Source organism: Microtus oregoni, unplaced genomic scaffold (assembly GCF_018167655.1).
Source record: "Microtus oregoni isolate MIOR12 unplaced genomic scaffold, Mior012 000072F_ref0000427, whole genome shotgun sequence".
NCBI lineage: Eukaryota > Metazoa > Chordata > Mammalia > Rodentia > Cricetidae > Microtus > Microtus oregoni.
In genome coordinates this window covers 5,221,309-5,291,072 of record NW_024543979.1, presented here as the reverse complement: position 1 = coordinate 5,291,072, position 69,764 = coordinate 5,221,309, and the positions used below count along the sequence as shown (strand labels likewise).

Here is a 69,764-nt window from a genome sequence, read left to right as displayed (position 1 = left end):
TGGTCCATGCAACCAGCACAAATGCTGGCTCTTTCAAGAGACAGAGCATTTAAATGAAGTTTGTGAGCAGAGTGCTACAACTTGCTTAATGGCAGCATAGACCCCCTGTGTGCCTAAAAATGTGGCTGTGAGCATGAATCACACTAAATAGACCTCCACCTCACCATGTTTGCCTGGGGGAACAAGTAGGCAGGGTCTTTATTGACCTAAGAAGTATTTAGCATTTTAAGATACAATCCTGGTCATAAAAGGATTACAGATACACAATAAACACAAATTCAGGTGGAAACAACGCCTAAATGGGTCACATATTAGATAAATGTATATAGGCTTGGGAGAAAGAAGAAAGAGTATAGAGACTTATAACAAAATTTAAATCATTAAAACAAGCAAAGTCTTTAATGAGACAGAGTAAGATAGCCATAGACTAAAAGAGTAAAGATAACAAAATAATTAATAAACTTGTAGAAAAAGTAATAGATTAAGAAAAATAAGCCACATAAAGATGGAATATACACAGAGAGTCTGAATTATGTATATTATTGTGTCTTCTTTAAATTTTTTGGCTGTGAAGGAGCTAAGTAATCAACATTTATACTTTAAAGGTATCTTGTCTTCAAAATTTGGGACTAAGGTTATGTTGTTTAAGAAAAGAGGTTCTTCTTTTGTTTCCACAGAGGATGAGTACTTGTGGAATCTTTCCAAACTAATGTCATTTGAAGCACCAAGACCCCAAGAAAGGTCACCATGAACACACCCAAAAATTACATTGCCCAATAAAAAATAGGAAGCAGTTTGGAAAGAACTATGCCTAAATTCCCAAAAATTGTTTATAAATGTTTGTTTACATTTAATGTTGGATATGATATAGGATTTGCCTTTATATGTATCTTGGTTTATTGATACAATAAATTTAAGGTCAATTTAGTTATGTATATTTCTGCTCTTGATTAAGGTATTGTGTTTGTACAGCTCATTTAAAATATATTGTATAATTAAGAAATAGAGGTCAATAGATAGTCATCTATAATAGTCAAGCTTGTAGTCATGTTAGTTAGATTTTCTAGATGTGTAGAGATATATGTCAGATAGGATATCTTTAAATCTTTCAGTGACCTTCAAAATATGACATTTAAAATGTTTAAGAGTTTAAGATTTCATGACAGTGAGACACATATGCTCCTGGCAGCTCCAATCTACTTCAAGAGGATGGTGGGTACCAAAGAGACTCCTTATAGAGTTTCTAGCCATTTGGGCAAAAATCTGCTCTTGTCTGGACTGCTTAATGTTATGTTGTATGAACTGGACATGTAGGACCCACAGAGAAATGACTGTTAAACTTGGCTAAGGGTGAAAAAGTCCTTTGGGTTTTCTGCTTTATGAAAATGTCTGCCAGAAATTCTGCAGGACACAGAAGAAAGTGACTGACACACTACCAATATAAGTGGAACTATATTTGAAATTTCCTGCTTCATAGAAAAGTCTGCTGGACACTATGGGCCTGTAAGCTAAAGATTGGATGCCCCAATGTTACAGACGAACTTTGGGTGACTGTCCAGGCAGCATAATGTCTCTGTCAATTCTAGAGTTTTGGAAGTTGCTTACAATGCACTTCCTGTTTACTTAGGTAATATTATATCCTTCTGGAGTCTTGTTATATATAATTTTACTATGTTAATGTTAAAATCTTCCTTTTCATTTCAGCAGAATAGGGGAGGTGATGTGGGATTCCCCTCTGAATGCTGTGAATACCATTGGTTAATAAAGAATCTTTCTTAGGCCTGATCAGGGCAGAATATAAGTAGGCAGAGAAAACTAAACTGAATGCTGGGAGAAAGAAGGTAGAGTCAGGGAGAAGCCATGTAGCTCTGTTGAAGACAGACACTGGAACTTTACCCAGTAGGCCACAGACTTGTGTTGATACATAGATTAATATAAATGTGTTAAATTAATAATGTAAGAAGAGTTAGCCAATAAGAAGCTAGAGCTAATGGGCCAAGCAGTGATTTAATTAATACAGTCTCTGTGTGGTTATTTTGGGGCTGAACAGCCAGGAACAAACAAGTGGCCTTCTACTACAATCATTTATAAAATAAATGAAAAGAAATGATGGTCAGGATGTGGTGGAAGGGAGGCCCCTACTCTCTGTTGGTGAACTATAAACGGATGCAGGCACTATTGAAATGAGTGTGGAAATTTCTCAGGGACTAAAAATAGAACTACCATATAGGTGAGTATATCCTGGTCCCCAATTTTATTCCATTGATTTACATTTCTATATCTGTATGTTTTGGATACCCACGGCTCTGTTGCATATCTTGAAATCAAGCATGATGATTCTTGTAGCATTATTTTTCTTTTTTAAGATTGATTTCGATTCCCAGGGTCTTTTAAGCATTAATATAATAATTTTAATAATTGTTTTTTCAATTTCTGTGAAGAATGATGGAATTTTAATGGAGATTACAATGATGGATTTTTGTTTTGATTTTTGTTTCTTTGTTTGTAAACAGTCATTTTCACAACAGCAAGTTTTCCAATCTATGTGCATGGGAGGTCATTCTTCTCTATCTCCCTCAATTCCTTTGTCAGGGTTTTGAAATTCTTACTGGGGGGATCATTTATTTCCTTGATTAGGTTAATTCCAAGATATTGCATTGCTTTTGAGGCTACTGTTGTTAATGTTGTTTTCATGATTATTTTCTCAATTCATTTGTCATTGGTAATAGGAAAGCTCCTGATTTTTGTTTGTTAATTTTGTGTTTGAACGCTTTACTGAGGGTGCTTCTTAGCTCTAAGAATCAAGAATTTTCTGGTGGAGTCCTTAGGGTCTGTAATTTGTGGTTTCCTGTTATCTACACTTAAGGACAATTTGACTTCTCCCTTCTTGTGTGTCTCTATCTTTCTCTTGTCTTACTGCTTTAGCTAATATCTCTAGAACTGTACTGAACAGGAGTGGAGAGTGCAGGTTTCCTGAGTTTATTCCTGGTCTTAGTGGAAATGCCTTGAGTTTTTGTCCCTGGATCATGATGTTGGATAGAGGTCATTCAGTCTGTATCATGCTGAGATCTGTTTCCTTCATTCCCCTCCATTTATATTCTCTTAAGGGTTGTTTCCCTGAGAGTATGTTGGGTTTTGTCAAGGTCCTTTCCCACATCTATTGAAAAAATCATGTGATTTTTGTACTTGGGTTTATTTTTGTGGTGTATTACATTTATTGATTTGTGTATGTTGAACCCTCTCTGTGTCTCTAGAATGATGCCAAATCAATTATGATGAACAGTTGTTTTCATTTCTTTTTTAAATCAGTTTGCAGAAATTTTGTGGAGAATGTCTTTGTCTATGTTCCACAATATTTTTTTAATATTCCTGTGTCTTGGTCTGGTTTTGGTATAAAGATCACACTAGCTTCATAAAATGACTTGGGAAGAATTACTTCCTTTTCTACTTTAGGGAATCACTTGAGAGAGCTTACTGCTTTACTTTGAAGGCCTGGTAGAACTGTATCTGATCCTTGACTTTTGGAGTTGTTACACTTATCTCCCATTTATATTCTTTATCCCATCTATACTTAACTTTGCTAGGTCATAAATGTCTAAAAATTCAATACTAACTTTTGAGGTTTTCCCACTTAGAAGAATATAAGTTTGTAAGATATGCCCTTATTGTTGTAGATTATTAACCACAGAAGACTATTCACAAATGTGTTTAAGCCAAAAGAAAGACTTTATTAACTGGGTGTTCAGGATCCCAGTGTAGCACTGAGACTTTCTCAAAGTGAGCTTTTATGCACAAAAAGCATGTTCTTGTTTGACATACTTCAGTTAACAAGAACAGTTCACCAGAAGCAGAACTATAGAAGCTAAAAAGCAAAGCTAGTACATTTTGAGTCTTTCCCGGACTATATGGACATCGATTTATTATGCCTTTGTTTTAGTTTTTAGGTGGTGCTGTTTATGTGCTGAGTTCTACATTCTGAATAGTACTTCCATCATGGAGTCAGCTGTGTTAAGGTCTGTGAACCTGTTCCCCAATGGTTTTAGTGAATGAGTCAAATTATAGACTCATCCTGTTTTAGTTGAAGATGTAGGACCTAGCTCTTAATCCAATTAGAATGAGAACTGAAGGCCCATCCAGTGTGGATAGTAGAGTCGTTAGTCAGGGAAATAAGAGAACACAGACTGTTCTCTTATTATATATATATTTACCATATATTATTCCAACCATGGCAAGATTATTTTAAAATTACTGATCAATAGAAACAACACTTTTCTCCAAAATCAATACATATCTTCCCTTATCTCATGAGAAACCTTAACCTCTCTTATTTTATGAGGCAATGTAGCAATTGCTGTAATACCTCTAATTCCTAATCAACCTCTATACTTAGTTTGAAAAGCATCAGAAGAACCACATTTATTCAGAGCATTGTTACTGACCATCAAGTAGTTTCAGTGACTTGGTGATATTTCTGTTACACAGATGGATTAACCTGCGATAGGAACCAGCAGACATCAGAATAAGGAAAAATAATTGTGATGTCATCCTCTATTGTTGAATTGGGCTGCCTCAGTCACAGTGAGTTTTGTTAGTCAATCTGTTGACAATCTGGTGGGTGCCTACACCTGTGTAGTCCAGGGGTTGGCTGTCAACCCTTTCCTGAAACATAGAGACTGACTCCCAGGGTTTCTTCCCTAAAGGCCAAACATTTGTTTTGTTGGCCTACCATGTCTCTGGTACACGTGCTGATGACTTCTATACTTTCTAGGAATATATGGAATTATGTAAGAAATCAGTAGAAAAATAGAACCAGTTATTTCACTACCTCTTTAAGCATTTTTTAAAAATTTACATCTAATTGTTGTTCAATTATCAAAAAACAGTAGCAATTTAAATGCAATGAAAACTATAGGTCAAATTCTATTGGCAGAGTGCTTGCTACCTCCTGAGTTATTTGATTACAGGCCCCATCCCCAGGGCTGGTAGTCCTGGATGTTATAGAAAGTCAGGTTAAGCAAATCAAGAAGAGCAAGCCATGAAGAGTACACAGTAAGCAGCTCTACTCCATGGCTTCTACATCGGGGACTATGTCCAGAGTCTTACCTTGAGTTTTTGCCTGACTTTCCTTGATGATAGACTACAAACGTTAACATGAAATAAACCATTTCTCCCCCAATTTGATTTTGGTCATGGAGTTTTTTTTAAAAATAAAAACGCTATCTATGAGGCCTTGATTTTCACAAACTATTCAGGACATACAGTAAGCTATAATAATGTCAATGTCATAAGGGAAAAACCTTCCTTAAAGTTCAAAGATAAAGCAGTGTAGCGCTGTCTTCTAGACTTGTGTTGAAACGATGCTGCAGAGCATCCGCCATGTGTTAAATGATACCCAGAATCCAGTCTCAGGGGTCTGAGTTCAGTGTCCTAGGCCCTTTAATTCTGGCAGTTAATTTTTTAAATGAGAGGAACTTGATGCTATGTAGACTACAAATTAGGTCCCCAAACCCCACAGGGGTATTAATAGGAAAGTGGGGGGATTTTAATAGTGTTCAGTTTAGCAAACAGCAATGTCCCAAAGTTAATGTCAACTTTTCCAAAGTACATTGACAAAATATGGGAAAAGAGCACAGAAGAGCTCTCTACACTGTCTTCCTAAACTTTTGTATATATGAAAGTATTTGAAAATAAAGTTTATTAAATCAAATGTAGTAGGATACTCCTGTAACTCCAACAGGTCAGGAAGACATGGATTTCAAGCAAGTTTGTCCTAAGGGTATACAAATCTGTCTTAATGAATAAAGAAAGAATAAATTGGCTAACTTATTATTATAAATTGGGAACTTGAATCCATGCCTACAAACACTAGAAGACCAAACTGAGCTGTACCAGTGCTCTGATGGCAAACAGAGATCGGTACGCTGTTTCATTTCAGAAGCAACAGGTAGAGACAGGAAGTCTTGAGTAGAGAGAGGCATGACAACCTCTCATGTGTTAGTCACAACCCATTTCCTAACCAAGAATGGTATTCATATGTACCTTGTTTAAAATAATTCACCAAACTGTACTTGAATTTTTTCTTATTTAAATGAATTTTCTATGTAATATATTTCTATGTTTCTTTAGACAAATAATAGTACTAAGTCTTCCCATAAGCCAGGAACAATCGAGTCTTATGTTTTTGGCCACTTTAGCAGTGTCAGATATGAGCTCTATGAGCTCCATCTCATTTAGTGGATTTTAAACCTATTTTTAAGATGGTTGGTTACAACCATAACATCTGTACCATTATTGTGTCAGTATATCTCACAGACATGATACGGGTAGAGGTCGTAGAGATTGTAGCTGGGAGATATTGATTACTCTTCTCTAGTGGCATGCAAAGTGCTTTCAAGCACCACAAATGCTAGCAGTGGGGGTGGTGAAGATTCTAATTGGGTACCTGTTTTATTTCTCTTTGTGCAATGACATAAGTGAGTGGGGTCTTTGGCAACAGGGTCCTATTACCATCTTATAGATATCAACTAACAGCCTTTAAAGTAATCTGTGATGTTTGAGAGGTCTACAGGAACTTCTTTGACCAATGACTCAACATGATGTAATCCATTCCTAACACTCAAGGTGACTTGTTACTTGGTGACATAAAACATCTTGTAGGGTCATTGTCTCCTTCATTGTATTGTGACTCTACTTAAATTCCTTTTATATGTATGTATTTTAGGTTTAAAGTGATCAATATGGGAGGGCCTACGCATTGCGGGTGGTGCCATCCCTGAGTTGGTGGTCCTGGGTTCTATAAGAAAGCAGGCTGAGCAAACTATGGGAAGCAAGTCAATAAACAATACTCCTTCCTCTAGATCCTTCACATCAGATCCTGTTTTCAGAAGCTTGCCCTGCTGAGTTTCTGTTCTGACTTCCTTTAGTGATGAACAGTGATGTAGAGATATAAACCAAGAAATCATTTCCTCCCCAGATTTCTTTTTGGTTACGGTGTTTCTTCATAGCAATAGAAACTCTAAGACACCATTCATAAATCCTCTTTAAAGAGTTCATCAAAGATGTTTTAATGCTCATTCATTATGTGACCATTTTTGTTTGTTTGCTTGCCTGTTTTGAGGTAGACTCTTCTGTGGTCCAGGGCAGCCTCAAACATACTATCAAGCTGAAGCTGACACTGAACTCCTCCCAAGTGATGACACCAAGCATGGACCACCAAGTTTATTTTTTTAATTTTAGAAGTAACATAGTTTTTTTTTCTTTTTCCTGTATTTATTTACTTTTTTAAAACAATGAAAACACACTGTCTTTTTTCATTATACATACTTCCTACTTCCTCCCCTCTTCCCATTCCCTCCACATAGCCCTCACCTCACCCTCATCCATTCCTCAGAGAAGGTAAGGCACATTGCTTTGGGGGAAGGTCCAAGGCCCTCCCAATTATATCTAGGCTGAGCAAAGTATCCATCCAAAGAGAATAGGTTCCCAAATAGACAGCACATGCAATAGGGATAAATCCTGATGCTACTGCAAGTGGCCCCTCAGTCTGCCCAAACCATATAACAGTCAACCACAATCGGAGGCACTAGTTTGCCCTTGTGCTTGTTCCTTTCTGGGCTGGCTAGAGTTGGTGAGCTCCCATTAACTCAGGTAGACTGTTTCAGTGGGTGTACCCATCATGGTCTTGACCTCTTTGCTGATATTCTCATTCTTCCCACTCTTCAACTGAACTTTGGGAGCTCAGTCCAGTGCTCTGATGCAGGTTTGTGCCTCTGTTTCTATCAGTTGCTAGATTAAGGTTCTACGGTGATAGTTAAGATAGCCATCAGTCTGACTACATGACAAGTCAAGATTGGGCCCTGTCTTCTCTGTTGCTTAGGGTCTTAGCTGGAGTCACCCTTGTGGATTTCGTGGAATTTCTCTAGAGCCAGATTTCTTGCTCACCCTAAAACAGCTCCCTCAATTAAGATATCTCTTCTCTTGCTCTCATCTCTGTCCTTCCTCCTTCTTGACTATCCTTTCCCTCAAGTTCTCCTCACCCCTCCCATTCTATGCTCCTCATTCCCTTCTATCCTCCCTTCTCCCCAACCCCCATGTTCCCAGTTTTGTCAGGCGGTCTTGTCTGTTTCAGCTTTCCAGGTGGATCTGTATATGTTTTTCTTAGGGTTCACCTTATTACTTAGCTTCTCTAGGATCATGAACTATAAGCTCAATATCATTTGTTTATAACTAGTATCCACTTATGAGTGAGTACATACCATATTCATCTTTTTAGGCCTGGGTTACCTCACCCAAGATAGTGTTTTCTAGTTCCATCCATTTGCATGCAAAATTCAAGATGTCATTTTTTTTTTTACAACTGAGTAGTGCTGTTTTAGAGCCATGGTTTTAAAACAGAATCACCATATTTTTCAAGTACCAGACAATGGCCAATGAAAGATTTATTGACTATTATTTGGTGCATGATAGCTTATGTTCATCTAAAGATGAAGAAACTGACACAGATGATCTTAGGAATGTTAAGGTTTTCTAGGACAAATTCTCCTTTCCCAGGTCAGAAAATTTGATTATTTTAAAAATATTATTTTAAAAAATTGACAATTCCATATATGTATATAATGCACTTCAACCATTCTCACTCATTCCCACCTTTCCAATTTCCCTTCCAACCCCTACACGTGCCTCTATCTACAAGTCCCTTTCCCACATTTATATCTTTGTGTTTTATCTTATGGCCCGCAGTGTTTATCCAGGGTTGTCTGTGTGACCCTGGGTTTTAGACTGTCCACAGAAACCTAGCTAGCTCTCCTGTTAGTATACCTGTAAAATCAATGACTATCTCTCTCCCATAATGCACCAATAGCTAATAGTTCAGCAGAATGAATTATGGTCCTGTTGAGTCCCTCTCCAAACCTTGGTGTGCTGGTGAAGGACCCAGTCTTGTGCAGGGAACTGCAGATGTTGTGAGATGACCTTGGTTGCAAGGGCTGTGCCATGCCCACAATATTGCATTTCCAGGCATTCTTCTCATCTTCTGGCTCCTCTACCTTTTCTACCCATCTTCCACAAAGTTCTAAGGCTTAGAGGTGCTGGTATAGGTGTTCTGTTTAGGGTTAAACACTCAAGAATCACATACTCTGATACTTTGAGCAGCCATGAGTCTCTGCATTCACCACAGTTCATTACACTGAGAATCTTTCCTGGGCAATGCTGGGTGATGCATGTGTCCATGAGTTTAACTGTTTAGAAGACAGTTTGGAATCAAAAGTATATGCTCAACTATGTTCATAGAAGCATTGTTTGTAATAGCCAGAACCTGGAAACAACCTAGATGCCCTTCAATGGAAGAATGGATAAAGAAAGTATGGAATATATACATACTAGAGTATTACTCAGCAGTAAAAAACAAGGACTTCTTGAATTTTGCATACAAATGGATGGAAATAGAAAACACTATCCTGAGTGAGGTAAGCCAGACCCAAAAAGAGGAACATGGGATGTACTCACTCATATTTGGTTTCTAGCCATAAATAAAAGACATTGAGCTTATAATTCGCCATCCTAGAGAAGCTAAATAAGAAACTTCCTCCTACAAGACCTAAGAACTTCTGCTTTCTTAGATAGCAATAATTGCACATAGGTAAATGATAAGAGGATAATTGTTAGACAAGCTAAGGCCACGTGATTCTCCCAGAAGCCCCATGATGAGAGGTTGATGCCCTGGCTCGTCAAGAATTCTTCTCCAGTGCATCTGTAAGTCAACACACAGAAAAATAACGTCAAAGCTTACTCATTACATTTACTATTCCTTTCTTTTAAAAACTCAGTTTCAACACATCATTAAAAACTTCATCTTTATATTTAAATGGTAGTGCTACTGACATACTAAAAACTTTGTGATATATTATCAATCTACTTGAATCAGGTACTTTGCTTAATTTCAAAGCCATCCGAAGAGGCGTAGCAATCACATCTATTTAAAAGCATAGAGGCTTAGTAAACTTGGGCAAGTTTAGAGAGTCACACTAAGACCCAATTTTTTAGCCTTTAAGGTGTCATTCATTTCTAAACCTACATCACTGCTTTCTCTTCAAAGGGCAAAGTCACAGGTGAAGTACTTGTTTCTGCCAAAGCAGAAAACCTCATTTTCTTAAGGACACATACAGAGATCAAAGCTTTGTGCAATTCTGCTGACTCAGTACACAATCACACAAAAGAACAATACATCAAGTTCTAGACCAAGGACCAGAGGAGACTAATGGTTTCTGAGAGGAGTCAGTCAATTGCTGTGAGCTCCTGTACTAAGAGAGCAGTAACAACCTCGGATACTTAGCTATGAAGCATGCCCAGGAGCCCAGGGTAGTAGTTGGAGCACAGCAGGATGCAGGGGTTCTGACACAACTTATAAAAACAGCTGCTGCTATAATTTCTGAACACATTACAATTACTGTCTGTGTATCTCTATCCCTGTGTCTCCATCCCTGTGTGTCTCTATCCCTGTGTGTCTCCATCTCTGTGTGTCTCCATCCCTGTGTGTCATCATCTCTGTGTGTCTCCATCCTTGTGTGTTTATCCCTAGGTATCTCTATCCCTGGATATCTCCATTCCTGTGTATCTCCATCCCTGTGTGTCTCCATCTCTGGGTATCTCCATATCTGTGTGCTTCTATCTCTGTGTCTCCACTCCTATGTATCTAATGCGTCGCCATTCCCTTGTATCTAATAGGATTTAACAGTTCCCAAATCCACTGAAAGGGCCATTTTCTTCTTCCTCTTGAGAGGACAATCCTCTTGTGAGTACGAGATCTGTGGATGATCCTTTTCTGGTTGCACTTTACCCATCCCACCCTGGACAAGAAACCAGTAATGAATTTGTAGTACAAGGATGTCAGACCACACCAGGAGAGAGGAGATGTGGAAAATAGAATATCTCCCATACTTGTTTTCTTATCAGTAATTCAAACTTAAATTTGACTTACTACTATTCCTTATTATTTTAACATCCATGAGAGATCTAATATATCAGCATATTCCTCTCATATTTATATATCAAAATCAAATTAAAAAGAGCAATCATAGAAACTGAAAGTACTGTAACTTTAAAACAATATACTTGTTTTATTAAAAACCTGTTACTATTTTAGTGACATTACACAAAAATGAGATTTCCTTCTCAACATACTGAAATGTCTGTTTCATTTACAGGGCATATCCTCTGGTAGGACATTTTACACACACACAGACACACACACACACACACACACACACACACACACACACACACACACCACGCTTTGTTTTCTCGAAGTTTTCTAGAGTGTGAGGCAAAGAAAAGACCCTGAATCCTGCCAGGCAAAGCTCAGTCCTTTTGGACCCTGCTGCCTGACATGTGGAAACTGTATGCCCTTGTAAGCTATCAGAGCAGTGTATGCCAAATTCAAATATTCTGAAACATGGAACCCAAACCCACAATCAAGACACCAAAACTATTTTTAAAAGCCTCGAAGAACCCTTTCTGCACATTATCTACACCATGGAACACTCAGATGGAAACACAGCCCCCTGTACAGTGGTTACAATGATGCACTCTAGGGACCCCACAGAAGACAGAGTTAATCCTAAAAGGATGTGTTTCCTTTTTAAGGTGTGGAGCATTCTGTGTCCCCATAGTGACATTGAACTCAAGCTTACATCACATAGTTGTGACATCTCCTGAGTTCTGTTGTGTTATTTTCTAGACAGAAGTTTTGTCCCGAGAATTCGTTGTGTATGAAAGCCTATAAAACAAAGAGGGACACAGAAAGGCAAATAGTTTAGTATTTCCATAAGTTTCCACAGAATCAGCCATCTATAAATTCAAGTTCAATCTTGACTGCAATTTGCAAAAATATTTTTAAATAAACAACCCCACCAAGTTCAGTCTGCCCAGTAAAGCAGTCTCCTCCCCCACACTCAGGAGACTTAGAATTGAAATGATGAAGTTTCCCAACTACTAAGAGATAGACTCTCAACTAAATCACCTCAGGCACCTCTTTCTCTGCCTAGACAATAACCCACTAAGCACTGTAGTTAAAATAATACTATTGCTTTACAGAAATAATATATTCTTGATTATTTTCATCAAAACCAGTTGTGGTTATGGGAGTAAGAAAGTCTACTAAAGCACACTTTACTGGAGAGAAAGCTTGGCAAAACCAGTATAGCTCTGGGTATCACAGTGCTTCTTTCTTATATTTTCCTGACATAAACTATACATCGCAGTCGCTGATCCTTTTTTTATTTCCTTATTGGGCAGAATCACAACTGCTTGCTTTTCATAGTATTATCTACCTTTCCCCTTTGCTCTGAGGTTTTTGTCACCATTTGTTTCCCTCAAATAAAACATGACTACGAAAAATCCCAGATGACTCACTTAAAACTAATAGGATAGTTCCCATCTTCTGCTCCTAGAAGGAAAATCCTTGGCAGTGATTGATTAAAGATTACAGCTGAGGAAAGGACTAGGTTTGGAATCATTTCAGTGGCTACAATTGGAGAACCCAAATACAGTGACAGACAGGACAACTTACTGTAAACCCATAATGCGGAATGCTCAAGTACTGAATCCATGAGAGCCCAAGTATGAAGTTTCCAGAATATAGTGACTGACCTGAGAAAACCTATGAAGAACAAATCTATGAATTAGAATCAGTCCATTGATTAAGAATTCTCAACAAGATCCTCCCTCTTCAAGACCCCTTCATCCTTCTGACTTTTTCTTCTTAGATCAGCTCTTTAAAAAGTTCTTCAGTAAACTTTAAACAGAATTCTTCATGTTAAAACCAAAGTTCTTTGTGGTTGGTAAAAGAATGCCCCCCTCCTCTCTGGATGTCAAGCCCTACAATATTATGTTATCTTTAAAATGGCACACAACCTATAAACATTCTTTATACTTTACATACACCTACCATACATATTTAAAATCCTCTTAAGATTCCTTATAATATCTAATTTCTGTAGTTTATACAGCATAATTCAGGAGATGGCAATATTCAGAGCAGAAGAGCCGTTTGTTTCCTATATTTTCAGTATGTGATTGATTTAATCTTTGACAATATGACAGGCCAACTGCAGTGACTGCTCTAGTAAAACTGCTACCTTCTAGGAACTCCAACTAGAAGAACTCTGTCTTGGCTCATTTTATATCACTCAAGCTAAATTCACAGGAGAGTAGGGAACCTCAATTAAGAAAATGTCTCTAGGGAGCTCGGTCCTACCTCAACTTGATGTGCTGTGCTTCGTTCAAGCCCATGGGAGGCCTATCCCTTTCTGAATGAAAATTGAAGAGGAGGAGCAGATGAGAAAGGGGTAAATAGGACTCAGGGAAAACAGGAGGATAGGAGGAAAGGAAAACATTGGTTGGTATGTAAAATAAATAAAAAATGTTAATTAAATAAAATTAAATTAAAAAAGGAAATGTCACTATAAGATCATCCGTAGGTATGTCATTTTAGAAGAAAGCAGACTGAGGGAGGACTTAGAACAAGCCAGTAAGCAGCACCCCTCCATGGACTCTGCATCAACTCCTGCCTCCAGGATACTGCTGTTTGAGTTCCTATTCTTATTTCCTTCAGTGATGAACAGTAATATTGAAGTGTAAGCCAAAATAACCATTTCCTTTCCAATTTGCCTTTTAGTCATGGTGTTTCATCTCAGCAATAGAAACCTAATGTGGATAAGCACTGATCATCATATACCCACTTCTACTTCCAACGAACAGTAAGTCTTGTTACTTATAAGAGTTTTTGACTCTCTAGTCATGACCTTAGGAGTTTGGATTCAATTAAAATACCACCTTAAAACAACTGCAAGCCTAAAACTGATAATCCACACCATGTGGTAAAGAGCATTAGAAAAAGTGCTCAATTCCCCATTTAAAAATGCTACCAAAAGTCAAAATCACAACAGAAATGGAAGAAAGCACTGATGGGAATAAACTAGGGTCAGCTCTGAAGTTCACAAAAAATTTATTCTGTCTTTTCTTAAGTACAGTAGAATGTGCACAACAATGATGGTGCGTGCATGCATTCAGACTGCATCTGAACAAATGCCTGTACAGAAAACACATTTGCCTTCATAACTGGTTCTTAAAGTCCCATATAGAATCTTGATACAATAACCAGTTGTATTAGTTCCTTGCCTGTGGCTCTGATAAAGCACCATGACAAGCAGAAAAGTTGGAAACTTTCTAAGTAAAAATTGCTGATATAATGGGAGGGGGGGGAATGAGAGATACAATTTCATTTATCAAAAAGTAAAAAAAGAGGGGGCATGGGGGGTCTTGGAATAAATCTAACCAAATGAAATTTTTGTATAATAAAAATTTCAAGACACTGGAAAAAAAGAAGTTAAAGATACTAGATGATAGAAAGACAGCCCATCTTTATTGATTATGAGGATAAAAATTATAAAAATATACATCTACCAAAGGAAATCAATATGTTTCAATCCAATCCTCACCAAAATTCCAGTACAATTCTGAGAAATTGAGAAACAATAATAAATTTCACATGGAAGTAAGAAAGACTCAGGTTAGGGGAACAATCCTGAACAAAAACAATAAAGCTCTCACAGGTGCCACCACCCATTGGTGAAAGAATCCATCCTTTTGTTGTGTGAGGAATAATTAATCTTCTGTTGATAAGAGGCTTTCAGTGGGCCTGTCTATCCATCTGGGAATAAGAGCAAGAGACTCCTGAGAACTTTACCACCCTAAGTGCCCTTCTCTCATAAAGAGGACAACATGTCATCTTCTCTGTTAGGACCATGGTCTCTTTAAAAGGGAAAGTGTAACATGAACGGGGGCCAGGCCTGCTTGTTTGTTGGCGTTTTCTGTCCCGCCTGGTACCCCACAACTGTTTAGCCCCAAAGAAAATCACACATAGGTCTCCATAAATTATAAGCTGATTGGACCATTAGCTCTAGCCTCTCATTAGCTAACTCTCACATCTCAATACCTTTTTCAGTGAGGCAGATCACATCCTGCTGCTTCTGTGGTCTGGGCAGGAGTGGGAGGAATCAACTTCCTTCTTCCCAGAATTCTCCTGTTCTCATTACATCATTTTTATTTCCTGTCTGATTTTTCTGCCTATATTTCCTGCCTGGCCAATCAGCATTTATTTAAAACATGATTGACACAATACAGACAATTCTCCCGCACCAGGAAAGGACACCTGAGCCTGGGGATGTGCTGTGGGATGTCCTTCTGTATACTGTGCACTCGTTGTTAATAATAGACTTGATTGGCATGTAAGCAGGCAGGAAGTATGGGTGGGACAATTAAACTAAGGCAAGAAGAGAGTTGTGGGGTCAGGCAGAAATGCCATCCCTCCAACAAGGAAGTAAGCCATGTAAAAATGAGGTAACAGGCCATCAACCACATGGTTACACATTGATAAGAATTATGGGTTCATTTAAGTGTAAGAACTAGCTAGTAATAAACCTGAGCTACTTGCCAAGCATTTATCATTATTATAAGACTCTGAATTATTATTTGGGAATTAGTGAGTGGAAAAGAACCATTTGTTTATATATGGCACCCAATATGGGGCCAGTACATCCACATAAAGCCTGAAAAGGCTTTAAAAAGGATTTTAGATACACAAAAAGAAAGTCAAAAATAGCTTCCTCAGCTTCCTAGTAACATACGTGGATTCTCCTGGGAAGGGGAAATAGACAAGATCTTCTGAGAAAATTGGGAGCATGGCAGGGGAGAAGAGAGGGCAAAGTGGGACAGGAAAAGGGGAAGGAGGAGGAGAACATTAGGGAATGGGATGGTTGAGTTGAAGGAAGGACAGAAAAGGAGAGCCAGGAAAGAGATATCTTGATTGAGGGAGCCATTATGAGGTTAGAGAGAAACCTGGTACTAGGGAAATTCCCAGGAATCCACAACCCCAACTAAGACTCCAAGCAACAGTGGAGAGGGTACCTGAACTGGTCTTCCCCTGTAATCAGAGTGATTACTACCTAATTGTTATCCTAGAACCTTCATCCAGCAACTGATGAAAGCAGATACAGAGATCCAAAGCTAATCACTGGGCTGAGCTTCTGAAGAACAGTTGATGAGAGGGAGGAGCAATATGAGCAAAGGAGTCAAGACCATAACAGAGCTACCCACAGAAACAGCTGACCTGAGCTAGTGGGAGTTCACTGACTCTGGACTGATAGTGGGGAACTTGCATAGGTCCAAACTAGGCCCTCTGAATGTGGATGACAGCTGTGTGGCTTGGAAAATCTGTGGAGCCACTGGCAGTAGGACCAGTGTTTATCTCTAGTGCTTGAACTGGCATAGTGGATCCCATTCTTTTTGGAGGGATACCTTGTACAGTCAAAATAGAGGGAGGATGATCTTGGTCCTACCTCAAAGTGATGTGTCAGACTTTGTTGACTCCGCATGGGAAGCTTTACCCTCTCTGAAGAGTGGATGGGGTGGGGTGGGGGTAGATGGGGGAAGCAGGAGAACAGAAGGAGTGGGAACTGGGATAGGGAAGTAAAATGAAAAAGATCTTTTTTAAAAAAGTAAATTAAAAACTTATAAAAGAAAACCACAATTCACACTCACCAGCATGAACACAAAGTAGATGGTCACAGATAGAGTTGGTACAGCCACTGCATTCTCCCCTGCTTTGAAACACAGTGGCAGTGAGCTGGCCGAATAAGCCAACATCATGACGGTAAATATCATAGTGAAGAAACCCTTCACATCCGTGTTTACTCCTTAGAAAGAAAAAAAGTAGGGTCAGTTCATCACCTAAGTCGAGAGATTGTACATATTTCAAACAATGCTTTAATAATCAATGAGACTGGTAACAGTTTCTCGGCCACCCAACTTCTCTGCGTCTCTAACTGCAACCTGATCATGTGGATGTTGGGAACAAAATTTCGGGCCTTTGGAGGAGGAGGAGCAGCATGTGCTCTTAACCAATGAGCCTCTCTCCAACTCCATCGCATGGCTTTATTTTTGTACCTGACACAAAATATATTTCCATATATTAGCTTCTCTCCTCTATACACAATTATGAGCAATTTACAGGATCCTGACATGGAGAGCTACAGGCAATACAACTGGCCAAAATTGTATCAGATCCTCTCACAGAGGAATCAGCAATACAACACGTTCATGTTCACATTCCCCTGTGTTTATTATAACTGCGTTAGTAATGAAACTGGGATCTGAGCTGTACCAGTTAGTGGTTTTATAAATTTAACATGAGCTAGGGTCATATGGAAAGAGGGAACCTCACTAAGAAAATGCTTCCTTTAGATTAGCAGGTAGGCAAGCCTGTGGGGACATTTTCTTGATGGATGATTTATGTGGGAGGTCTTAGACATCTGTGGATGATGCCATCCCTGGGCAGTGGTCCTGGGTTCTATAGGAAGACAGACTGTGGAAGCCATTAGGAGCCAGTAAGCAACACTCCTCCACGGACTCTGCTTCACTCCCTGCCCCCAGGGTCCTGTCCTGAGTTCCCTTTTTAAAGGACATTGAACTGTAAAATGAAATAAACCCTTTCCTCCACAAGTTGATTCTGGTCATGGTGTTTGTCACAGTGCTAGAAACCTATCCAAGGCAAGGGTTAAACAACTGTGCAGTGATTTTAATAATGAGGGGATGGGAGGGTGCCTGCAACTTTAGTTTTCCTAGAAAATCACCATATAACTGCTTGGGAGGAAGGTAATGGGTTCCAAAACTGATTTGTAATCTTTATGGTGCTAATGTTATAAGACATGCATAGTCCTGTGTTTTATAACAGTCACAAGGACACAGAGTCTGGGGGAGCTAAGTTCAATGCCTAATTGTTTTCAAAGTTAATGTTATGATTATCAAGATGAGTATGGTACACATGTGTGTATGGGTATGCATGTGGTATGATGTGCATGAGCCATGGTGTATATGTGGAGTTTAAGGACAACTTTCTGGAGTGATTCTTCCACTGTGATTCTGAGGATCAAATTCAGGTTGTCTGGCTTACAGAACAAGTAATTTGCCCATGGCCTAAATGACTGGCTCTGAATGGTAAATCTGTTATAAAACAAAGTCTAAGCTTTATCAGTGCTTCTCTCTCTCTCTCTCTCTCTCTCTCTCTCTCTCTCTCTCTCTGTGTGTGTGTGTGTGTGTGTGTGAAAAATATGTAAACTTTCAGCACTTAGTCTATGATAAAGTTTAACCATAATGCACAAATGAATCGGTGCACATATTTCAAATAAGATTTATATTATTTAATTTCAACAAAACTCAAATTCAGTAGCCTCTTTCTTTTTAAGATTAGGTAGCATAATACACTAATACATTGTGTGCATTTAAGTTCTTTTACACACACATACACATATATACATATGTATGAGATATTATCCTCATTTCTATATTTTATATGCATATACAGAGACATATACAGAAACACAGAGAAAATATACAGCTGGGCTAAGGAGATGGCTCACTAATTAAAAGCATGTGCTATTATAGCAGAGGCCCTGGATTCTGTTCCCAGCACCTACACAGTGGCTCACGTACTGTAACTACAGTTCCAGGGGATCTGATGTCCTCTTCTGGCCACCCAGGCACTGCACTGCATCCACTTAGTGCACACACAGGACAGATACACAGACAGACAGACACACACACACATAATCAGGCAAATACACCAATAAAGAAAAATAAACATTTTATAACATGCATGATAGATATCTAAAATTGACCTTGCTCCATTGGCACTGTCTCAAATGTGTACGCTATTTCCACACTCATTACAGTGCACAGAATCTCTAGTAAAGCACAGTTTCACGAACATCTTTTGTAGTGTTTTGTGATCAAGTCTTAGAGACTTTTCTCCCACTGAACTCCTGTTTTGATGGTACACAGTGGAGACATGCTTTTCTACTTACAATTTTCTACTTTAGGCTTTCTACAGTTGTACAAAGCAAAACACGCTCCCCCAACAGTAAAGACGCATTCTCTCGCTTTGTCACTTACCTGCTATGCTGAATAGTATAATAGTAAATGTAATACTTGGGAATAACCTCCTGGGTACCAGCTCACCGAGCAATTTCCCAAGGAAATACGATGACACTCTGTAATATCCACTGGTGTGCTCATGTCTACCAAGACAAACATCACGTTATACATTTTTAGATTAGTCCAGGTGAGATGCTGACTACACTGACTTCTGCTACCACAGGGATCCTAACAGGACACTGTCCTCTATGCTCAAGACTCACTCCCATAATGCCCCATCTTAGGGACCAGCCACTCTAGGCCAGCAGCCTCATGACATTCTCACTATTATTCTCCCCACCAGAGAACTCTCCCCTTTTTTGTCCACTCTGGACAAACAGCCCCTCCAGGGAAATAGCTTGATGTGCCCATTTTCACCAGAGTCTCTGACCTCTGAAGCTGGCTCCCTGAGGAGGAGCTCATTCGTACCTCACCTCAGACAGTGGTCATGGAGATTCCTCTCCTTCCAGTTCTTATGAAGAAGGTGACACTGTCACTCTGAGGTCACAGTGCACCTTCAGGACACCACATCCTTCTCTTCTGCTACCCTCACTTTAGGACAATTGTATTCCTTTGATAATCTCTCCCCAACTTGCCTTTGGTCATGTGTTTAACCCCAGCAATAGTAACCCAAACTGAGGCAGGATCCAATGCCTCCTTCTGATAGTCACAGGTCTCAGGGCACACACATGGTATGGAGATAAATTTAAAAAAAAACATTCAGGCACATAAAAATAAAATAATTATTATAAAAGAAAGAAAGATAATGTAGAACTGTTCAGGTTTAAAAGGTCAGGAAGAGTGAGTCCCGTGAGTTAGTCTCCTCTGTCTCCATCACAGTATCTATTACTGGAAGTTTGTCCTCTAAAATCCAACAATTTGATAATGGCCCTTAATGTAACAATACTAGAGTATGCAATTCAGGGGTTAACCTGTTTAAATGAAATCATGAGAGTGGAGCCCCAGGATGCCATCTGTGTCATCATCACCTCATCATGGGAAGAAACAGCATCGCAGGGTCTGCCAAGAGAGAAGGTGGCCAGACAGGAAGAGCCTGGGAGAGAATCCTTACCTCAGGCTCTCACACTGCACTGTGGAGACACATTGCTTTTAAATCCACTGAATCTGCTGCGTTTACTCATGGCAGCCCAACCCAACTTCAATTTAACTAAAAAAAAAAAATCGTAAGCATCGTGCTAATAAAGAGAGAAACATAAAGATAAATAAAGTTTCAAGAAGTTTTCATACTCAGTTGGCTGCACTGATTTACAGAAGAGTAAGAAGGAAAACATGAAACAGTGGGGGAATCCCCACTCAGCGGCTTACTACAGACACAAACTGTAGAAACATCTTTAAAGCCCTAATGATCATCCCTAAAATAGGCCAACCAACTTCTTGCATAGTTTCCAAAGAGTTCAAAAAAGGGATCCAGTCATGCTTATCTATGAAGAAATAATTTTTGATCATGTGAAAGGAGATGGTAAGCAGAAGAAAGGGGAAGTAAAAGGCCATCTGCAGTTCCCTGTTTTCTGGACACACACGTCAGGTTCCTCAAAGACAAATGGTATCTGGGTCCTAACAGCCTGCTACACCTTTTCAACTAGAGTCAGAGGTCAGTAACTTTTTATCTAGATACACAGTGGTGGTTAGATATCAGAGCAGATGATTGGGACCTTATTGGAGACAAGTTTCCTTCTCCATCAAAGAAAAATTCCATTTTACAATCTATAAAAGGCCAGATTAAAAAAGAGGATGGGAAAAAAAGACAAGCTAAGAATGGGGAAGATTCTAAGAGGAGGAAGCAAGATCTCCAAACTCCTGGAATTTGAGGTACAGAGGCATGAGGATCGCTGCAGCTTGAGGCCAGCCTAGGCTACATGATAAGTTCTGGATCTGTCAGGTCATAACTGTGGCCCTGCTTCAAAGGTCCAAACATGGAGCAGAGGGCCTGAGCACCACGTGACCAACAATACAGTGGGGAACTTGGGCATCCAGTCACCAAACAGAGAAGAGGACCTGGAACTAAAGCCAGCCTGGGCTACTTGACAAATTCTTGACCTGTCAAGTCACAACCGTGGACCACACTCAAAGGACCAAACAACAGCAGAGGACCAACCATAGAGTGGAGGACCTGGGTTCTGCTCTTCTTCTAATGAGTCTGTTTTGCTTCCAAAGCTTCACTCTACTAAATGCACAACTTTCTCTCTCCACTCTTCCATTCCCACACACTCATTCCCTGTGCTCATGGCATTCTCCCTCTCTGTCTCCAACAAATTGTCCTCAAGTTCCATCCTGTTTACTTTCCTATGATTTTATCAACAAAACCAAGAATTTAGGAAGGGAACTTTATGGCTCTGGCTATACTTAACCCTATATACCGCATCTACTTTCTAATCTGGCTTTTTAGAGGTTATAATAGTAGACTGACAATCTACAACTACACATTTAGGTGTAAAACTAATATGATTCATGACCTATTTTGTGAAATAATTATATCAAACCAAATAGGGTGATGTTCATCACTACAAATATGCCTCATTTTCATAGTAACATATTAGAAATGTATTCTCAGAAACCTTGAAGTGTATATTAATATTTGCTGCACTGAATGTGCTGTGCAATTTATCTCAAAGTAAAAGCATCTGATTTCTCCCATTGAACAGATTTTATACTCTTAGCGAATCTGTGTCTCCTCACTCCTCACTGCCCTGACAACGAGCACTATGCGGACAGGAGGTCAATTTCTTTACAATCCACGTGTCAGTGAAACACGTTTGCCTTTCTAGGCTTGGACTATTTTACTTTGCATGATGTTCCTCAGATCTTCAATTCTATCCATATTTTTACAAATTCCCATGTTGAAGATAAGCAGCATTCAGAGTCACATCTGCTTTACTGTTTACGTGAACTTAGATCCCTTAACTTTGTTACTATGCATGGTGCTCCAGCGAACATCAGTCTTCGCATGAACTTTGAGCAAATGATTTTAAATATGTGTGTAAGTATGCACAGCATAAATGCCTGTGTCCAATTATTTCGTTTAATTCCTCTCCTTAATGTTTGACTGCCACCTCAACCCTATACTGCTGTTGAGCCAAGGAAGCTCAAATATGACAAAATTCAAACCCAGTTCCTTGATATAAGTTGGACAAAGTACAAGGACAACATTGGATCCAAATATAAGAACCATCTCTGGCCTCCTAAACATTACTGATGAAGAAAATATTTATATTGACCCTGAAAACAATGTAATGGCTTAATTGCATAGATGGTGTTAAGGAAGTATTTCAAATTGTCCTATTTAAGTTTCTTTAGCTGTGGTAATTGTCATGACCAAAAGCAACTTACAGAGAGTGGGATTTATCTGGCTTACATATCCAGAACACGTCCATTTCTGAGGAAAGTCATATAGGAACTCAAGGCAGGATCTTGGAGGCAAGGATGGAATCTGGGGCCACAGATGAGTGATCCTTACTGGCTTGTTCCACCTGCTTTATATACAACTTGGAAACACCTGCCCAGAGTTGGTACTACTTCCAGTGGCCTGGCCCTTCCCACATTCAGTATTAATCAAGAAAATATCTCATGGACTTGCCTACACGTCAACTTGATAGATGAATTTTCTTAACTAAGGTTCCTTCTCCCCACATGACCATGGCTGGTGTCAATTCTAACAAACAACTAACCAGCGCACAAACCAAAACTATCAACCATTTATCAGGAAGACTGGAATAAACCACACACAAAGGCCATTGTCACACAGTTCAGCTTCTTATACAATACTGAATGAGGGAATGTGAAAAATACAAATTAAGAACATTTCACAATTTCTAAAAAATATATGAAGCAACAGCTAATAAGGATCTTCTTTATGTCTGCATTTTCCAAGAACATTTCCACATCAGGTTTTTTGGAACTATGTCTACAAGCCTCCTGTAACAGTGCCTACACCGTCTGCCTTGTTGTCTATGCTGTTCTGGGTTAAGATGTGCCATCTACATGGGCACAAACCAAGAACTAGAAGGTTTGGAAAGCATTCAGATCTTGGCCTTCAGGGAAGGAGAAGAGGACAGACTGGAGACAGACGTACCAGGAATCTCACTGCAGACTAACTTCCAATTCAAACAGAAGACAATTCATAGAATAACTGGATTTTTATGCTTATTTTTTTCTTAAGATATAATAAGTATTTTCCACACAGCAAAGCATATTTGTGGGGCTGTGAAGCTGTCCCACTTAGCAAATGTCTGTCATGCAGTCTTGACGACCTGAGTTCAAATGCCTAGGACACATGGAAAAGTCCCCAGGCACAGAACTTCTCATCTGTAACTCCAGAGATGAAGGATACAGGAGTGAACACTTGGAGCTCATCAGCCAGCCCAGCCAAGTCAATGAGCTCTAGGTTCAGTGAGGGACATGCCTTGATAAAAGAAGTACATGGACATCAATGAAAACATGGCATCAACCTCTGACCTCCACATGCAGACACATGCATACTCACCAACATGCATGTGTGTATACACCCACATGAACATGAGTCCACCTGACACAAACCTGGACAAATAACACCTCTTGATCTATCATCTATCTATCTATCTATCTATCTATCTATCTATCTATCTATCTACGTATCTGTATATCTTTCTCTCTCGCTCTTTCAAGAGAAGCTTCCTGAAGTTCTTAATCATCTTTCCTTAATAGTCAAGCCTCTCTGGCCACTGAGAGGTACCCTGAGGCTGTGGGTGTCAACTAGGGAGCCCAGTGGAGCAAATAGTGGTGTGTCACACATGAAATACAATGAAAATTCTGAAAATTGTGATCCTGATGAGAAACACTTTTGTGAGCATGCTATAGTCATTAAAAAGTTTATAAAGGATATTTTTTAAAGCCACGTTATCACTCAAACTAAACAAAGACCACAAAAGTGGTATCCACAGGACAAGTCAGGAAAAACTGAGTCTCATCCTATTACCCCACACTCACATTCATACAAACCCACCTTACTCAAGAAAATTGGCACTGGAGCAACAGAAGAATAAATAGGTAAACTAAAAACATTTGTGTACCAAGGCATTATAAACAGATAAAATGAAAACACAGAGAAGGGAAGAAATGTAGGTGTATCATGCATTTGGTCATAACTCAGAAACAAAAATAACCTAAACTCAATAGCAAGGAAAAATTAAGGGCCATAGAAAATTAAGTTATAGTTCAGCAGGTAAGATGACTGCCCCCATGCTTGATGACCTTGAGTACAATCCCTCAAACCCATCTGTTGGGGGATCAGCTGTCAATTGTTTTCTGACATCCATATGCATGCTGCAGTGATGTGGGAAGTCCTTCTAGATATGTGTTGTTTTTATTGGTTAAAGAATAAAGAAGCTGCTTTTGGCCAGTGACTTAACAGAATAATAGCCCATCTGGAAAAGATATATAGAGAGAATAGGTGGAGTTAGGAAAGACACTATGAAGTCTCCACCAGAGACAGACTCATTGGGACCTTACTGGGCTATTATTCTCTTAAGTCACTGGCCAAAAGCAGCTTCTTTATTCTTTAACCAATAAAAGCATGTGGAAAATTGAGGTCTTCCACTTATTACCAACATGCTCTATCATGTGACAAAATGTTTATTCTGTTCTTGTCTCAAATTCCAATTCTTCATAGATTTATATAAGTTTGAACAATGTGTCAACATTTTCTCATTTGCTTACCTTGTCTGGACTTCAGTACAAACATTTCGTAGGACAAGGAAAGTGGTACCCACAATCACGGCCAGTAAGACTGTGATAATTGCCTTTCAAAAAGAAAACAGGGAAAAGAAAAAAATTTCCATTGGGAGTAGAAAGTATTCTACACATTGTCCATTATTTTAAAATCCTAATCAGATCCCTACAGTGAGATGAATACTATATTTTGGCCAGATGCCCTGAGAGAATATAAAACACATGTGTTAAAAGAGTGCTTGTATGTTAATCTGAAAATAAAGGTCTCTGCAATTAGAAGCTCCAACAGTGCAGATCCTGGAAAAGCTAAGACTTCTCCCAGTGCCCAACCAGGAATGGCCAGTGAAGGGCTCAGTTCAGATTAAAACCTGGATGACACAGGGTGGGAGAAAATGCAGGCGCCTGGAGTTGGGGGGGGGGGGTAGGGAACAAACCCAGGTAAGTGACAGAAAGTCTTCGCCTAAACTGGGGTCTCAATTCTGGTGCCATCGAACATGTGCAACTTTCTGCTTCAAGTGGCTCAAACGAATTCAGGCTTTCTTTATTCTTATAGTTAGAAACAAGTGCACCCTAAGCCAGGGGGACAGCTCAGAACTACAAATACAAATCAAATAATGAAATTAAAAATGGCTCACAACACAGTTCCTAGCAATGGGATTTTGTGTGCTAAGAAGGGATGAGCTGGTCCTTACCTGTGTCACCTCAGGGAAGTGTGTGCTGTGTGGGAACCAGCACTATTGCTGTCACCACAGTGATCATACAGTGTCCTCTCTCTGGGTCACCCCAGTCTCCCATTGCCCATCACCTCTGTCACTGCCGCTCTATCAGCCTCAGTCAGCGCAGCCTGTGCTCGAGTCTCATCTAAGCTGCCAGTTCCTCCAGACCCTCATCTACCTCCATCTACCCAATCTGTGCCGACCATCACAAGAGCCTGCACTGCTGTGGTTTTAGATTAAAATGGCTTTAGAAGGTGCTTCACTTAGCAAAGGAGTAAGGCTACATGATGCTGGAACTTATTTGGAAGATTCTATTATTCCTCGGATAATGTCTTAAAAGTAGAACATTATGATCTAAGGGTAAGGATCCTACCATGCAATGTGATAAATTAGAGATCAAAATTCCAGGGCTTGGAAATATAGCTCAGCAGTTAAGAGCACTTGCTGCTCTTGCAGAACACCTGGAACTCAGTTTCCAGCACCCAAATGACCCCTAACCACCTTCTGTAACTCCAGGTCAGAGAATTTGATGCCTTTTTCTGGCCTCCATGGACATGCACACTGTGTACAGATATCCATGCAAGCAAAACACCCATACATGAAAAATAAATATATAAAAATATTAAAAATTAGTCCTCGATTCCCACATTGCTATCACACACACACACACACACACACACACACACACACGTCTTATCTCATAATATTTCCTCACTGTTGAACAGTGAGTAACTCAATTTGATGAATGTAACTCAGTTGTTTCCAATCATATTGAATCTTTTTTGCCCAGAAAGAATGGACATAAATATGCCTCTTATGACATAATGCCCAAGTAAAAGACTAAAGTGTTTGGAGCAACTGACAGTATAACTCAGATGAAGAATATTTACATACAGGCAGGGAAGTAGCAACATTGAAATATGAAAAGGGCAGCACACATGTTAAGAAGTAAGTGGTGTTTCATTAGAACCAATAACACATGAACTTGCACACTCAACAGAAACTAAATGCCTGCGAATAAAATAGCAACACACTAACAGCAGAACTGACTTTAAGTTCTGGATGGACAGAGAAAGGGATGTAGGTCCACTGTAGAGTGATTGCCCTCTAAGAGCTAAGGCCCCAGAATCCAACACTAACAGAGCAGAATCATCAACAATATTAAATAAAAGATAGCTGAATAAGTAATGGCCCAATGAGCTGGTAGAACCAAATTTCTGTGTGACATTCATGTTAAAAACAGAAAATCGTAAGTCATGCTGATCCTTGTTACAAAGCCAGTTTAAAGAAAAGTAGAACTTCACCTCCTCCCAGTTCCAGGTCGCTGACAGGGAAGAGCATTGTTCAGTCCAGTTACTGTGTGTGTGTGGGCTGCACTCTTTGAGTAGCTGCTGCTTTCACACTCTGGACTCCTGATGAGGGAACAGCACACTGCAGCTGGCTCATCTCAGACAGTGGATGCTCAGGCTCCCTCAGAGCTGTTCTATGGCCCTGTCTCCTCACCACATGATTTCAACGACAGACCAACTGTCCTTTCCCTCTCCAGTCATCTCCACCCTTCTCTACTTAAAGTTTCTTCAAGTCTGTTCTCTCATCTGACAGGCTACAGTTTTATTTATTTATTTCTCTCACAAGGAAAGTTACATCAGTATAAAGGCCTTTTACTCCTTGACTCATTCCTAGATTTTGAACTTGTAAGATGCACTGATGAAATAAAGCAGACAGGTGTGAGGAGCTCCCAGGTATGCTGAGTTTCTTTTTTCATTCCTTGAATAAAGGTTTCTACTTGGATAGTTATTAAAGCTCCTGTTAATAAAAAACAACCACTAAAAGTATTTCCATAAGAAAAAGTTAATCATAGTCTACTTGCTCTGTTGAATATTTCTCTATGCCAGGCAGAGTGGAGATGACACAAGGAAAGAGCAGAAGATAAGTGTGACCCTGCAGTAGACTGACTCAGAAACAAATTGCTCCCCCATGAATTTTTCACAATAAAATAAATAACTCATCAGATTACCTGGATCCCAGTGGCCCTTGGAAAACCCAGGCAATTTTCAAATGAACGACAGATAATCCATTGAAGCTGATGCCAGAAAGGGGTGGCACACGTGATCTCCAAGGCTGAACTCCTCCCTGCCTTCAGTTCCCTTAAAAGTAGATCCAGTTCAGCTTTCATTTTTCTGTATGAGGAGGACTGGGTATACATATTGGCTAAGTTTTCTCTGACTTGGTGCTGTCTCTCAGAAAGTTCTTTATATTTGTCGACTTCAGGATAAAAGTGGATAAAGACAAGAAATATTAGACAATAATTTAACTGATTTTTCTGAGATACTTTTCATGAATAACAGATAAATTAGGTATCAGCTTTTCTTTGAGACAGTCTCATGTACCCTAGACTGGCCTCAAAGTTTCTCTGAAGCCAAGGGTGACCTTAAACTTCTCCAGGTCCTCCTGTTTCTGTCTTAAGTGCTGAGATTACAGACATGCACCTTTACACCCAGTTATGTGCTGTTAGGAACTAAACTCAAGGCTTTCTCCATGCTAGGTAAGCACTCTATCAGCTGAGCTCCATCTTCAGCCCACCACACTGTGAGAATAAAAATATTACTCTTGTGTTAATTCATTTACAGATTATAAAAGTGTCCATAACTGACCTGATTACAGTCATTATCCCACCGACACAACAAACTCAATGGCCAGTGACCATTGGAACCCCAATCCTTAACAACGTTCTCCTTCCCTTATGGATCTATACTTTTTAACATAAAACTCTGGTCTCTGATTTCTGCTTCAAGTGAATGCATATGTAAATGTACAAACTGCCAAGTATCTTATTTTTTGAAATGTTATAAACAAAGTCAGGCATGGTGACAAATCCCTGTAATACCTACACTTGGGAGGTGAGGTAGAAAGAGCACACATTTAAGGCCAGTCTGGCTACATGAGCAAATCATATCTAAAACAATAACAAAGATAATATAACAAAACAATAGGTACATTTACTTTTAACCCGAAATTTTCCTGTGACAGTATCATATAAATATTCTTTTGTAAATTAAATAAAAAATACCCTGCACTAATGTCTATTAGCTAATTTTAGGGCCACTAATAAATATAAGACTAATCAATATAAAACATTATATTCTAATGAGATACATGATTGTGTTTCAGTGAAATCAGTTAGATGAAAACCTATGACTCTAGAAGCTTCATATACCATCATGGCCATCTTCCTCTGTGTCTAATAGAGCAGAGAAACCTCCATTAATGATGTCCAGGAAGAAGTCTGCAGGGTTGTTGTGGGAATCATATTCATAACCTACAAAGAATCCAGACCAAGAACAAAAATGTGAGGATCCTCTTTCAGAGAGTGAGAAAGGGGAAGGGAGACAGAATCTAAGAATTTCTTCCTCTACTTGCTCTTCCCCTTCTACTTATCTTTCCTATTATATATACTCTCATAATATTTCAGCAATCACTACTTTACAGCCTATTGCTTACATGTGTGTGTTTATGTTGGTGCTATACATACATATACACAGACACATATGTAATACACAGACATAGACAGAGTAGATATAGCCTAGACATAGACAGAGACAATTAGACATACACGCAAACTATACATAAGAATAGACTAGGCATAGATATGGTCACAGAGGTAGACTAAACATAGACATGAACATAGACATAGATATGTGAACTCTTCTTGTGAAAGAATCAATAGAATTTGACCAGATTTTTATTGGACTCCATAGATGCACAAATGCTCACACATTTTTTAATGACAAAGATTAATCAACAGGAAAGAGTATTGGACAGCAAATATTTAAACCTATATTTGTAGTCAAAGATAATCATCCACAACTTAATCCATATTTCTCTAAGATGAAATTGATGAAATGAGCCATTAAAAAATATTTCATCATCCAATTTCAGTCAGAGAAAAACAGGAAGACCAAAAACATGAGTCCACAGAAGAAAGACTTGAGCAACTATAGCTCCCAAGCATCGCCTAAACCTGAAATGCAAAGTTAATACTAAGTTAAGGAATGTTTCCACAGCTCTGCAGAGTCAGGTCACACTAGGAGAAAACTTAAAATCACCATCTGCTATGTGAGCAAGAACACATGATGCTGGGCCTTTCCAAAGCTGTTCAAGTGATGGATAACTGGGCCTGAGCCCTGCATGGTAATTAAGATGGTCACCACAACTGAGAAGCCGAACAAGAGACTCAGTAAAAATCTTGTAACACAGGCATGATACAGGACAGGAGAAAGGAAGAGACCTGCACAACAAGCCCGTGCTGCACAAGCAACAGAATCCTGTCACCGATATTTAAAATGGAGAAGCCCACACACAGTAAGTCTGAATGAAGGCCAAACAGCATTCCTGAGAACCCCTGTTCTCTCCCCAGTTCCCATGACTGAAGGAGCTCTCACAGCAAATCCAGCCATACCTGCAGATTTGAAGTACTCCAAAGCCTCCTGTGCAGCCCCGTGAAACATAACGTTTCCTGAGGCCACTAAGGTGAGGCTGTCAAACAGTCTGAAGATGGAGTATGGGGGCTGATTAATGGAGAAGATGATTGTTCGTCCCCTCATAGACACCCTAAGGTTAAAGAGGAAAAAACCATAAGTCTCTTGACAGCTGAACCTTGAGATTCTGAAAAAAATATTTTATTCCTGAAGTTATACTTTTAGTTCCCATTTCAGCTTGAATTTTCCTAAAAACAACTTTACTCTCTGGTACTATGCACCTGATAGAGAAACCAAGTTAAAGCTTTTATTTAAAAGTCTAGATCTTCCAGAGTGTAGGCCATCACTAGTGCACTCAAGTGTTACCACATAGATCTCTGCACAGACTTCCAGACACTAAATCATAATATCTGGGAGTCTGTGCAGGGATCCATATCATGAGCAGGCAGCCATGGTGATTGACAAGTTCACCCAAGCTTGAGAAGCAATGACAGAGCAAACATTACAGCTATGATTGTAAGCACAATTCCCTTCAATCGTTCACACTTTCTGTCTCTTCAGGAATTGGTTTTCACTGCTCTGATGATGTAACTCACATTCCTAACCACTTGCTCTCCCTAAACACTTCAGCAATAACCTCAGTTCAATTTTCATAATATTGGCATAAGTCATTTCTAATATAATTTTCCCTTTGTGTTGATAAGACTTAAAAGGTCAAGCAACAGACAAAGGGATCTCAGTTAGTAAGAGGCAAATTTGGGATTTGATCGTTGATTTAATTCCATGGCAGGAAAAAAGCTGAACTACCATTTCAGGAGGTCATGTCTTCTGTTAGGAGGACCAATAACAAAAACCAGTATTTGAAACTGCTATGAAATATTTTTATTGAAGTTGGGTATGGTGGCATATATGTAACATTCCAAAAATTTGGATAATCAGGAGTTCAAGTCCCCCCTAGATTACAGGAGATTCTATTTCAAAAAGACTAACAAACAGAATGAAACAAAGGGGAGGAAGAAAGGGAAGGAGGGAACAAAACAGGGAGGAAGGAAGGAAGGAAAGGAGAGAAGAGGATGAAGGGGAGGGAGAAATGAAAAGGAGAATGAGAAAGCTGTGAAGTGCAGTGCACACCTTGAGCTCCAGCTTAGAAGGCAGAGGCAAGAAAGTGAGATGAGCCTGGGCTATGGAATAAAGTGACAAACTATGAAACCTCAAGACAAGTGTCTCACAAGCGTATGTTGTGAGGTGTCACTGTATCAAATGATAGTCTGCCTCAAAGACAGCCAGGACAGACAGTAATACCAACACAAGGTGGTGCAGAAGTGGAGGATTCCTTGTGAGAAAAGACTTGCAACCCAGTGAGAAGGTAAAACAAAGTGCCACCAGCTAAGAAGAGAAAAATCAGCTGTACAGAGTATAAAATAAAATGTCTGTCTAATAAACTATGAGAACACAGAAAGGACTGTGTTTGCCTGAATGTGTTTGACAAAGAGTATAGGGAGAAGTAGAGACAGGGCGGAAGACATAGGTAGATAAAAAAAGGACAGAGAGAATGATAAATAACTGGTGCGGAATTAAAATATTATTAAACGAAATTGTAGGAAGAGCATCTTAGGTGTGGGAAGACCCTTCTGCTATAAGCTAGAACATTAGGAGGATGGTAGTCAGGAGCTTGCAAAGATTAAAAGCAGAGAGCAGACATGGTGAGAGCCTTCCTCAAAGTAAGGTCTAGGATCTGCAGCCTCAGTGTCTTTTCCCACAGCATTTAGTTGGGAATCCTGGGCAGTGTCTCACACTGACAGAATCACATAGAAGGTGTTTTTTACCATGAAAGTAAATTTTTATTTTAAAAATATGAATTTTTCAACCATTTCTTTTAAAAAGCATTTGTTTTACAGGGTGTATTGCCTTGAGTGTATGTCTGTTACCACGTGTCCCTGGTGCCTGTGGATGGGAGAAGATTGCATTAGATCCCCTAAAACTGCAGGTACAAATGGTTGTGAGCTGCCGCGTGGATGCTGGGAAGGTTATCTGAGTCCTCTGGAAGAGCAGCCAGGGCTCTTACCTCTTATTTCATCTCTCCTCAAAGAACTTAATTTAAAAAATTTTATTTTAGATATATGAATCCTTATCAAAAGAAAGAATAAGATTGAAGTATATTACTTGAAATTCCTAGAAAATAAATTAAAACTAAAAAAAAAAAAACCTCACAGAGAAGGATCTTCCACTAGTCAAACTGTGATTGATTTAATAGTTAGAATAATGAAGAATAACATATTATAGCACATTGTACAAAATAGGAACTGAGAAAAGACACCTTCCCAGACAGAATGCCATGTCAGTTTGTGAAGTAATTAAAACAAGAGCAGAAGTTACTAATTCACACCACAAATGGTCAGTAGAGATAATATAAGGAACAGAATAATGGCATAGGAGTTGATTGTTTTCCCTGTCAGACTATTAATATATCACAAAAGAAAAAACTGTAATTTCATATCATATAACCTATCAACTGCCACCACTATGAGATGATTAAGATTCAAGCCAGGGAAGCAAGATGGCTCAATGGGCAAAGGTACTTGATGCTAAGAGTTTAAATCCCAGAAACCATTTGGTGGAAGGAAAAATCCAAGTCCCTCGAGTTTTCCTCTGACTTCTACATCCATGCAACATATATATAGACACCACACACACACACAAACACATACACACACACACACACACACAAATAATTGTAAAAAAAAATTAAATATTCCTACCATAAAGGATGCACTTCCAGGAGTGTGAAATCCAAGGAGAACACAGCATATCAGGGCCCAATTCTGCTCCCAGAACACTGGGAGAAACCACACTGGGGACAACACCATGCCATGCACTAAGACTGGAAACTAGAACACTGGGAGAAGCCACACTGTGGATGACCCGATGCGATGCACTAAGAATAGCAATATCATGACACACAGGCACAGAGAGCCGCATTCCATACTGGAAAATGAGCAAGAACTTAATCTTAGAGAGTGTCCTGAAGCAGACAGGAAAGGGAACAGATAGGGAAGGTAGTGATCCTTAAGGAGTCTACAGGCTAGAAGATGGCAAGGCCCCAGTTGTTGACTTCATCACTGGGAAGGTAAAACGAAAGAGTGATCTTGGTTCCTGGAGGGACAGGTAACAGTATTTAGGGTAATAGAACATGATGTTAGAAAAAATGAAAGAACAAGAAAAAGGAAAGACAGAACACAGTAAATTCAACAGCCAGCAGCCTAGGCTATGGGAATGGGATAGTCCTTATATGGTTCTTGGGGTTATTAAGTCAATTAGGAATTCTTATTATACTTCAAAATAAAAAACCTAACCCTTACACATTTTTGTATAAATGTTTCAGCCACAGACTTATTTCTTGAGAGAAGAAAGTGCCATTGCTTTTACTCATTCTTCCACAGGTCAGGACCCAGATCTTAGCAATCATTCTCTCAGCCATCACATCCAGGGTCAATCCCTGAGATAATTCTATTTATTCTATATTCAAAGCTATACAGAGTACACTATTTCCTAGCAACCGAACCTCCACATCTCCATCTTCTACTGATATTTTACATCCCCATATTGTAACTGCATAACCTTCTCCATGATGCATTGCTCTGCTATAAACTCAGAAGCTTTCCCACATCCCCTTCCATGGAAAACCTTAGTCTTTACAGTGGTCCAGGGGGTCTAGGCAATCTACATCCAACCCAACCAGCCCCTCTCTCTTCAACTAGGAATGTGGAGGACTGAATTGAATCTTTCCAAAGACTCATTTGTTGAAGACTTCACATCTAAGAACTTTAAATGTGGATATAATTGGAGGAAGAGTCTTTTAAAAGGTAATTAAGTGTCATTGAAATTGCTAGGGTATCCTAATGTAACTGGTGTCCATTTAAGAGATCAGAGCATAGACACATGAGGAGGGAAGAGGTACCAACTCAGTGACCCAGGCCTCAGCAGACACTCTGACTTTCAGGATTCAGAACTCTAAAGAATTTAACTTCCATCAAGTCATCCAGTCTGTGCTGTCTTTAGCAAAAAACTAGCAACTTTCTATCCCCTCAGGTCACTGGGCTCTGGTTAACTTGGTCTCTTTAATGCTCCAGACACACCAAACATGCTCTGCCTCAGAACAAATGCGTTTTCCCTCCAGCCTGCACTCTGTTCAGATCGCACCCACTTGACCAATGCTTGAGTGTTATGGGGACATTCTATTTAAAGCAGTGCTGCACCTTCACCATCTCTCCCTATGCTCCTGTCTCATTGATCTTGATGTGTAATCCTTGTTAATTGAAGTTTGTTTCCTTCTAATAAACAAGAAAGAAATTCTGTAGCTTACCTCTGAATCTCTTGCACCAAAAATACACACAAGTGACCAGGTATTAAATGAAAAAAACATAATATTTCTTCAGCACTTACCTTCTCAGGACTGAGATGACATCAGTAGTGGTGCTCCAGTCTAAGCCAGTGGTGGGGTCATCCAAGAACAAGATGGGATGCTGGGTGATCAGCTCCATTGCTATACTGGTCCTTTTCTTAAGTTCTTTAGACCTAGGCTGAAGCAACACTGATCATCATTATTAACAAGAACAACTACAGTCATAGTCATTTGATGAATCAGCCTGTCCTAGTAATAAAAAATTTTGCTATATCATTATCCTGACAATCAACATACAACAAAGGGTTTTTTGGGGGTGTGTGGATGTATAGACAAAAACTGCTTGTTTGCTCCCGGCTTCCCAGACCCAAATCATCACACAAAAACTATATTAATTAAAAGACTGCTTGGCCAGTGACTCAGGTGTAGCTCTTAAATCTTGAATTAATGCATGTCTGTTAATCTGTGATTCGGCATAAGGCTGTGGCTTACTTGTAAGGGTCAGGCATCTATCTCCTTTGGCAGCTACATGGCATCTCTCTGACTCCACCTACTCTCTCTTTTTATATCTCTCTTCCATTCTGGCTATATTCTGCCCTGCCATAGGCCAAAGAAGCTTTTATTCATTAGCCAGCAAAAGCAACACATATACAGAAGGATATCACACATCAAGGACTGTAGTAATGAGAGGAGCAGGCCTGCTTTTTGTCCCGCATGGCTAGCTTTACACCCGAAATAACAACACACAAATTGCATTCATTTAAACAGTGCCTGGCCCATTAGCTCTAGCCTCTTACTGGCTAACTCTCACATCTTGATTAACCCATTTCTATTAATGTGTGTAGCACCACGAGGTGGTGGCTTACCAGGAAGATCCTAACCTACGTCCATCTTGGGCCGGAGCTTCATGGTGACTGACTCGCTGCCTTCTATCCAGCATCCTGTTCTGTTTACTACACCTACCTAATTTTCTGTGCTATCAAAGGGCCAAGGCAGTTTCTTTATTAACCAACGAAAGTAACACATAGCCAGATGACCCTCCTCCAACAAATGATTAGTATGGCCACGACAAGGCTGAGAAAATAAAAGAATTATTAATTTTAATAGTTAAGAATAGAGTTATAGGTAAGCAGATTTTTATGAATGAAAAGTAATTAAGTACTCAGGAATAAGATAGAACTTAATGTTCTATTAAAATGCTACAGTGAGAAACAACTTTAATGAGTATACTGTTGTAAACATGAAGAAGCCAGGGTGCTGGTATCAGCAAGTGTACTATTGTGCTGATTGTATGACAGAAACCACACACTGCCTCTATATTTATTAAATCAAAATCTTGTGAAAAGCTGAAGAGAAGTCTTAGCAGGGAAAAGCACTTGCCCTGTAGGCCTGAATCCTGGGTTCAATCCCTGGAACTCACATATAAAGCGGTAGCAACAGAATTGCCTGTGTAACTCCATCAAGAAGGAATTACAGTGAGATGAGACATGGATCAGGGCATCAGTCATGTGTGTAGGGCTTCAGCAGAACAAGACAAACAAGGTGGGAGAAGAAAATGGACCCGTGACAAAGATGTCCTTATGTGTGTGCTATGGCCTTTAGGCAGACACGTAAAAATACACAGGCACACACATACACACACATCTTTTTTGAAAACTATCATTAAAAATTATATTAAAGTTCTTGCAATCTATTACATTTCATGACTTCAAGAATTTAATAAGTATCTTGATATGTTATCTCTAAAAAGTAAAAGTAAACAACTTAGTGCAATAACTAATTATTGTTTAAAAAACAGAACAAAAGAAAGAACCTTATGGTGAACATAAAAACATGTAATAAACAGAGCAAAGCCCACAAAATTCCATCACTCGGGACAAAAGAAAGTGTGGTAAATGTCCGCTTTTCTATTATTCTTTCAAGAAGGCAAACATCTCATAAACGACTGTAGAGGAAGATCATGGGAATCAACAGCTAGTACCTTCCTATTCCTCATTGCCTCTAAGGAGGAGACACCACAGGAGTTAATCCATAAAAATCATATTCTGGCGAGCCCATTTTCATCCATAGTCCCAAATGTCTACTCAGCAGACATCTCTATACAATCTACTCAATGAGTCGATGTCATTGTGGAGGCAGGATGGTTTGGAGGAGACAAAAAGAGGGAAACACCACTAATATTTAAAAAACACTAGGCATATAATAAGTTAAATGCCTGATAAGGTTCTATAACCAATGTAATAATAATAAAAAATGGAATTGCAAATAGTTTTAGACCTGACAGTGCTGAGAATATCAAGACTTATTAATTTTGATGCTTAACAATGGGATTGTTAAATTAACATATATCTTTAATTTTTAAACATTAAGAATAATTAATGAAGTATCACATAAAAGTTTTTTGAAATAGGTTAGTAAGAAATTAACTAACTCTCACATAGTTAACTGTGAAGTTCACCACTTATCTATTACCCCTCCCGATCCTGCACAAATCTCATAGGAATAACCAGGTTCATTCATTGTTGCTCTTGCCCAAGGTTCTATCATCAAACCCTGACAAAAGGAGCTGATAATAAATATTGACAGAAGATACAGAAGGAAGGAGTGAGAGCAAAAGGATATCCTAGGTTTCCATCTAGTTATTAACATAAAATGATCTTACAAAAAGTAAACAGGGAGTGAAAGGTTTTATTTCAACGCACAGTTTAAAAGTACAGGTGACCACTGTAGGGAAGTCAAGGCAGGAAGCTGCTACATCTGGTTACATCCAGTCAAGAGCACAGAGAGGGTGAACGCATACATGTCTATCAGTGGTCAACTCACTTTCTCCATGCTCATGCCACCCGGGACCCAAACTCAAAGAATGGATCTGCCTAAGTGAGCTGGGTCTTTCTACACCACTTAATCAAGGCAATCACCTACAGAAATGCCCACAAGCCAACCTGACTACAATTCCTCACTGAGACTCTCTTCTAGAGGATTCCAATATGATCTTAGGTTGTGTCAAATTGACAGATAAAACTAGCAACCACAGGCAGGATGAGATATAAACACAAAAAGAAAGACTGCAGAAGATAACAAGCACGACACAAGTGAGAAGTAAATGCTAAGAGACCAAGGACAGCCCTGGAAGGAAATAAATGCAGAGTGAACACAGAGCCAGAGTTCTCTATCACACGTCCTGTGTCAGGGCAGAAGCACATTCTGAAACAACAAGGGACAAGTCCTCTAGGGGAAGAGACAATAAACAGAAGAAAGCACTTGTCCAATTCTGTAAAATTAAGACTTTAAGGCTGAGGGAAGAGGAGGCTCACGTGAGGAGCACTTTTCCCTGCTGGATCACAGTCCACTGCCAGGTTTAGCCATTGTAAAGAAGGCTTTGCAGCTCACTTTCCATTTTACATCATGTAACCACTTGCACACTCATTAATACAGACAATAGTTACATTGACACACACTTTATAGGAAAGTGACAACTGAGTCATATTATCATCATGGTCATTTTTTATTTTGACTCCGAGTATTTCAAGACTTTTCTTCATATTACCTCAACATTTGCCACTTCATCCAGATGCAGAAGTTCAAGGACATCATTAATCCGCCTTCTTTTTTCATCTCTTGTCATAGTCATTGGCAGTTGAAGAGCTGCTGAGAACTCTATGTTGTCTCTCACAGTCAGCGTGTGCATCACCATGTCATTCTTAAGGTTAAATAGTATTTCAATTAAATACAGTTATCACTAAGACAATCATTCTAATAAATGTAGCCTAATCCTCAAATAAAACATATGCAATGTAATACTCTACTGAAAAATATTCTTTCAATTTTACTAATTTCAAGTAGAGAACCTGCCCTTCCATTTTCCTTCCAAGTAGAGCAGAGGGATTTTGGTGACTGCTACCTGCAGTTATTTACAGAAGGATCTTCTAAGCAGTGGAGAGAGATGCAGGAAGAGCAAAATAAGACAACTGTAGTCCTCTGTAGAATTAAATCACAGCTGCAATTGCCAATACTGTGCCACAGATGTCATATTCCAATCCCTCCCCACCTTCCTAAATAATATTAATCTTAGGTTAATGAGCCATTGTAAAAAGCCACTGTAGAGGAAGCATAGCCTATAAATGTGTTGTATAATTATGGAAACACACATATCTATAAACTACATCTGCCCATACAGAAGCAGGAGAAATCTAAAATTACAAACCCACCAGCACTTACTTGTGGCACATAACCAGAAGTACATGTGAAATTAGCAGGTCGAGGTTTTCCATTTATCAAAATATCTCCTGATAATCCACGTGGATCTTTCCTTGCAGCTAAGACATCTAATAACCTACAAGGGTTACATATGTTGTGTGGTTTACTTCCTCCCTTCAGTAAAAGCTATCAGCTTTCAGATACTCAGAATAAAAATTCTGCAAAAGATTAACTGAAGTCACACACACACTCCTTTCTGTTCAGTGTGTGCTCTAATACAGCGCAGAATTATGAAAGACAGGTGTGATCCACAGGACGGCCCCTCCCTGGTAATTGACCTTAGGGACTCAAACTGGTAATGTGCTGCTCAAATTGGTAAAGTAATTTCTTGTCTCCTTAAAACTTCTCCTTCATCTTTCTAATTTTAATACTATCTCTCCCACATTAAATAATAAACTAACCCAGCATCATATAGCAATCACTCTATCATTGCCTATCAGTAAAGTGACCTTGTAAGACTTCCTGCTCTTGGTATGAAACTATGAAGCATCCACCTGCACATTATAAACAGCACATAAGACCTGACTAGATACACTCACACAATACTTAAATAATTCCTATAAAAGTAATTTTGCAACACAGAAAGTGGATACAAAGGGCTTGCATATGCTGTCTGTTATACTCACAACGATCTGCTCTCATAATTAGGTCCCATAATGGCATTGAGGCCAGCTTTCATAATCCCACTGTAAACACAAAATCATACTGCTTGAATGTGCAATTTAAAAGAAGTTATGTTCCTTTAGGATCTACACTAAATATGCTATTGAAATTGTACACAGAAAAAAAAACACAAACTCACAAAAACTACACTATCAGAAAAATGCCTCAGATATCACAAAAGCCCTGCTGTTTATTATTTAAGGACTTGTCATTTTTGAAGCATGGTGCATTTAAGTTTAATGTCCGTGAAGCAAGTAGCAGGATCTCAGGAGGACTTTATTACACACATGCCCTTTATGTGCCGAGCATATAACAGCTTCTTGCTAATGTTTGATGAGCAGTGTCTTTATATAACCCTGCTTGCTGCTTCATAGACCTCGTTGCAAAAAAAAAAAAAAAAAAAAAAAAAAAAAACACTGAGTTGTAGAATACCAGTAGCAATGTCCTTACTATTAAAATAGAATCAAACCAAAATCTATACATCTTAAGTAGAAATCCAAAGACCAGAAAGAAGAACTCATAGGACAGGAGAGGGTTGCCAAGTTTAACACTTAAAACAAACAGAAGATCCTTAATCAAAATAGAAAAGCCAAACACACACCCACAAAATGAAAATTTCCTTTCTTGATAAGGAGATTAGAATACACTCAGTTTAGAATTGAGGGACATCCCTCAAGGCATGGCTTCTTTATCTTATGGAACAATGTGTGGAATGTTGGCTTTCGCTCTTTTTAGCTCTTAATGAATTTTGAGCAAATATTTGAGGACCCGGCCTTTCTGCTCTTGGGACTTCTTCATTACTTCCATCTCATCACTGGTAACTGACCCAGTCTGCCTGTTATAAACGCTCAGTTCAGTTTAGGGAGGGGATGTGTGTATAGATGTGTACACAATTCTTTTAGATTTTCTAATTTGTAGAATTTAAATTTGCAATAATCTCTCATATTCCTTGATGTTAACAGTATGCCTTTTATATTACTTTTTCATCCTTAATTTTATTGAATTAAAACATTTCTCATAATTGTTTTTGTTTTGTTTTGTTTTTGAAATTTGTCTAAGGGTTTGTCAAGCTTGTTTGTATTTTTAAAGAAACAGCTTTTGCGCCATTCATCCATTGTGTTGTTCTTCAGTCTCCATCACATGAATTTCACTGTGATCGTGGATCTATCTGTCTGTGATCATGTATCTGTCTGTCTGTATAACAAGGTGAGGCTGGGGATGGTTCACTGGGTGAAGTGCTTGCTGTGTGTGGGTGAGGACCTAAGTTAAACCTCCAGAACTCACATAAAGCTGGATGCAGTGTGGGCACCTGTAGCTCCATGCTCTATGAAGAGATGGGAGACAGAAGCAGGAGAATCCCAGGACCCTTGCAGGCAGCTGGCCTGGCACACACTGCAGTGAGCAATGAGGGACTCTGTGTGCAACACGGTAGAAGGTGGAGACCAGTGCTCAGGATTGTCCTCTGACAGCCTTGTGTTATGGGTGTGCCATAGCATCCACACATCTGCACATGTGAACATTCACGCATACACTTATACACACACAAACAGAAACACAGAAACACACAGAAACAGATATAGGCATACACATTCATACCCTTATATGTACACAAACAGAGATATACACATATATACACATATACACTTGCACACATAAACAGATATATATGCATACACACAAACACATATACACACACAGTTTATTGATAATTGAGAAAGTCTGAATCTGTTGAAAAAGTTGTTCAATATACTCGTCTATTTAGTTCATGTACATACCTGATATTTGATAGTCTTTTTATCACACTTGTTTTTTTACAACATGCAAAGCCATGCTGCACTGTTTCCACGTAACTGATGTTATGAAAACTTAACACAGCCTCTCCAGTCAATATGTTCTGGTCACTGGTGTCCATTCCAGGATGGTCACTGGGATTTACTTCTGTCACTGGAATTGCAACAGGGTCATTATTGGAAGACATCTCGAGGGGTTCTTCCTTCCTGTAGAAGGAACAGCAATATTAAGTTGATGGTCCACACAAGCAACATCATTACACAGAGCAGCCCACTTAATGCTTGTTTAAACTGTGCAGTCATAGGCAGATTCCTCACTGATGAGCAGTACATGATTAGTGACCACCTAAGGACCCAAAGAGAAGCAGACATAACTGAGGACATAACCTCTTTTGGATGCCAAATTCCTAAGAAACAAATGAGCACTAATGAGTATAAATGCTTTTCATAATTCATAAAGGAAGAAGGGGACAGATAATGAGGCAGATTTGTCTTACTTCAAAAGCATATTATGATATAAGTTCAGAGGCTGAATACAAGACCACCATTACCACAAGTCCTGTGTGTGCATGTGTTTGTGCGTATGTGCACATGCACAGATGTGCAGATGGATTTATAGAAGTCACAATTACATAGCAGATGAACATGCATAACAGGGAGGCCAATAAATACTCAGTTGGTTCAGGGCATAATGTCAGTTCAAGATATAGAAATGGCTCAAAGGGCACATTGCTCCAAAGCACAGAGCTGACTGCAGGCATGGGAGTCTGAACAAATGGGAGTTCAACTGGGTCATTTCAATTAGGGCTGATCCTATGAGCAGACATCCTGGGGACAGAGTTGAGCATTTATTGCCTTGTATCTGGTGATGCATGCATGGGGTGGGCTGATGATGGCTCAGTGAGTCTGAGCCAAGTGAGGGCATTGCTGCGCTCATTGTTCTGGTGGTTTAGACAAGCACACTAGCTTGGTTTCTTGAACTAGGTCTTCAAACATCCATGGGTCTAGCTGTTCCTGGCTTGATATTTTATAGGTAGGAATAATTTGTTTGTATTAATAAGTTATCTATAAACATATGTTTACTGTCTGTGCTGGGCACTTGCACACACAAGATAGAGAGTCATTTTTTGCCTCAGAATTTACTTTCAAAATGAAGCAAAGCACTGCTGTATAAATGGAGTCACTCAGGGTAAGGCACACTCTGAAAACTCCTGTCCTATGTAATACAAAGGAACACAATGAGCACAGCCTAAGCTTTACACATCCCATCTCTCACAGTGCTAGAACCAGGAGTTTCTATTCTCTTAGTCTAAGCTGTGGTGAGGTCCAAAATCATCTAGCACATGTCATGGTGCCCTGAGATACACTGGTGGATAGAGCGCCATGAGAGACCATAGTGCAGGAGGGAGTGACTGGCAGAGATTCATAGCTCAGGCTGTGGAGGAATGAAGACAGGTAGCCTGGCCTCTTGTAACCAGGAATGACATGGCTCCTCTGCATGACTGCTGAGCATGAGAGTTCTGAGCAGGTGGTTGGCAGATTCTTTAGTTTCTGAAACTGCCTCATGCTGCAATGTGTGTGCACAGACAGGGGCTGCGAACTGGGAACCTGATTGAAAGGGTTATTCAATTTTCCCAGCCTCTTCCTTATTGCATGATAGTTTGCTGCTGGATAGGACCTGAAGACGCTTAGGCAAACAGCTCAGCTCCTAAAACTTCTCTCCATTGTGGAACTCCTTGCTTTCTTTGCCATCCCCTCCTTTCATAGCATCTGGGAGACATGGCTTTGTTTAGTCAAACCCACAAATAGAAGTGCCTACCTGGACCACAGGCCTCTTGGCTAGCAGTAGGGAAGACTATACAAAGATGGGAGGTCTTTAGAGCGAATGACGCTTTGCTTTTTATGACATCTGTGTACGCTCGACAGCATCAACCTGGAAGGCGGCAACAGAGAGGAATGATGCACACCAACTGTCATCGCGATGCCCCAGATCTGACAAGTTCTATCAGAGCATCAAGAGAGAGGCTCTTCCAAGTCTCTGTCTCTCTGACACTAAACTGTTTTACTGTTTTGTGTGATTTTCATATAGTGCATTATTTTTACATTTTTTTTATTGAGAAAAGGAAAAAAAGTTTCCAGTCTCCCATTTCCCTCCCCCTCCTCCCACCCTTCTCTCCCTCCCCCCACTCCTCTACCCCTCCCTCTCCAGTCCAAAGAGCAGTCAGGGTTCCCTGCCCTGTGGAAAGTCCAAGGGCCTCCCCTCTCCGTCCATATCTAGGAAGGTGAACATCCAAACTGGCTAGGCTCCCACAAAGCCAGAACATTAAGTAGGATCAAAACCCCATGCCATTGTCCTTGGCTTCTCATCAGCCCTCATTGTTCGCCATGTTCACAGAGTCCGGTTTTATCCCATGATTTTTCAGTCACAGTCCAGCTGGCCTTGGTGAGCTCCCAATAGATCAGCCCCACTGTCTCAGTGGGTGGGTGCACCCCTCGTGGTCCTGACTTCCTTGCTCATATTCTCCCTCCTTCTGCTCCTCATTGGGACCTTGGGAGTTCAGTACAGTGCTCCAGTGTGGGTCTCTGTGTCTATCTCCATCCATCACCAGATAAAGGTTCTATGGTGATATGCAAGATATTCGTCAGTATTGCTATAGGATAGGGTCATTTCAGGTTCCCTATCCTCAGCTGCCCAAGGAACTAACTGGGGCCATCGCCTTGGGCTCCTGGGAGCCACTCTAGGTTCAAGTCTCTTGCCAACCCTAAGGTGGCTCCCTTAACTAAGAATTGTGCTTCCATGCTCCCCTATCCAACCTTCCTTTCTCCCAATCATCCTTTTTCCCCAAGTTCCCCCCATCCTCCCCTTCTCCCTTTTCTCTCCCCATCTCCCCTTACCCCCATCCCACCCCATTCTCAAGATCCCAATTTTCTCCCTGGCAATTTTGTCTACTTCGCATAGCCAAGATGATAACTATATGTTTTTCCTTGGGTTCACCTTCTTACTTAGCTTCTTTAGGTTCACCAATTGTAGACTCCGTGACCCTTATTTATGGCTAGAAACCAATTATGAGTGAGTACATCCCATGTTCATCTCTTTGGGTCTGGGTTACCTCACTCAGTATAGTGTTTTCTATTTCCATCCATTTGCATGCAAAATTCGAGAAGTCATTTTTTACAGCAGCGTAGTACTCTAATGTGTATATATTCCACACTTTCTTTTTTAAATTAATTAATTTATTTATTTATTAAAGATTTCTGTCTCTTCCCCGCCACCGCCTCCCATTTCCCTCCGGCCCCCCAATCAAGTCCCCCTCCATCGTCAGCCCGAAGAGCAATCAGGGTTCTCTGCCCTGTGGGAAGTCCAAGGAACCCCCACCTCCATCCAGTTCTAGTAACGTGAGCATCCAAACTGCCTAGACTCCTACAAAGCCAGTACGTGCAGTAGGATCAGAAACCCATTGCCATTGTTTTGAGTTCTCAGTAGTCCTCATTGTCTGCTATGTTCAGCGAGTCCGGTTTTATCCCAGGGTTTTGCAGACCCAGGCCAGCTGGCCTTGGTGAGTTCCCAATAGAACATCCCCATTGTCTCCGTGTGTGGGCGCACTCCTTGCGGTCCTGAGTTCCTTGCTCGTACTCGCTCTCCTTCTACCCCCGATTTGGACCTTGAGATTTCTGTCCGGTGCTCCAATGTGGGTCTCTGTCTCTGTCTCCTTTCATCGCCTGATGAAGGTTAATATTCATATATGCCTATATGTTTTACTTTGGGTTCTCCTTATTTAGCTTCTCTAGGATCACTAACTATAGGCTCAATGTCCCTTGTTTATGGCTAGAAACTAAATAAGAGTGAGTACATCCCATGCTCCTCTTTTTGGGTCTGGCTTACCTCACTCAGGATAGTGTTTTCTATTTCCATCCATTTGCATGCAAAATTCAAGAAGCCCTTGTTTTTTACTGCTGAGTAGTACTCTAATATGTATATATTCCATACTTTCTTCATCCATTCTTCCATTGAATGGCATCTAGGCTGTTTCGAGGTTCTGGCTATTACAAATAATACTGCTATGAACATAGTTGAACAAATGCTCTTGTCACATGATAGGGCAACTCTTGGGTATATTCCCAAGAGTGGTATTGCTGGATCCACGGGTAGGTTGATCCCAAATTTTCTGAGAAACCGAAACACTGATTTCCAAAGTGGTTGCACAAGATTGCATTCCCACCAGCAATGGATGAGGGTACCCCTTCCTCCACAGCCTCGCCAGCAAAGGCTATCATTGGTGTTTTTGATTTTAGCTATTCTGACAGGTGTAAGATGGTATCTCAAAGTTGTTTGATTTGCATTTCCCTAATTGCTAAGGAGGTTGAGCATGACCTTAAGTGTCTTTTGGCCATTTGAACTTCTTCTGTTGATAATTCTCTGTTCAGTTCAGTGCCCCATTTTTTTTTAATTGGGTTAATTAGCCTTTTAAAGTCTAGTTTTTTGAGTTCTCTATATATTTTGGAGATCAGACCTTTGTCTGTGGCGGGGTTGGTGAAGATCTTCTCCCAGTCAGTAGGTTGCCTTTTTGTCTTAGTGACAGTGTCCTTTGCTTACAGAAGCTTCTCAGTTTTAGTAGGTCCCATTTATTCAATATTGCCCTTAATGTCAGTGCTGCTGGGGTTATACATAGGAAGCGATCTCCTTTGCCCATCTGTTGTAGGGTACTTCCCACTTTCTCTTCTATCAGGTTCAGTGTGTTCGGACTGATATTGAGGTCTTTAATCCATTTGGACTTGGGTTTTGTGCATGGTGATAGATATGGGTAAAAAGTTTTTAATCTTTCAAAAATTCCTGTGTTGTGTTTACTTAATCTTGCCATTATTGGCTGTGAGGCAGAGTCTTTTTGGTACAGACGTTGCCACAAACTTGTGATTCTGCTGCCTCACCTTCCATGGGTCAGGATCATCGGTCTGCGGTTTATCTGTTTTATTTACACATTTTAAACATTGTAATTATATTTTTAATCTCCTGCTCATTTCTCCTTCTTCTCCTTTTATTTTTTCTAACCTTTCTTTCTATACATCCTTTATTCAATTATGTTGTTATTGTTGTTTGTACCTTTATTAGTTGCTAACATCATGTTTTTTTATGAATTAGCTTTTCCCATTACTTCTATTATGCCCATTGTGATAACTCTGGGGAAGATGACTCTGGTATTGTTGTTGTTATTGAGGTTTATTTTCTCCATCCTGACCAATGCTGAGGATAAAGCTCTTGATGAATGTTTACTGTACACATCCTAATCAATGTGTAAAACACACTCTCTCCCACAGGTGCACCAACCACAACAACAAAACACAAGAATAAGAGGAAACAAGGTTATACCACTTCCTCAAAAGATCATAAAGTGTCAGGAACTGAATCTAAGCATACTTAATTAGGTAGAGCACTGAAGAAATCATTCATGAGGTTAACAAAATAATTTCAACCTCAAACATATAGACAACTGAAGGAAATAAGCAAAAAAAAATATATAGGATAAGAATAATAAGTAAGGAAAGAATTTCTAAATGAAAATCTTGGAAAAGTTTACAAATAAATTTCTAAAATTCAAGAATAAGAATCAAGAATAGACTAAATTAAGTGAATGATAAAAATACCAGGTCTTCAAAGATAAGGTTAATGAGTTATTGCATTCAGATAGGAATAAAGAAAAGTTGACCTTAAAAAAAAAAGCTGATTATAAGATGACCTCCAGGACATGACAGACAGACCAAACAGGAATTTTTTTTATTAGAATAGAATGCTGAAACAGACAAAAGAAATAGAAAACCTATTCATTCAAGAAATATTCTAAAATACCCTTTATCTATAGAAAGATAAGGATGTCTGGGTACAGAGGTAATTTACACCACCACATGGGTAGGACCAGAAAATATTTTTGTTTTGTCACACTCTTAGTAAAGGTCAAAGAGTTCAGGACAATTAAAGAATGCTGGAAGCTATTAAGAGAAGAGCCGAGTTACTAACATGTACCCGATTGGCAAAACAACCAGAACAGCCGCACGTTACTTGACAGAAATGCTCAAGGCCAGAGCATGTAATTGTGTGTTTGAGCACTCAAAGAAAAGAGCTAATGACCAATGTGACTACATGCAAATTTGTCCTTTATAAACATCTTCAAGATGAACATAATTAAAGCTTGACTACAGAGGCAGCAGTGAAGAAGACACTCACGGGAAAATAAAAACCCAAAGGAGACATAAAACTACAATGACAAGAGCTCAGGAGAAAATAACTCCTGTAGTTCTCAGGAGTCGACAGCAGTAACTCAGGAAGTGTAGCTTTTGTCAGCTTGACACATGCTGGAGTCATCTGGGAAGAAGAATCCTCAGGTGAGGAATTTCCTCCACCAGATTAGCAAGACTGTGGGGCATTTTCTTGATTGATGATTGATGTAGGAGTACCCTACATTTGGGCGTAAATCCCTGAGAACTGCTTCCTAAAGAACACAAAATTCACATAACCTATAGAAAACCTTGGTTCATCTTTAAGTAAGACCTGCTCATCAAGGTGCCTGTAACAGGGTAAGGAAAATTACAGCTACAGTTTACCTTGGCAGAGGCACTGCTCTGGCATTATGGGAAGGTTCTAGGCATAGCCTTTCTTCAAGTCTCCTCAGCAACCCAAATTAATACACACAAGAGATGTTCCCTCAAAAGCAAAGCCCAGGAGAAGCTTCTCTGAAAAGTCATGATGTTTCCCCTACTTGTTCCTGAGCTGGGACACTGATTGGCCCCTTCTTGCTATGATCTCAGGAATACAACTTAAGGGCCTGGAAAGATGGCTCCGCAGTTAAGAACATACACTGCTCCTGAAGAGAACCTGAGTTTCATTTCCTACCCACATAGGGACTTCCAACTGTCTGCAACTCCAGTTCCAGGGATCCAGTGTCCTCTCTGACCTCAGGGGCACCAGGTGTTCAAGTAGTGCACTTACATTCATGCAAGCAAAACACTCATGCACATCAAATAAAACTGAATAAATCACTTAAAATGTAACTCAATTCAGCTTTGAGGGCCCCTAAATGTGTTTATGTTCATTCTGATGTTCTTTCTCACAAAAATTCTCCATTCTAGTCTGTATTTTATTTTCTGCGAGGGTCAAGGAGCCAGAGAGGTGCACTGGCATGCTCTTCTAGTGGCTCCCCCAGAGACTGGACCTTAGTTTCAGTTTGCTGGAGCTGGCTGGATCTGAGAAAGCAGTTATCAGGAAAAACCACAGCTCAGGGTCTAACTTAGCAGCAGGTGCCACACAGCCTTATGCTAGCTAAAGATAGCTTCCCTACCCTGCAGCTGGAAAGTTACTAACCACTAGAGCCGCCTACCAATCTTACAAACTTTTTGTGCAGACCCAGTAGTCGGTCCCCAAACTAATATCTCTTCCATGGAATTCCCCTAAACCTGTTTAAAAGGAGCCTTTGTTGGATAATCAATCAAACCCCAAAATCTTGGTATTTTTCATCTTTCTGATACTAACATTTTTCGCTTATCATATTTATCCGCCTTTCAATTGCCTCACAGATGCTTAGCCACTGTTTAGTGCAGAAATAGGCTCTGCATGTGTGTGCGTTGCGATACGTGTCGGCTGATGGAGAGAAATGTGTGTTAATACCATAAAAGGACTCTTCCGTACAAACGCCCAGGCCTGGACACATGTGCGTAGTAAATAGGTGTTACTATTAAACTTTATGACCAGCAAATATATTTCTAGTATTACACAGGAAAATAAAAGAAGATAGCATTATAGACACATAATCCAGTGGCAGGTTTACACTCTAGTTGTTTTGGCTCTTAATTTTTCTGTCTGCTCAAACTTCTTACGCACTAGGTGAGTAAGACTTGTAAGATGCTGATGAATATCTGCATAGCAGACTAAAGACTTTTGGACAAGTTTTAAGTCATGAGATAAATAAAAAGAATAAATTTTCAGGTCCCTTACAATTCCAGTGTTAACAAAATTCTTTCGCACTTATGGTAACTTCACTATTTGATAACATTTTTACCCACCCAACATCATCAACCTTATTCACCTTCACACATTTGGAGAAATCAGAGGCTGTACATCTTCAACCCACCTTGAACACCACACTCTCTACAGACAGGTGACATAACCGGGACTTTGCATTTTACACTTGGAAATGAGCTGCAAAGGATTTCCCAGCCCTGTCTGCCCACACTCACCAGGCTCAGATGCAGAGGGCCAGTGTTCCTGTGCACAGGATAGGAGGAGAGTTGCAACTCTGGCCTGAAGCTCTGGCTTCTGCCCCACAGTGTCCTAGAGCCTCTGTATGCAAGCCACTTCTACTGCTCTCCTTCAAGGGTGGAGACCTATGTGTCTTGTAAAGATAGGAAAGAAAGGAGCTGGTCAGGATGTCATAGGGTGGGGGAAAGAGGGTGGAGTCAGCACGCTGTGGTTTGGGGGTGCTGTGGGGCCATGAGATTGGGATGCTCCCCCACTCAGGGCAAGCTTCCAGAGAGCTGGGCATTCTGCACTGTGCCCTATGCCCAGCCAACATCTATGCTGGAGGATGAGAAGCCGGCATCCAGAACCCGAGAAGAGAGAAAACGAAAGTCATGTTTCTGGAGACAAGGTAGTTAAGAAATGAGGGGGTAACAAACATAGGGTTCAGTACAGCTGAGGATATGATTTGTCGAAACCCCAGGTTGTTAATATAAATTTATTTACAGCTTCATTTTATTTCTGAAGAGATCATTTGAGCAATAATTCACTTCACAATTGTAATTCCTATAACTGAGAGGCTGACCCAGGAGGTTTTGGGGCTTGGATGCCTGGGATAAATATCAAACTCTGTGACTTAAGAACAAGTGGGGAGGGGGCACTAAGTGTAGACTGTTAACCTGCAGTCAGATTGCATACTGTGTGCAGTATAGAACCACTAGACAGACCAAAATGTTAAGTGTGAAAAAGTAGTCAGTTTCATACTGGGATTAAACGCGTGTGCCACCACCTCCCTGCTTATGTCTTTCTCTTGTCTTACTGCTCTAGCTAAGATCTCAAAAACTGTTCTGAACAGGAGGAGAGAGGCAGACTGCCCTGGTTTAACTCTAATTTTAGTGGAACTGCCTTGTGTTTTTCTCCATGTACAATGATGTTGGCTGCAGATCATTTAGTCTGTATCACGCTAAGACACACCTCCTCCATTCATATTCTCTTCAGGGTTGTTTCCATGAAAGTGTGTTGAATTTTGTCAGGGTCGGTTCTTACATCTATTGAAATGATCATGTGATTTTGTCCTTGAGTTAATTTATGTGATGTATTACTTTTATTGATTTGTGTATGATCTCTGTGTCTCTAGAGTGAAGTTGAATTAATTTTGATGATCAATTGTTTTCATGTGTTCTTTAAATCATGACTGTGGTAATCCATCTTTTTGTTATTGATGAGTCTTTGTCTGATTTTTGTTGTCTGAGTTTCCTGTCCTGCCTTGTTCCCGCAATCGTTAAATCCCAAAGAAATCACACAGAGGTTTACATTAGTTATAAACTGCTTGGCTTCTTATTAGCTCTTATAACTTGTATTAGCTCATTATTCTTGTCTATGCTAGCCACGTGGCTCAGTACCTTATTCAGCGAGACAGTCACATCTTACTTCTTCTGTGACTGAGACAGGACTAGTACAATCTGCTTCCTTCTTCCCAGAATTCTCCTGTTCTCATTGACCCTCCTTTATTTCCTTTCTGGTTGTCCTGCCTATACTTCCTACCTGGCTCCTGGCCAATCAGCGTTTATTTAAAATATAATTGACAGAATACAGACTATTGTCGCATAACAGGTTTTGGTGTCAGGGTAAGCTTCATAAAATGGCTTGGGAAGTAGTTCTTCATTTTCTATTCTAGGGAGTCATTTGACAAAACCTATTATTAGTTCTGCTTTGAAGGCCTGGTAGAATTCTGAACTGAATCTATCTGAGCCTGCACATTTGAGGTTGATGTAGTACCAATTCCATCTCATTTTTATTCTTTATCTAAGTGTATTAAACTTTGATAGTTCATAAATACCTGGAAATTCACTAATATCTTTTGTATTTTTCCACTTAATAGAATATTAGCTTATAAAATATGCCCTTCTGATTTTCTGAATTTTATTGGCATCTGAAGTAATATTTCATTTTTTAGCTAATTTTATTAATTTCAATTGTCTCTCCTTTTCAGTTGGTTAGTTTCACTAAGGGTTTATTTATCTTGTTCATCTTTTTAAAGAACCAGTTCTACATCTTATTTTTTTATTTTGTATTCCTGTTTTGTTTTCACTATTTTCTACCCTAATCTTATTTCTTTACAACTGTTTCTGTTGACTTGAAATGTTCTTGTTTCCCCAAGAACATAAGGTGTGTCATTAAACATTTTAAAAACAAAGACAGAGGAAAATGTACAGGAAGGCCAGGGGGATTCAAAGTTTAGACCAGATGTCATGTGAGAAACACCTAACCATGCCTCACGCAGATAACATGCAATACATTTCCAGACAAAATAAAGACATTTTCACTATATCATTATTACTTCATAAATGGGAGAATGAAACTCAACTCTGACCTAACAGTCAGTTGAATTTTCCCAATACTTGTATGTAACAGCTTTAGTATCACATTAAGTAAAGGAGTCTTTATTACAAGAAACTAATGAAAATCTATTGCAATTCTTAGTGAGCTTTTCATAATGAAAAAAGTGAGAAGAGGAAGGGATTGATAACAGGCAGGTAACTCTTGACACATTAGTACATATTGATACAGATTCTTGAGTGTATTTATCACTTCCTCTGTAGACTCTGAGAATAAATATAATTGAGGGAATTTCTCTATTTCTCAACTCCGTGCTACAGATTTCTGGAAGTGATTGACAAGGGCACAGAAGGCCCCAGAGTCATGACTTGACACACGATGATGGCTTCATTCCCAATGCTGAGGCTGTTGGCAGGTTCTGCTTTCAGTGTTGCTCTCCTTGGATTTTGGCTCTCACACATGCTCAAAGCCAATAAACTGGAAAAAAGAAGAGGACAGCCGAGGAGAGAGAGGCAATGAAGTATTTGCTGCACAAGTATGTGGACCTACTCATCCCCAGTACACACATGCACAAGGTGGGTCAGGTGGTCACCAGTGACTGTAGTGCTGGGGTAGTGGATATGCACACAGTCCTGGAAATCACTGTGCTCACTGACACAGAGTACTAAACCAAGTGAAAGACTTTGTCTAAAATAAAACTTTAAAAAAATGAGGTAGATGTAATTTAAAAAAAATCGTTAAGTTGACCTCTGGCTTCCACATGCACGCACTTGCATATGCAAACATACACACATACATACAAACACATGCCCACAAACAATACTGAAAACAGGAGATATGACCGCCAAGAGGAAATTTCATTTGCCACAGTCTTTGTTTTGACTTAGTCATTGATGGAGCCTGTGCAGGTTCCAGAAACTCAGCTTCTAGACATGGCCTCTGCCCTGCAACGGAGGAAATGGTTATGCATAATACTTGATTAGAATATTTAATTCCTTTATTATTATCTGAATTGGTGTTTTTGCCTGCCTGTATGTCTGAACATCACTTTAACATATCTGATATATGTGGAGACAAGAGAGAGCATTGGATTCCCCTAAAACTAGATTTACAGATGGTTGGGAACATCCATGTCAGTGCTGGGCATAGAACCTAGGTCCTCAGGAAGAACAGCAAGTTCTCTTAACTGTGGAGCCATCCCTCCAGCTGTGGTGGAGGCTTTTAAAACCAATTCCAAACCTACATTTCTGGTTTAGTAGTAAAAGTACCATGAAGTGGATCCTTTCACTTTCTCAGAAAATTAGACCTATGCAATTGTGTCAGAATACTGACATTCATTGTTTTCTTCATAAATTATTATTATCATCATCATCATTATTAGTTGAGGAGAGAAAGAGAGACAGAGGTGGCATGCAGATGCTTTTCTCTTTCCACCTTTACATTTCTCGGGGATCAAACCAGGCCTTTGCATCACATGCTTTTACTACTGAGTTATCTCAACAGCTCTGGTTTGTAGGTTTTTATTTTATTTTTGTTTTGTTTTTTTCTTAAAGCAGTTTTAGAACTGGAGTGCATTGCTTCAGTCTTCTCTGGTTTCCAAAACTTCCAAAGTTTCCATTGAGAAATCAGCAGTTATTCTGTTGGATTTTCATTCATATGTGACTTGTGTTTATTCTTTTGCAGCTTTGGATAACTTTCTTCGTTATGTGTATTTAGTGTTTTAACTATGATAGGCTGTGGGTATTTTCTTTTTTGATCTTGTCTCTTTGGTATTTTGTGTAATTCTTGGATTTGTATAAGTGTATCTTCTTATGTGGGGAAGTTTTCTTCTATGATTATGCTGATGGTCTGGTCTCTGTCACTGACTTAGAATGCTTCTCCCTCATCTATGCCTATAATTCAAATGTTTTGATTCTTCATGGTATCCCACATTTTCTGTGTGTTCCTTTCTTCTGGGTTTCTTCATATTCCTTGATGATATGGTCTAGAACCTCTACTTTAACTTTGAGTACTATTCAATTCAAAATATCTACTCAAAATTCTTTGGGTTTTATTCTTGTGTTATTTGATTTGCCAATTCTATCTCCATCACAGCTTTAGTTCTATTCTATTCCATCACCTTACTGAATCCCATTCTCAAGTCCTGGGTTGTCTTTATCATTTTCTTTGGCTTTCTTTGTGTTTTACTGGGCATCACTAAAGAACTCCTTAAGTTATTTCTCCTTTATGTCATTGAGCTGTTTCTTTGCATCTTTTTTAAATTCATGGAACTCTTTGATGAAGTTTTTGATTTTTCTTTTAAATTCTGTGTCCTGGGTTTCATCTAGATAATTCCCAGTGCAAACATTTCTACAGGATCAATAGGTTTTGAAGAGAATATCCTGGCTTTATCTTTCACCTAGTTTTTATTTTTGCAAATATACATGGGCTGTATATTCATTGCAATATTGGCTACATATGACCTTAATTTTCCTATTTGTCCCTCTGGCCCTATACATTCAACCCATCTCGTGCTCTGCCTTACTCGAGATAGGGTTCCAATTCCCAGGAGCTGAACATTTACATTCTGAAGAGGCCAATGCGAATGCCAAGATTCTGGGGTAATGATACTTACATCAGCACCTGTGTCCAGCAGGCCAGTAATAAAAATGCCATTTACACACACGCTCAGCTAAGGTCTTTGATCATTTATAGAAGTTTGCCAAAACACACGAAACTCATCTTTCTGATCATTATTGCTTGTAACAGTAGGCATGGGGCTTTCTAATTGTCCTGACAAGGCACGTTCTCTGTAGAAACTAGAAATGACTGAACCATGTTTGCCATGGGGGCCTGTGAGGCCCCCCTCTCCAGTTTCCTGTCTGTATCAGGTTGCCTTGTCTATCTCTTATAGGCCTGCATTCATTCATCTAGTGTCTGCCTTTCCCACATCTACATAAACCTGAGGCTGAGTCCTCCTATTTCTGTTATTTCTAGAAGATGCATTATTATTATTTCTGAAAAATCTGTTGTCTACAATTCCTTTTCATATGACCCATTTTGCCACAATTAAAACATTTGGTATTCTGGGGTCTCCTTTTACCATTGGAAAATGCTTCTTCTACCCATGCTTCAGTGCCATAGGCAAATGTATCAACATTCAGTGTATGCAAAACCCATTCTTCCAAGGGTACTGATCTGAGCTTTAAAGGTCCAAAAATCCTTTTGCATTCCACATTTGCATTTTCATAAGCCAAAGACTCAATCATTATACGTCTTGCTTCTGAGTCAGATATCCCTATTTGTACAGCTTTAGTTAGTCTTTGTAAAAAGTCACTAAAGGGTTCTCTCTGACCCTGTTTAACTCTGACAAATGATTCCATCTCTGTCCTGGGTCTTGTACCCTGTCCCAAGCCCTTAAAGCTGCTGTAGTACACATGGAGAGTGTGTTTTCATCCAAATTAGCTTGTTCCTGAGCGTCGGAAAAGAGCCCCTCACCTAGAATTTCATCTAGGGAAATGTCAATTCCCTTGGCTCTTTCCTGCTATTCTAAAAGTCTAGCCTCTTGCCTGAATAAGCATTTCCATTTCAATTGTGGTCCACTCTCAAGTACCGCAGAACTCAGTTGGAACCAGTCGGAGGGCGTGACTCTGCTTGTCGTGGCCCAAGATTTTACCATCTCTTTAAAAAAGGAGGCCTGCATCCCAAAAGTCATCACAGCCTGTTTAATTTCCTTGAGATCATTCATACTGATAGGCTCCCACGTATCTTCTTTGATGACCCTAGGGTTTCTGGAACCAACCACTTTCTCTGTTGTTATTACTGGAAAGGCAGGTAGAGCTGTAGGTAGAGCTTTGTGGGAATTGTCTTGGATAGATTTACCCACAGATGGAGTTAAAATTTGCCTTTCTTCCCTTTGCTCTTCTTCATCAGAATTTAGAAATTCCTCAATCTTTTTAATTCTATTCACCATTGCCTTCTGCAATGTCTGAATCTCCTGTCCAGAATTATGTTCCAAAGCCTTCATTGAAGATTCTAAAGTATGAAGTTTGTCCATTAGAGATAACATCTCATCTTTGGACATAATTTTTATGCATAAACCGTGCCTTCTTGTATTGACAATCTTTCCACCAATCTCTCATAAGCTTTAGACAAAATCCTCTTGTCACATTAAGCAGTTTTGATTCTCTCAGTTAATGTTTCATTTCCTACAGAAAGGGACTGAATCTTATGGTCCAAATCAGCTGTTCCCTCTTCCATAGTAATGAATTTCTCCTTAATATCAGCCACTAATGTTTCAGTTCCTACAGAAAGGGACTGAAGCTTACGATCCAAATCAGCTGTTCCTTCTTCCATAGTAATGAATTTCTCCTTAACATGAGCCTGTACCTTTTCTAAATTTTGCTCAGTTGATCGAGTCATGTTAAACAAAGATCTGTTCTCTTCCTGGAGAACTGATTCTTGATAAGATTTTTGTCATTCTCAATTGTTTTTAAGCATTCAACCTCTGCCTTAAGAACCCTGGTTTCGTCTCATAAAGACTTTATCATATTTCTATTATCAAACCATTTAGTGCCAAGGAAAACTACGAATCCCAGAAAGATCCATAGATGTGGGGTGACAGACACCTCTTGTAAAATCTCCCACATGGTACAATCAAAAAATCTGTTAAAGTCTTGAATGGTAACGTTTCCAGATATTTTCAATCAAATCAGTATTTATTTTTATTTATAAAAGAAAATTATTTACCTGTAATGACGTTTTCCTGCCAGTGGTGGCAAAAGAAATGGACCTGAGTCCATGTGGCCTAAGCCAGAGCCGGTCTGAAACAATTAACTCAAAGCCAAAAGTAAAATAGCAATTGGAGGGGAGGGCCAGGAATCCTGGCAGAGCCAAGGCCGGATTGAATTAGATGTGGATTGTTCTGCCTGAGTGGTCATGGAAAGGGTTCCTCTGTATCAGACCAAATCTGCTGCTGTGGCGGCTGTTGCGGACAGGGAGGGGTTAACGAGCTCTGGCCTGAGTAAGTCTGGACAAGGCCCACAGGCTAGGCTTAGCAGGAGTCACCACTCTGCGCCTGGAGTGGGGAAGGGAAAACGAGCCAGGAGCTAGCTGTGAAAGCTAGCCCGCTGGAGCCCAATTGCACTTCCTGAGCTCCGGTACCTAACTTGCTCACAAAGGCTGGGAAAGATCAAGCTTTTGCGCCCCCCCCCCCCCCCCGTGCTGGGGCAGGGGCAAAATAGCCCAATGTTGGAGCTCCAAAATGTAACGGCGTAAATGAATTCAGACAGATTGTAATAATATATACAGCTTTAATGGGGAAATAGACTTACAGGACCACAGGTTCCCGTGATGAACAGGGAAGCAGAGGGGGCACACAGGCTCCTGCTTATAAGTAAACATTCGCCCCCTAAGGGACTGGGCTTATCCCTACTCCTTAAGTTATTTCTCCTTTATGTCATTGAGCTGTTTCTTTGCATCTTTTTTAAATTCATGGAACTCTTTGATGAAGTTTTTGATTTTTCTTTTAAATTCTGTGTCCTGGATTTCATCTAGATAATTCCCAGTGCAAACATTTCTACAGGATCAATAGGTTTTGAAGAGAATATCCTGGCTTTATCTTTCACCTAGTTTGTGTTTTTGCAAATATACATGGGCTGTGAACTTCTTTTGTGTTCTAGGTCTGAATGAAACAGACAGGGGTAGAAGAGAGGTTTGCAGAAGGGCTAGGCCTAGAAGTTACAAATGTCTTGGGTGGAATGAAGACAGGTTGGCAGAGGGGACTGACTGGTGTACAGAACATGTGTCCTAGACTAAACCTGGAGTATGGGAAGATATGACTTGGCAGAAGACAGAATGGGGTGCAGGATGGGCCTGTAGGATGTTGGGTAGATAGGTAGAGTCCTGGAAAAAGCCTAGAAAGTAGTTGTGGTGTGGACAAAAACAGACATAGTATGTCACATCACTGGGTATGAGTCTGAGGCTGTATCTGGCAGTTTGGCAAGGGTGCATGGATTAAGAGGTAAGGGAGACTCACCAGGCTAGACCCTAGAGAAACTCTGTATTCCCCAGTACTAGGCGCCTGCATTAGGATCAACTTCATAAATTCCAGGAAGTTTCCACTGTTCTGGACGTACACTCCACCCCCAAATTCCCTCTAATTCCAGCCATCTCTCTCTGTACTCTTTCCCTCTATCCCATTCTTTCTAAGCAAGAGATCCCTCTTGTTCACGTCCCAACCAATCCCCGGCTCACCAGTAAAATCTATTCTATTTTCTCTTTCCAGGGTAATTCTTGCATTCCCCGTAGACCCCTTGTCTTTACATAATCTCTATGGGTCTAAGGGTTGTAGCTTGGTTATCTGATTATCTTGGTTTCTTAGATGTCAGCCTCTTAAGCGAATGGCTCTTGTCACTCTCAGTTCTGGTCTGAGCTGGATTTCCACACTCTTCCACTTAACACATTTTCAGATAACTGAAGGATTTTTTCCCTCAAGCTTGGAAACCTCTATATCAGACTTTAAAACAAAATAACTGGAAGTCTGTGTTTTATGAAGGAGGCAAATAAAAAATTATATTTAATATATCTAGCACTTTTTGTTGTCCAAGAGCAAGTATATGACAGCTATTCCTTAAAATATTTCACAGGTTGGAGATTTTCAGAAGCTAAAACTGTGGCTTTGCATTCACACCTGATGACATGGGCAGGAGAGATCATTTTCTTTCCCCAGATCCCTGACAAGGGACTCTGTTTAAAACACAAGCTGAGTGACAACAGTATTCAGGGTGAAATTTGGAGAGAGTTCATTTTACTCTTAGAGTGAAGTCCAGCATCCATGTCATGCTTTTCCTAGCCTTACTGAGGCAGGCTCCTGGTCACCCCTTTCTGCATCTTTGATAACCCCAGGTATGATGCATTTGCCTTCACTCAGGACCAAATACAACATGATTATTCTTCTTAAGATTTATTTGTGTGTGTGTGTGTGTGTGTGTGTGTGTGTGTGTGTAAACTCAAAACTCTCACTTCTTTCTAATTTTGTTCTCATTAAAAATCGTACCCACACTCATTTCCTAAGAGAAAGATCACAAACTCATTGACCTATGCTGATTATGTCCTTCTCTGCTGATTTACAGTTGCCTTATGCCATTTCTGTATCGACAGTATAAGAGATTCAAATGGCAGATTAACTGGTATAACTTGTCTAATGTCCTATTTCTGAACCAAGAAGTGAATATGCAGAGCATACAAGTTTCGATTACTATGTAACCACATTATCTTCAGAACCTTCCCAGTGTGTCCATGCTGCCAGCAGCACCGGGTCACTGAACTAAACAGGCATCAGTAGTCCTACCCAGACCTTCCTACAGCTTTCTTATATCCAGTCAGCTCCAGGTCCTCCAGCAGACTGCAGGTAACCTAATGGTAGTGCAGCAGCAACTACAACAGAAGAAACAAACTCTTGAACTGCTGAAGGAAGTAGCAGGTGGCTTGGTGTAGTCACCAGGCACAAAGAACACATACATGCATCAGGCTGTAAGGACCACAGAGGCAACCAGAATGGATAGAAACTTTAGACAAATTATGCATCTGCCGAGGGCTCAGGCTTGAGCAGTATTCTCTGATAGGTCTTCCTTTTTTTCTGTGCTCATATTCAACCAATTTGGGTCCAATTGATGTCCTATAAATTTGTGTTTCAGACCATAGGATGGTGATAGAAGGACAAAAAAAAAAAAGATTGCATTCAATCTGACCAGAAGGGGCTGGCAAGATGAATTAGTGGGAAATACACTTGCTGCCAAGCCAGCAGAAAATAGTTCAATCCTTGGGATTCATGTGTAGAAGTTGAGAACTAATTCTGAAACCTGTCCACTGACCTCCACACTCAACATGGCATGCGTGCACATATCCATGTGCATAAATGGATTAACAAATGTAATTTTTCAGAAAAAGAAAGACTGTCAAGGTACAGACTCGCCAAAGGACAAAAGATTCCTAAGCCTAAAATTTCTTCTTCCCGCTCACTAGAGTCAGCATTCAGCACATGTCCTGCAACTGCCAGAGAGGGGACTGGCTTCATCCTCTACCTCTGCAGCTACTCTTGTTGTCTACAGACAAGAATTCATTCCCAAAGATCCAGACCTACTGCTTCAGAGACCTGTGATGGAATCACACTTCTCAGAGTATAAATGGATCTCTGCTAACATCCACCAGTACCAAGAGTTCAAATCCGCTCCAAATAAAATGTTGAGTCCCATGTGGTGATCAGTTTCGTTCCATTTAAACTTCTTTAACCAGAGTTAGTACTGAAATACCTTTGTTAGTAATGAAATACTCTTAGAAAGACTGTGTCAATGAGTCTTGAGGTGGGGACATTAGCATTCCCTGTGGCATATTTCCATTGAATATATAAATATATCACATGACCACATCAATGATTGGTCAGGTGGGATATCCCTATTTCTGCCATAAGCAGTACTTATTTCTTGGGGTGGCCAACAGATGTCCAATTGGACTTTATGTCCACTGAAAAGTAGTAAAATATGCAGTCTGGGCTGGGCGGTGGTGGCACATGCCTTTAATCCCAGCACTCGGGAGGCAGAGGCAGGCGGATCTCTGTGAGTTCGAGGCCAGCCTGGACTATAAAAGCTAGTTCCAGGACAGGAACCAAAAATCTACGGAAAAAACCCTGTCTCGAAAAATACAAAAAAAAAAAAAAAAAATGTTGTCTGCCTACTTCACTCTTAGGGCTGCTGTGAGCCCAGTTGTAGATGGTCTCTGTTTATCATCATAGTAGTGAGCAAAGATTCTCTGTAATGGTGTGTGTGTGTGTGTGTGTGTGTGTGTGTGTGTGTGTGTGGTATGTAGTTGGAGTTTTGAGAACTGGTGACATCTCTATGGATGCACTGGGGTACGCCGGCCACATGTTCAAAGGCTGCCATATTTGAAATCAGGTTGACAGGCACACTGCCTTTGGGAAACATCCAGCACAAGCATACTTCCCTCTTAGAGATTTGGGATCACAGAATCTGCTTGGTTCATGATGATTTTGCTTTGAAAAATTAGCTAAAACAGACCCTGGAAGTTCTACCTTCCTTCCATCTTAGGAACTAAACTGGAAGTAGGTGCCTGCATTAGTTTAATCACTCACCACCTATCTCCTCCTTGAGGTGTTTCAACCACCATACATATCCAATCTCCTTCATCACATTGACCTCAACAAGGTCACTATTCCTTCATTTCTCTCCTTGGTGGTTGACTTTAGACTTGTTTCCCCTGTCTTCCCATAGCTATTATTGTCATTTACAGTGACTTCAACACCCATGTGATTGGCCAACCCGGCACACAGACCTCTCAATTCTTGTAGTTCTACTCTCCCCAAAACAATTTCAGGCACCAAACTGAAATAATCGAAATACACAATGGTTGATGTTTGTTTTTATGTATCAATTGTCTATCTGTTCCACAGCTGACAATGCATTTGACCAAACTTGTTTTTCTGAATGCTCCTTTGTAGTGATGAGGCGAGCAGGCCTGCGTTTCATCCCGCTCAGCTCCCACATGGCTAGCTTTACACCCGAAATAACAGCACACAAATTGTATTCATTTAAACACTGCCTGGCCCATTAGCTCTAGCCTTTTACTGGCTAACTCTCACATCTTGATTAACCCATTTTTATTAATGTGTATCGCCACTTTACTGTGGCTTACTGGCATGAGTTTAACCACCATCCATCTTGGGTAGGAGAAGCATGGCGTCTGCCTGACTCTGCTACCTTCCTCCCAGAATTCTGTTCTGTCTACTCCACCCACCTAAGGGCTGGCCTATCAAAAGGCAAAGGCAGTTTCTTTATTTGACCAATGAAAGTAACATATAAACAGAAGACCCTTCTACATCACTCCTTTGTTTGTATCTCATTCCCCATGAAGGAATCTTATTCTGAAAAGGCATATTTATAGCCACCTCTGAATAGCCATTACATTAAACAGCATCAAGATCCTTCATTCACAGGATTTATACCTTTTAACGGTGAGGCTTAAGAGACCCCACTACTAGCTGAGGAACTCTTAGTGGTGGATAGCTGTCCACTGCGAGAAGGAAAGTGTATTTTACTGCAGGGGTGTGACTCATGATAAGTTGTCCATGTTCCAATAGATGATATTCTATATCTGTGAACTTGAGGCCAGCACCAATTGGATTCATAAATGAAGAACAGGAGAAAGAGGAAGATGATAAAGAAGAGGAGGAAGAAGACACGGCAGAAGTTCTGAACTTGGGAGGGGTATTTGAACGAGTTTTAGAGGAGATGGAGGGGGAGTAGACATAACATAAATACATTGCATTCATACATGCAATAAGAAAGGGTCCTTGAGTGTTCCCAGTCATATGGTCCATTGTCAATCTTGACAGTATATTTCTTTAAAAATTATTTTAAGTATGTTTATGTGGGAGTCAGGGTAATGTGATGGGATTACTTGTGTCCTTGGGGACCAGAAAAGGAAGTCAGGTCCCCTGGAGCCATGCAGATACTGTGAACTGAGCTTCTCTGAATGGCAGTGTGCATTCTTGACCAAAGAGCCATTGCTGAACAGCCTACCTCTCACTTTATCCATGTATTCTTTTATACTCTATACTATCATTTCTCTTAGAATACAGCTTCCCTCTTAGTTTGCAAACAAGTAAATATAATGTTTAAGTGGCATGCATAAATTATCCTGACTGCATGTGGAAAAAATATTTTGATATATTTGGGTTACATAAAATATGTTATTACAATTATTCTTTTTTAAAGCCACAGGAAATAAACTGCATAAAGATCTAAATGTTATGCTTCCTGCCATTCAGATCCTCATCTTCTGAGATCTTTCATTTCCAGAAAGCAAAATGTCATCATGTAATAGTGAATTTTAACTTATTGTCACTATTTTAAAATACAAATGTCTCATGTTTTCCCAGTATTGTTCATGAATCCTATGACTGAGTACATAATAAAATGCATGTGTTCCTTCAACTTCTGATTCCAATTTTTTTCCCTAGATAAAGAGAAAAGATCATTTTTATTAATCTTACAGAGGCACTTCATCTGTGATCCTGTGCATTTGCCTGGGATAGTAGCATTTTTAATAACAATTACACTATTATGTCGTATTTTCACATTATTTTCTAAGATAGCTTTAAACTCAATTTACATTAGTATACAGGAAGTTAAACTGACTTTTCTTTCTTGACTATATAGTACTCCAGGTTCAAAACATATTAAAATTTGTTATCAATATTATTCAATGATACATAAGTAGTTTCCAGATTTATCAGCAATGATATTTTCTCTTGCTGAGACAAAATGCCACAAAAAAAGCAACCTAAGAAAATTTTTGTTCTCTTTCATGGTTCCAGATGATGCAATTAGTGGTGTAGGAGGGTCATCTATCTATGTATTATTTTCATTGGTTAACAAAAAAAACTGCCTTGGCTTTTTGATAGGGCAGAATTTAAATAGGTGGAGTAGACCAAACAGAATGCTGGGAGAAAGAAGCAGAGTCAAGCAGACGCCATGATTCCCCGGCCTGAGATGGATATAGGTTAGAATCTTCCCAGTAAGCCACGACCCCGTGGTGATACACAGATTACTAGAGATGGGTTAAAGCAAGATGTGAGAGTTAGCCAAGAAGAAGCTAGATATAATGGGCCAGGCAGTGTTTAACTGAATACAGTTTCCATGTAATTATTTTGGGTTAAGCTAGCCGGCCGGGAAGGACCAAGGGGCTTGCGCTATTTGCAGCAACTTAACATGGTAGAGAAGGCATGCAGAAAGAAGTGGAGGTTGGCTGACCATCTGGCATCCACAATCAGGAAGCCACAAATGATGGACATTAGTGCCCAGCTTGCTTTCACATTTTAGCTAGGTCCCCAGTCCACAGGAATGGTGTTGCACACACTTGGAGTGGGTTTTCTACCATAGTAACCTGAGATGACCCCCCACAAGCCATCCTAGGAGAGATGGTCATCATAGGGTGCAGAAGAGCTTGTGTCCTGGGTGATACTATATCCAGTCAAGTTGACCAACAGTAACTGTGACAGTGTACAATGACTAATCACATAGCTTCCACAGGAATGCTTTAAAAAATTGTGCCCTACAGGCAAATCTCTGTGAGTTTGAGGCCAGCATGGTCTACAAGACAAGCTCCAAAGCTATAGAGAAACCCTGTCTTGAAAAACAAAACAAACAAACAAAAATTTGTCCTAAAAAAACCATTGTCTGTGCAAATATGTATATGGTCTATCTAATTTGAGCCAGGCACAGATGTCCTCTAACTAGCACTATTTTTGTTGATATTCATGAAACAAAAATGAAAATATGAAGCTTCATAAAAAGACTGAGTATATATTCACAGTCTATTATTGCATCAGAAGAATAAATTTTATTTAAATAGTGGAATAATGCATTGTACAGCCTATACAAGAAATAAAATAGGAGAACAAATCACTGTAGCAAATTAATTTATAATAGTGTACATAATGGAGCTGCTGTTCTTTCCATTTCCTCAATGTCAGATTTCAACCGCTGTATTTCTCCACACATTTCCTCAGATTTCTTCTTAAATCCTTCTTCAAGCCAATTCTTTTGATGCTAAAACAGTGAACACAAGAGGGAAGTAAATATTGTGAAATTCCAACATTGCATGAGTTATAATTTCAAATCTTCAGCAAGTGGTCCTTAGTGTACCCTCTATGTGATTTCCCTTTCCATGAAGAAGATCATCTGAATTAGACCTACATAGTGTGAGGAAGGATAGTGCAACTTCACTGGGATTGATCAATCATGTCTGTTTGGCTATAATGCTGGCAGAGGTGTGAAGACGTTCCTACACTCATGCCCACTGAAAAGCAACTGGTCAGATTGTGCTGAGCTCAATCCCCTAAAACAGTGTGGCAACAACATATACAGACAGTGGCAGCCAATCAGTTGTTTCAGAAGTATGCTACCATTTTGCTTGAAGTTGGGCAATGAGAGAATCATTCTCCTGCCATGTGCTAGTTCAAGCAGCTGTCCACTCTGGAGACAGCTACAGGACCTGCAGAAGCTGCCAATTGTCTGCTCTTTAAAGTCTGGATATTTCTTTCAGTTTTATGTCAGCATAGGTCATTCTCAGATTGAGAGGGTTGGTGTCAGGTGCTCATAATATGGGCCTTGTTAACCCAGGCCCATTGCTGTCCTTATTAAGCTGCCTGGATGGGAGTTTGTTCAGTGAGTACCAATGAGGGTGTTTTTAAATATCCTGAATTAGTGTATCAAAATATTACAATCATTAAAACCCTAAAGGAGCAACTGAAAGCCTGAGGGAAAACCTCCTCAGCAACAACCTTTTGGAGGTACTTCCACTTATTAGCAGGCTACATAATTTCTCCTGCTACCTCGGGTATGACAACCACCAGGGGGAGGAAGAGTCCTACCTGCAGCTGATTCTCCAGAATTACTTTAAGGTCTTCAATGAGCTGATCGCTTTCATGTATCAGCTTAATTCTCAGTTGCTCATGGTTTTCCTTGTGACTTCTTTCTTGAGCCTCTATCAGTTGCTGTTGCTCCTCCTGCTTCTGTCTTAGCAGCTCCTGTTCCTTCTCAGCTGCCTCCTTCTGTGCCTGCTCCTCTGCCCCAGGAAAATTCAGGGAGGGAAGAAAGTGATGGGAGATTCAGGATGGGTAGGGGGAAGAAAGTGATGGGAGGTTGAGGATGAATCAGAGGAAGAAAGTGATGGGTCAAGTAAAATGTCTACATTCCAGAACCCAGAGAGCAATGCAGATCTTAAAGGAAACCACAGACTCCAAACTGGTCCACACAATGGAGAGAGTGTTTCCAGAGGGAATGGAGGCGACCCTGCCCATGTGGCTGAAACACAGACTGGACTTCCTGTGCTCTCAGAGTGAGCTTCCACAGAAGGGTAGAAAGCTGCTAATCTGGGAATGGGTTTACTGTGGCCTCTATCAGGAAGCCTTGTGGGAATCTAACCCCTGCTGAAAGCCAAGAGACATGCCCCTGTACCTGCAATGACTTCCTCCCCAGCAGTTAAGGCTGTATCTGCCTTCAGGACGGAATTCTCAATGGTGGCCTGTGACTGCAGAAATCTCTGGAAGACTTCACTTGCCTGCAAGACCAAGAAGGAGCAAAGACTTTGAGAGATCCTGGGAGAGAATCTATGTGAGTTAACATGGTCTCCACTGTGCCTCACTGTTAAAATGCTATGGTGAAGCCTGCAGACTGCCCCTGCTCTTCACTGGCAATAGATACTTCTGGGTCCTTGGCTTCCCCAGTCATCTTCACTAGAGCCAGCTGTTACCTCCTGCTCCGAGGTCCAGCCTGTTCACATCACATGCACATGTGCTCAATGCAATCTATGATGCTTTCAAATATTGTATCCCCATGTAAAAGGCTACATAATTATGAGGGCTTGACTTCCTTCTGCACTTGCTGACTGTATTCATAGTCAAGTCCCTCCACCTGCTTGGAATTCAAGGTACATATGTGTAAACTCTCATAGTAATGCAGGGCATCACCCAAAATCTTTTAGATAAATAAAGGTCTGAGGAAAAAACTCACCATGGTGTTGTTGACAACAACAGAGTAATATGTTAGCTGTGTTCTTACATTTACTAGTAACCCATAAGTAGACCATCCTGACAAACTTGAAAAACGTTGTTACTGAGAATTTTATGTGAATATTTCTCAGAACTAACAATAAATAGTGGCCATTTCAGTCAAGAATAGTTCCGGTGATAGGGCTTGAGGGTAAAGGATTTGCTTGATTGCAAATGTTGGCCACAAACACCAACATGAAGCTAGAGATGCCATGCTATGCTTGTGTTTTCTTATTCCACTTATGCAGAAAAGGGGAGATGATGTGGGAGCCCCCTCTGTGTGCTGTGATTATCATTAATTAATAAATAAACTGCTTTGGACCTATAGCAAGGCAGAATTTAGGTAGGCAGGGAAAGCTAGGCTGTATGCTGAGAGAAAGAGGGTGGAGTCAGAGAGAAGCCATGGAGCCACCAGAGACAGATGTGCTGAAACTTTGATGGTAGGCCACAAATTAATGGTGATGCACAGATTACTTGAAATGGGTTAAATTAATATGTAAGAGATTAGTTAAAAAGAAGTTAGAGCTAATGGGACAAGCAGTGATTTAATTAATACAGTTTTCTGAGTGATTATTTTGGTCTAAGCTAGCCGGGTGACTGGCTAATCCACCAAATCGGTGCCAACATGGCCAACTAAAATCCACTTAAAAACCTGAGAAAGCTTGAAAAGGAATTTTAGACACAAAAATATAGAGTTTAACACAGCTTCTTGCTGTTTACTGGTGTCAAGCTGCAACTCCATTAAGAGAGGTCTTACTGATTCAACAGTAAGTGCCATTTCAAAAAAGCAGCTTCCCTTTTGTGAGCATGAACTCTGACTCTTTCAGGAAACTGGGACACTGAGCATTTGTTTGGTTGGGGATTGTGAGCACCTTGCTGCATCTTGCTTGGTGGCAATGTGGACTGGCTATGTGCCTGGAAGTGGGGCAGTCTGCAGGGCTCAGCGGTGCAAGCAAGTGGCTCCCCCAAGCTGTACTAGACGGGGCAAGGAGAAAGTACTGTTTATATTCTAGTAATGGCACAGCATAAATTTTAAGAAGTGCTTGGCATTTTAAAAAAGTGCTCCTGGACAGTAAAGAATTACAGATATGTAGTAAAGGCAAATCCAGATGGAAAGAAACTCTAAATGAGTCACAGTGTTGGACAAAAGTATATAGACTTGGGAGAGAGAAGGAAAATAGTATAGAGAGTTATAAAAAGAAGTAAATAGTTTATAAAAACCAAAAAAACACAAAGTCTTTAAAGAGACAGAATGCAGACAGTCATAGATTAAAGAAGTAAAAATAATAAAATAAATATTAAGCTTTTAGAAAAAGTAATAGAGTAAAATAAGGCACACAAAGATGGAAAATTCAGAGTCTGGATTATGTATATCATTGTGTTATCTTTGAATTTTTAGCTGCGTAGAGACATTTGATTTATTCTGGAGATTGTTAAACTGAACCAGCATGTATATTATAAATGGATCTTGACTTCAGAATTTTGGTCTAACAATATGTTGCTTTGGAAAAGAGGTTCCTTTGTTTCCACAGAGGATGAGAACCTGTTAATTGCTTCCAGACTAATGTGGTTTGATGGACTAAGACCCCCTTAAAGGTTGCCATGAACACCCCTATTAAAATTACTTTGCTGAATAAACAATAGGATGAAGTTTGGACATACCTATGCCCATATTCCCAAATATTGTTCATAAATGTTCTTTTACATTTAAAGGGAGATATGCTATAGAGATTTGCATTGGTATTGATCTTGGTTTGTTGATACAAATTTAAGGACAATTTTTTATACTGTGTATATTTATTTTTGATCTTGGTTAAGGTATTGTGTTTGTGCAGCTCATTTAGAAATGTAATGTATAATTAAGAAATATAGGTTAAGAGATAATCATCTATAATAGTCAAGTTTGTACTCATGTTACTTTGATTTTCTAGATGAAAAGATATGAATTTCATATGGATAGGCATTCTTCAAACCTTTCAAAGACCTTCAGAATATGACATTTAAAATGCATTAAGAATTTAGAACTTTTCATGACAGAGACACATCTGCTCCTGAAGCATCAGTTACTTCAAGAGGAAGATGGGCATCAAAGAGTCTCCTTATGAAGTTTGGTAGCCATTTGGGCAAGAAACTGATTTTGCCTGGACTGCTTAATGAACTGGACATGCACAACCCACAGAGAAATGACTGTTGGACTTGCCTAAATGGGTTACCATCCTTCTGGATTCCTCCTTCATGAAAGAGTCTGCCAGATATTCAGCAGGACACAGAAAAAAGCTACTGACAAACTGCCAATATAGGTGGAACTGTCTTTAAAATTTCCTGATTTGTGGAAAAGTCTGCTGGATATTATGGCCCTGAAGGCTGAATATGGATGTCCCAATGGTACAAAAGAACTTTGGGTGACTGTCCAGGCAGCAAGATGTCTCTGCAAATTCTACAGTTTGAGAAGTAGCTTACAATGTAATTCCTGGTTACTTATGGAATACTATATACTTCTGGAGCCTTTGATGGAGTTGAAGAATTGATGGTTATAGCTATGGTTTCCTTAATTATGATAAAAGATAAAATAGATATAAACATTGTAACTGTAATTCTTCTTTGATACTTGTTTTATTATACGTAATTTTACTATGTTAAATTTAAAGCCTTCCTTTTTGTTTAAACAAAAAAGGGGAAATGCTGTGAGAGGTCCTTCTGTCTATGTGTTGATTTTATTGGTTAGTAAATAAAGAAAACTGACTTGGCCTATAGCATGAGAGGAGGAAAATAAAGTTAAGAGAAGTCATGCCCTACCACATGAGACAGATTCTGGGAACATTGGCTGGTAAACCACAGCCATGTGGCAATATATAGATTTATAGAAATGCGTTAAATTAATATAAGAAAGCCAAAAAGAATCTAGAGTTAATGGGCCAAGCAGTGATTTCATTAATACAGCTTTCTCTGTGATTATTTTGGGTCTCAGCTAGCTGGGTGGTCGGGAACCAATAAGCAGCCCCCCTTCTATCATGCTTCTGTTTATGACATCATTTTTCCTCTACTATGAGCATCCATGCTCTCTACTCCTCACCCCTTTCCCATGCTGCCTACTTCTCACCTCTTCCCCATGCTCCCTGTTCCTCACTCCCTTCCATGCTCCCTACTTCTCACCTCTTCCCCATGCTCCCCACTCCTCACCTCTTCCCCATGCTCCCCACTCCTCACCCCTTTCCCATGCTCCCCACTCCTCACCCCTTTCCCATGCTCCCTGTTCCTCACCTCTTCCCCACGCTCCCCACTCCTCACCTCTTTCCCATGTTCCCTACTTCTCAACTCTTTCCCATGCTCCCTACTCCACACCCCTTCCCCATGCTCCCTACTCCTCACCTCTTTCCCATGCTCCCTACTCCTCACCCCTTTCCCATGCTCCCTGCTCCTCACCTTCACCCCTTTCCGGGGCACCTGCCAATAGTCATGCTCAATCTTCCCCCTCATTTCCAGGTAGAGCCCGTGTCCTCCAGGAACAAAAAATGTTGATATATTTTCCATAAAAACCT

General features: G+C 39.9%; 2 protein-coding genes across 2 annotated transcripts in view; both read right to left on the bottom strand.

The window, feature by feature from the left end:
• Positions 1 to 9,567: 9,567 nt before the first annotated feature.
• Positions 9,568 to 41,244, bottom strand: LOC121440937 (ATP-binding cassette sub-family G member 3-like). Its single transcript, XM_041641975.1, has 14 exons — positions 41,042 to 41,244; positions 39,230 to 39,289; positions 38,565 to 38,679; positions 37,894 to 38,046; positions 34,388 to 34,524; positions 29,926 to 30,077; positions 28,684 to 28,785; positions 27,484 to 27,731; positions 24,739 to 24,821; positions 19,006 to 19,130; positions 16,597 to 16,751; positions 12,566 to 12,655; positions 11,688 to 11,773; positions 9,568 to 9,748 (listed from the first exon to the last, which is right to left on the bottom strand). The coding sequence occupies exons 1-14, from the start codon at positions 41,242 to 41,244 to the stop codon at positions 9,568 to 9,570; spliced, it is 1,890 nt and encodes a 629-aa protein (XP_041497909.1).
• Positions 41,245 to 64,093: 22,849 nt separating this feature from the next.
• The window catches only part of LOC121440936 (guanylate-binding protein 6-like), a 22,188-nt gene continuing 16,517 nt past the window's right edge, over positions 64,094 to 69,764 (bottom strand). The window contains exons 8-11 of the mRNA XM_041641974.1: positions 69,649 to 69,764; positions 65,633 to 65,735; positions 65,047 to 65,240; positions 64,094 to 64,222 (exon numbers count right to left, since the gene is read on the bottom strand). The exon at positions 69,649 to 69,764 is cut by the window's right edge and continues 91 nt beyond it. Of these exons, the coding sequence (XP_041497908.1) occupies positions 64,094 to 64,222; positions 65,047 to 65,240; positions 65,633 to 65,735; positions 69,649 to 69,764 (542 nt within the window). The remainder of the gene's footprint in view (positions 64,223 to 65,046; positions 65,241 to 65,632; positions 65,736 to 69,648) is intronic.

Bases quoted from the DNA above. Each gene is read 5' to 3' on its own strand.
- LOC121440937 (XM_041641975.1), bottom strand. From the start codon at position 41,244: ATGTCTTCCAATAATGACCCTGTTGCAATTCCAGTGACAGAAGTAAAT. The intron at 30,078-34,387 runs GTAAGTGCTGAA...CTTTAACCTTAG, and splicing joins GTCATCTCAGTCCTGAGAAG to GGTGTCTATGAGGGGACGAA. The intron at 19,131-24,738 runs GTAAGCAAATGA...TTGTCTTGGTAG, and splicing joins TGTACTGAAGTCCAGACAAG to ACATGAGCACACCAGTGGAT.